Consider the following 69887-nt stretch of genomic DNA (forward strand, 5'->3'; position numbering starts at 1 on the left):
TCTTGATTTGTTCAGTGTGGAGGGGCTGGTAGTTAGATACAAGTCTTATCTGCGATGTATCCGATTGCGTGATTGTTCTTGAAAGAGTGCTGGTTTCAGGGGCAGAACCAGAAAATAGAATTAAAGAGGACCAAAATGTTAGTTATTTTATTATTTAGACTAAATATATTAATATTATTAAGGGAGGGGCTAGAAAAAAAATTCCTTGCAGGGGCCCCAGCCCCTCCCTGGCTGGTTTAGTGTAGTTGGATGAGATTTTGGTTGTTTTTGCACAGAATAACAATGATTTCTTTGTTGTTTCTCTTTGTTCTGGATATGTTTAGATTGCTAGTGTTTATGGGCTTGAAAGTCAGCCAAGTCCACATGACGTAGGTCTAACATATTTACCAAACCCAAAACCCTGGACTTGACAGACTGTCAAGCCCAAGGTGCATGGACTTGGCATGGCAACCAAGTCCACAATAACATGGGTTTTGTATGTTTGCCAGACCTAAGGCATTTGAATTTGACGTCAGCCAAGTCCAAAGTGTGTGAGCTTGGTTTCAAGGTTTATTAATCATTTTTCAAAGCGGTTGATCGATTGTTTCTTATTTTGAATACAACAATCATCAACAAGATCCAAGTTGCGCTTTCGCCCGTGAAGAAAACACACATGTCTGACTCCTCAAATTTGGAGGTTCTATCACTCTTTTTTACCATGTTGTTTTATTACTTGATCAATGCAGCTCATCATCTTAATTTCTCATTGCCTTCGATACGTGTTTCACTTGCTTTTCTAAACATGGCTCAAGCACAACATGTTGTTATATTCAGTCCCTAATTTATTTTTTGACTTTTGCATCTCAAGAAAAAAAAAATCTTTAGTCTTGCTCACAATTGGTTATTTTCTGAGCAAAATCTAACAACAAGAAAAAAAAATGCAGTATCGTTGGCTTTCTAAACTTTGATGGGGGACGTGACGTGTCTATATGCGATGATTGTTGCTTATACCAACATGAACATTTTTATTTAGTACCTTATCATAGCATTAAAAGATATTTAGAGTTTAATTTTATTTTGTTGGAAATGACTTAATTTTTGTGATTAACATTGTGTTTGAAATGTAGATCCACTGCAAACATGCACGTGGGTCAATGTCGTTGTCACTATTATGCATTACATTTGCATTGCTTCTCTTATACAAGACAAGTTGTTTTTCATGCTATCAACTATTCGTTTGTTTTTTGTAATTTTTTATGCTAAAACTTTCACAGATCTATATATTATCTTAAAAGGCATAGTTGCCAGGTTCAAGTAACATGGATCTGATATGTTTGCTAGACTAGTTATTATTATTATTTTCGTATGATGGAAGGATTTTATTGCTCTTCTAAATTGCTTGGACATAGAGCTTGCACTCTAATAAGCTTGACATAAAGTCCAGTCTTATAATTCATTATTAAAATTCAAATGAATAAAAAATTGTTTTTTAATTGATGAGTTTTTTTTTTTTAATTTCAACCATTAGATTTATTGGGTGAGATTAGCTTGCAAATACACTTATCAATACATAAAATAATTGTTTTTTAAAAAAATTGAAGATGTTTGTGCATTGAAGCAAAACTTTCGGGGGAGAATCCAATTTTGCATGTTGCGTGTACAAGGACAAAACCTTTGTCATCATAACAAAAACATGTTTAGGTGCTATTTATTTGTGCAACCTTATCATGTTTTTTTTTGCTAATTTTTTTTATTTTATGTTTTTGGATGGTTTTAAGATGCTGATATAAAAAATAAAAAATATATATTATTATATATTTTTAAATGAAAAATATTTTAAAAAACAATCTTTACTATAATTTTAAATACCCTTTGTTGCTAAATCCAAATAACTTGAGTTTGCCAAACATCAACAAGATCCACATTGGTTGGGTATGGTAAACATATCTAACCTACAATGCTTGGGTTTGGCATGCTTACCAGACCCAAGTGTCTAGTTTACCAGGCCTGCAAGTGCCATGCCCATTTGTGTGTGTGTGTGTGTGTGTGTGTGTGTGTGTGTGTGTGTGTATAATTGTTTAGTTTTTTAAAAAATAATGCATTATTTGTGTATATATTTTCAAATAAATTTTTGATTTATGTTAAGATAGGAATGATTCATTTGTTTTTTTTTTTTAATTTTATATAGATTTTTTTATAAGATTTTTTTTATATTTGCAACCTTTTTTTATATAATTATTGTTCAATAAATTTTACATATGTGTCGGTTTCTACTGCAAATTTTATGTGTTTTTTCTATTATAAATTTATTTTGATAGAGAAATTTATTAAACATGACCAGGTAAATTACCCGTGTTGCGATATGAGATATCCTGATTTTTATTTTTTGCTTAGTTTTCTCAGTTTCATTTTTCTTTATTGTTGATGAATTTTTTTTCATGACTTCACACAATGATTATTGAGTTGTTTAATTAGATGCGTACATAGGTTTTGCGATTTATATCTAAGAGTTTTTTTTGCAATATATATATATGGAGGAAACTATTTAGCCAATGCTTGCTCAAGAAAGTTTAAAGACTTTAGTGTGTTTGGTATTGCGATAGCTGTTGTGATTGTGGTTTGAAAAAAGTTGTTTTATAAAAAGTACTTTTAGTTGAGATTGATTTAAAAAAATAGGTGTTTGGTTAAAACTGTGGTTAAAATTGAGGTTGAACAAAAAGTAGTTTAATGTGTTTAGTTAAAAATGCTTTTGAAATTGAGGTTATAAAATAATTTTAAAAAATATAAATATTAATATTGATGGTTTTTAATTTAAATATTGTAGATTTAACTATTGCTATTATATTATGAAATAAATAATACTTTATATAAAATATTTTTTATTATTCCATTAAACCATTTATAATTCCATTATGTACAAAATTCATCTGGCAAGAACTACAGTTTCCATAATTTTTTGAGCGTGCAATAAAATTAGATGAAATATTATCAGGAATAAAATTGATTTGATATTACAGTGCGAATGAATTTAATTCACTCTACACTAGTTTTTAAGGAAAAATATTTTTTACATGACAATACGAGTGAATTTAATTCACTATAAATTAATTTTTTAAAAAAAATTGTACAAAAAATAAACACAATGAAAAAAACTGTTCACGTGAACAATGCAAGTGAATTGCACTGTTCCCTGAAATGCTGATGGAGAAAAATAGCCAGGAGCTGCTTTGCCAAAATCATGTGTAAAACGTGAATTATCATGGGCCCCACCATAAATAAATTATGTTTTTTTTACGTAACCAAACATAATGTTTGTTGTGGTTGCTTCAAACGTAGAAGCAACCACTCAAACAAATGGCCTCTTTATGTTCTCTTAGGTTGCTTTCTCTTGGAAAAAAATTTTATCTTTTAAAATGAGTGGTTGATATATGTACTATATTTATTTTATGCACTAGGTCCAAAATACATAGATGAACACATAAAATATTTTTACAGATATTTAACTAAGTTATTCACGTTCCTGCAATAGTAAGGAATTGACAAGAATTTAATATTTTTTATTTGTTAATAGTTACTGAGACTTCATTTCTTACTAAAAACTTGGATTTTCATATTTTTTGGTTAATTATATCAATTTTTTGTTTTGAGTTACTCAAATAATATCTATCCTAGATTAACGTCTCTTTTCATTTTATAATTTGGTTTTATATGAAATTTAAGATAATTTAAATAAATTTTTTATGTTAATTATCTGAAAATATAAATCATATATTTTTCAATCCTAACCATTTTTACTGGATGTTTAAAAATCATTTTTTATAATTGTTTTACAATTGAAAACAGCACGTGTTTTAAAAAATAGCCCGCGGCGACCTTTCTAGTTATTTACTAAAAGCCGGCTGCACCGTCCTGTTTTGTTGGGTATGCATAATTATCTTCTTCTTTTTATTTTGGAAATTTATTTTTTCTTCTTGGAAGATGATAGTTACTGCAGCTTGATTTGGAATTGAGAAGATAAGAGAAGTCCCTTTTTTTGTTTACTTGGGAGTGAATTCCTTCTATTCTGCTGGTGGGCATTTCTTTCTGTTTAGAACAAATTTTTGATGTCTGATTTTTTTTTTGCCCCTTTAATTTTTGGTATTGGAATATACATTATATTGAGAGAAGATGATCAGTGAGTCAAAAAGAGAACAGTTGTGTGTGGAATATATGCTTGTTTGTGCCAGTTATGATTTTTTCTACTCTGTTTTCCTTATTTCTTGGGTTTCAGTTTCCTGAATATTAGGTCTCTCTCTTCTATTCTATTTGCATGGATATGAGTCTTGACTATTTTAGGTTTCTGGGTTTTTTACTTTTTGTGTACCAAGTTTTTCTTTCTTCAGATGATTTGCTGTTTTTTTTTTTTAATCTAAATAAATAGTAAATCTCTGTTTGATTTTTGAACAGGTCTTCTCTGGATATTTGATTTAAACTTGTATGGCTCTTCTCTAGATGTTACCAGCCCAATCCAATCCAAATTGGAAGGTTTCGGTGAGTGAGGATTAAGCTTCTGGATCATCAATCATGGAGGGTCCTTATGAAGCATCCAGCAATGGGGGAGCAGCAAAATCCAATCTTCAAATCATTAGATACTCACCATTCAAACCCTGCACCAAATTCATATCACCTTGGTTTGATCTGAGAGTCTTTTATGTCAGGATCAGTAATTTTCAGGTCGATGATTCGACCCCGCAGTTTCTCACTCTCAACCATATTCCTCTAAGTCCTGATACTCTATTGGAAATTAATGGTTCTCGAACTAGTATGTATTCTGATGGTGTTGCTTCGCTTCTTAGGAGAGACCGAGTGGATAGAAAATCAGAAGAAGCTACATTTGTTAGCACAGACAGTATCCGAAGTACTGGGAGTGTGGAATTTGAGGTATTTGATGGAAAGGATCTTGTTCTATCCGGGTTCTTGGAAATGTCCAGTAGTAATGGTTTCACCGGGGAATCAAAAAGCAGTGTAAAACGGTGGAGGATGAACTGTGACTCCCATATAACCATTGGCACTGGCTTCTTAAAAGGAAAATACAATGGTGGTCCGGAGTTACCACTACCAACCATTGAGGTTTATGTTACAGGTTCCTTCTCAGGGACACCTATCATATTCACCAAGACTTTGCAACTCACTTACCGCAGGAAGCACAATAGGAAGGGCATGTTGGACTCAATTCCTGAGTATGAGACAGCTGAATCCACAAAAAATGCATCACCAGACCATGATTTGCAGGTAAGGACAATATTTTGATTTTTAAATTTCAATATGGTGGAATATACACGTGCATGTATGATTTTTGATATTGCACTCAGACAGTGCATTAATATATTTTCATGTTTGAAGGAGCATATTCTTTGCAGTTTTGTTAGTTATTTTTTAATTTAATATGAATCATGTGATTCAAAACTTAAGAAATGGAGAGAATTTTGTGTTGAATTCCCTTTTTGGTATGGCCCCAAATGTGCTTCCTATCTTGGAACATGTTTTTGGTTCTTGTAAAGGTCCCATTCTTGATGTTTTGGACTAGGAAGCTGTATCTCATCCTAGATGTGGCATGGGTATGGGCAGGGCACACTTTCCAAGCGATGAGATAGTGCTCATTGTCCCTCTTTTTTTGTTGCATTGTTTTCAATATCCTTCCTCTGAAATCCTGATGTGCATGGACTCATGCTGAAGCCGCATGGATGTTGGTGCCCACATGTGGGGCTACCTACCCTTGGGCCATTTCTGGGAATTTCGTTGTTCTTTCTCTTTATGTAACTGAACTAAATGGTGGGTTGTTATTACTTAATAGGGTTCACTGCAATCTGGGTTCAAAAGCTACTTGCAGTAAGCTAGTTGAATCTTTGTGGTGATGAGAACATTTTGTCTTTGGATTACAATTAAATCCTAAACATGAAATTTTGACTTCAACACATGATAAGGATTTTTTGCATGTGATACCAGGCAGCACAAATTTGTCTCAGTTGCCAATCTTTTCAATGTGCAAGATCTCATGTCTGACAATCTTGTTATCTGGGACCATTTTTTGTTTCCTTCAACCAACTTGAGCTGTTACATTGCATGGTGTATCAATGCATTCTAGATAACTTGTTACTTTCCGTTTCTTTAATTTTTTTTATGTTGTGTTAATTATATGCATCTGGAGCTACTAGAGAAAGGGATACCTGGAAGAGTTCATGTAAAGTTGAGTTTCATTTTCATATAAATTGGCATCTCTCCGCGGGGCCAGGGAGGGTAATGAACTTTGGCCTCAAAAAATGGCGAGCTTATCTCTTGCATATCCTGGCACACTCGTTTCCTTAAAGCACATAAAAAATTAACAAAAGGATTTTGTGCTCTATAACTTTAGGAGCGTGTCCTGAAGTTCACATGAATGTTTCTTTGAACACATTATCATGCACTTGCTACAGGTATTTCAAAAAGTTTAAATGATACAGGGAATCTGCTGCTATTCTGCAAAGGCTTGTTGTCATTAGCGATTTGTTTACTAGCTGAATTTGATCCCACTAATTGTTCTGTGATTGTTTTACTATAAATAATTAAAGCCTCGTTTTATCATTCTGTCAAGACTTATGCAAGGATTGTATTCATGTGTGCCTTTTTGAGGATTCTTTTGGGATGGGGGTATTGAAGGTTGGTGAGAGCCCCACCATACCATGATCACAAGCAATGATTACAATGTTTTCTTCTTCTTCTTCTTGGAAATAGACCTATTATTTCTAGTTTAAGTGAGCCTGGTCTACACGGCATAGAATTCTCGTAGAAAAATGTGAAATCTGATGGTAAAGGATTGATCATGTGAATTCTTATTGCTGAATTTGATGGTTCACCAGGGATGCATTATATACTTATTTCTGTATTTGAGGTGAAGGTCTGCCCATTGTGTCGAACATGAACTTATTTAGTTCATTTCAGCTTTTAACCTTTAAACCTACTAGCTTTCTGGATGTTTTTTCCCAAGTATGATGTGGTATTTACCTCACTCATCACTTTTCCATTCTTCATTTGCAGGGAGTTGACTACAGAAGTTACAAGTTAGAAAATGAAGAAGATTATAGTAACATGTACTGGAGGAGAAATGAATACATGGACGGTGAAGATGGTGAACTTTCATGGTTTAATGCTGGTGTCAGGGTTGGTGTGGGGCTTGGGCTTGGCATTTGTCTTGGGATCGGTGTAGGAGTTGGTTTGCTGGTTCGCACTTACAAAGCAACAACGCATAACTTCAAAAGACGGCTTGTGTGATTCATTTTCTCTGAGTTGCTATCCCTCATTCCCTCAACATCCAAATGCTGCTAACTTGATCATGTTCATAAGATGGCTCTTTTGACCGCAAGATTTTGACTGCGTGACTTGTGTGTGTAGCTAACAGTCGTTTCCCACTCTGATGTGTCTGGTATTTTTTAGAGAGTATAACAGATAATTAGTTCCTGCAAAGGGTAAGGGATGACAGTCGATTACATTGATGTAAGGTAATATACATGTGTAAGATTGTATGGCTTGTATTTCTATGTTAATAAAATCTGTTTTTGAGAAGCCAACTTAGCCAAAGGAATGCAGCGTATTCGTAGTTAAAATTATAGCTTAACAGCAGTTTGGCTTTCTTTTGTTCTTGCATTCCTCCCATGAAGCTTCACTTCAACTAATGACCTCCCATTATGATTTTAGCAAATTTCAAAATCTGAGTGGTGGGGGGTAGATAAAGAGGTTTATTACATTTTGCTGAATTCATTAGAATCTGAGTTGCAATGAGCATTGAATACAGTACAACAGTACATGGGGTGGAAACTTAAACGTTCCCACGAGTAGTAAAAGCAAGCTGCTTCCGCTATTATCCTATCTTGAAAAACATTGGCAGTTTTCGCTAGTGAAATTAAGATGAGCATCTCATCCACTACCACAGCTCCCTTTCAGGTGTACAGACTACATATGGTCTATACTTTATTTTGATAATACGGCGGCCTAGCTGACCGGTGATGGAGCCCCATAAGCTCCATGATTCCCATTTACTGCTTGTTGAAGCTTCTTGTCAAATCCCCAAAATGAAGCGGCCTTCGCATCATCTTCAGTCATTAATTTTGAGAACTCTTCATGGTCATACTTCAATATGGCCCTTCCTCCAAACTCGGTTGGAAGATTTTCATCGTCGAAATATGACCTCATGAGTTCGACACTGTCATTATCCTTGGGGTACACAAATTTTACCTTCTGGAATGTTTTGGCATCCAAGAAATACTTGACAATCTGCATGTATTGGACCATGAGATGTTAGTCGATCGGACTCGAATCTATCTAATTGTGTCCTAAATACCATTAGACCAAGACAAAACACAAAAGGAGCATAAGGAACTACTGCATTATATTACAGAACGTATTAGAACAATAAAGAAGCATGCAAAGCATTCTAGCTTGTCGTTGCTGAATCTTCATGTTTGATTCTTCGACTACAACAACCTAGAGGACCAGAAGTAGCAAATAAACGCTGCTAATCTTCATACGCAATTTATTCAATGCCTGCATGGCCTCGGCAGGTTGGTCCACAGGGACAAATTATTTGCAAGTTAGTAAGTTTGCGTTCCAAAACTCATTCAAGAAAACAAAACAGTTGAAAGGAGTTAGTTAGAATACATACCTTCCAGAATGCTTCAAAAATTCGTGGAGGATTGTAAAGAAATGCCACGGCTAGCCTCTCAGGGTAGTGGTTTTGCAGTATATTAACAGTATCACGAGCTGATTTTATGGGTGGAGTGTTGTTTATGGACAACCCAGTGAAATCTATCAACCACGCCATTTGTTCTTGACCCTCTGGTAGGTTGAGGACAGCATTCTCTATGAGATATGTCAGATGCCGCATCTGATTGTCTATTGACTTTGTATTCTGCAGCAGTTGCTACGGTGTTAGTTTCTGATTTGGAAATACAAGGAATTGCAGTATGAATCATCCAGATCCCCCATCCAAGGGAGAATAATAATAAAAAAAAACAGCCCATGATACCTGCATTCCTGGCCTTAAAATAAGAACTGTCCTTCCTTGTCGGTCATGAAAATTCGCTCTGTATATTTTTCCAGTCTCACCTTCAACAGCAACTTCATGCTGACAATAAAACCAATGATCAGAAAAGCGGGTAATTTCAATGGTTCAGCTCTGGTTCAAATCGTATCCGGGGTAAAAACACTCTGAGCCAGTAGGAGGGAGTGTTGCCATGCTTTTTATGAAGATTAACATGAATTAAGCCAACTTACCCAGCAAATCTCTTCAGGTTTATATGTCGACCTCCATTTAATCGTTTCTTCCAGCATTTTCTTTGCTTTGTCTACATTCCAGTTCCTAGCATCCAGATATCTTTTAAAGCATGCGTCAGTGCAATATTGTAAACTGTGTCCAGATAGCGGTCCAATAGTAGCCTTGAGCTCATTGATCTAAAGTAGAATTACAAGACCGTACTCAGTACCAGATTAACTATACTAGCTAGTATATTAAAACAGGTTTAGTGTTTAATGCAAGTCAAAGACCTCCCCGACTTGTTACCTTAGATTCATGCTGCAGTGAATCATTTTCCTGATCATGGCTGGTATTATTCCGCCAGAGAAACATGGTGACAATTATCAATATATTCTGCAGCTGTGTTCAACCTGTAATGAATAAATAGCCGAGCGAACCTTAAATAACAACTCATTAAGAAAGAATTAGCTGCAAAGTATCATCGATCCAACTACCCTTTAAAGGATCGGACCAGATGCAATCAATGTAAATTAAAAAGGGAAGATCTTAAGGACAGGAGATAAACCAAAGTAAACCAGAAACTGGGTCAACATTAATATTTTTTACTTGGCCAATCAGCCATAATCAGGAAAAAAGAAGAGAAAAAGGAGAACGATAGTGTATGCATGTATGCAACTGAAATTGCAAGATCCAAGGCCTCATTCTGCAATCAAGGCTAGGGAATACGTAATCAAAGGTAACAAGGTAGGCAAGGGATCGATCCACGATGGCTGGAACACTTGTCCACATGGTCATATTCACACCCATAAAAGTTTCATCAAAGAGCAATGAAAGCATAAATAGAGGCCATCACGCAAACTGTGTATCATACCAAAAAAACAAGGCATGACTCAACCACCACCCACTCCAACTTGACTCCTTTAATCAAGCAACTAATAACAGGAATCAGCCTTGAATGAAAAATTAAGATTTCCCTTTTGGCCTTCTTCTAGCAAAGAACATATAGGAGGAGAGAATCAAAAGCCAAGTCCATTGCATCAGTCAATTTTGACATGTTCCATTGCATTTCCTATTTTTGGTTCCAAATAGAGACTTAGAAAGCAAATCAACAGAAAGATAGATAAATCAAGCGAGCCACATACTTAACTTCATCATAAACCAAGAGTCACTAACAGCAAAACGAAAGCAGGAAGAAAAAAGAAAACCTTGAAAGGAAACAACAAAGCAAGAGAGTGACCTACTTCAAAGTTGAACTGCTAACGTATCAAGTGAAGGGGAGATAATCACGACTATCAGTTCACCACTAGGGCTATACACCACTGCCGCAGAAACAGAGGGGGAGAGAGAGGGTAATGTGCTTTCCTGGGAAGGCTGTCTTTATATCCTCTCCACAGAAAAGTCATGAGTTTACTTGTATAAAGACAAAAACAGCAAGACCCGAGTAACCTTCCTTTAAGACAGGACACGTTCGGTTGCCTTGCTTGTAAGAAGTTTGAGATATTTTATTCTTGGAGATGCAAGCCGTACGGTCATATCCTTTACCGGTTTATGTTTTCGAAACACTTGTTACTGTCGGGGGCGGAGCCAGTAAAATTAGCCAGGGGGGCAAACTAGAAAAGTTTAACAAAACATTATAGAGCAGTTATAAAATTTAAGTTTGACCTGAATCTTGATTTTTTCAACCAAACAACATGATTATAGGAAATTATTTAGATAGAAATGGAGTCCATCCTGCTCGGATTTTATAACTAATGATTACATAATATCTAAATAAATAAATGGAAATCATTAATAAATTATAGCCTAGCCCAGGCTGATGCAAATGACATCACTCACTCACTCACGCACTGGCATTCAACAGCTTGCTTTACTCTGTCAGTGCACGAGTGATACGACGAGAAAAGAAGCATTGGATACCCTTTCCAGTTCTTACTTTAGTCACGCACGCACGTGTGTACTCTAGAGAGTAGCAATGGTGTGGCTGTCATGTTCTGGAATCGCCATTAAGATCCCACACGAGCACTCCCTCTGTCTTCCTGGATTCTCTTTCCATTCCTATTATACTGGAGATCCATTCCTATATATAACTTTGTTGTTTCTTACATAATTATTTAAGAAATCATATTAGCCTAAAATAACATATTTTTTAACAATTATATTCACCGTGTAAGAATGCTAGCTTGATGCAACCGACCCCTTCTAGACTATAATGATCAATAAAGCTAAAACAGGTGACTCACGCACTACACGAAAAGTCAACAAAACTTTGCATGAATTGACTTTTCAAGAGATGGTGCGTGCCTCCTCCAGCGACTCGATTGTTTTTATTCCTTCCTCATTATTCCAACCCCAACCCCCAACCCCCAAACCCCCCCCCCCCCCCCTCCCCCCCCTCCGCCATACATGTGAGGCACACAAATAGAGAGAGAGAGAGAGAGAGGGAGAGAGAGAGAGTTCAGCCACGGGAATTCTCATAAGCAGACAAGGATAGAGAGAATAATTTCCAAGGCAAGAACGGCAAGAAATATTGCTCAATGGGGCTGATAAAAACAAAAATGTGATGCGATCCTCTAATAAAGAGGAGAGAAGAGCAGGTCAAAAGGCAAAGTGAAAATCCCGAGGAGAACTTACCTCCAAAGAGAAATAGAACCGTAGACATCACAGCTGCGAGTGAGGTTTTAAATTTCCTATTTAAAGTTCAGCATTTTAAAAATATTTTTGAAAAATTTTAAATTTTATTTTATTTTTTATTAACTTCAAATTAATATATTGTTAGTGTTTTCAAATCATTTTAATATGCTGATGTCAAAAATAATTTTTAAAAAATAAAAAAATCATTGGCATGCATTTTGATACGAAAAGTTATTTGAAAAATAACCGCAATCACATTGTCAAACGAGCTTTGATCAGTGTCATAAATTTTAATATTATTGGAGGTTTATCTAGTTGTTAATTTTAGATCTTTAAAGGATTAGTCAAAATACACATAAGCTAACTTACATACTCACAATTAAAAAAAAATTATAAAACCTCAAACAAATGATAAAAGTTACTTTTAACCATGTTAAGAAAAAAAATCACAGGATACATTCATTATATAGGAACTAGATTGGTGAATGTTATTTTATATGATGGTATTTTCAAGTGTTTATAATAAATTCTATAAGAAAAAAATTGATATTGATTTGGATTATCATCCATCAAAGAGTTTTCAAATTATAATTATAGAAAAAATAACAATAACAAAAATTGAATCCCAAGTATCAATTGATTCTTTTATTGATTCTGATGAACATTTAAATATTTGAAATTCTCAATCTTTTTACAAGAACTTGTAGCATAATTACCAGGTTCAACAAATATCAATAAATATCAACTAATTTTAATTATTTAGTAGGTGATTAATGATAAAAATTTGAAATTAAAAACTTTGCTTTCTATGTAATTTCATGTTTGAATTTTGTGATTGTTAATATTGATAGTTATTGGAAACTTACTTAGTTATTAACTTTAAAATCTATAAAAATTAGTTAAGATGAATATAAACTGATCTGAAAATTAAAAAAAAATTCATCTAAATCTTCATAAATCAACGAGGGAACGAGTTGCTTTACCAGATTTTGTCAATTTATCTAAATACAAGTGTCAAACCCTTATTCAAAATATGGCTAAAACTCCGAGAAGGAAGGGATCTCACCTTTAATAAGAGAGGACCAAACACCTTTACCGTCTTACGTACAAGGGATAGAAACATAAACAAAACATTTATAAAAATATTGACATAAACATTAATCTAAGATCAAACACTTTACGTAAATTATTAATGTAAAATTAATATTATAGATTGGATTTTTATTAAACAGGCCTAAAAGTTTTTTAATTTATACTTTCAAAACAAAACCACCAAGAAAGAAAAGATAACATGGACGAAGAAGAAAAGGAGAACAAATGAGGAAGGGAAGCTTTTATTTAATTGTTCTTTTTTTTTTATTAATAGAAGATGATAATTTCATTGATGATATGAATTCAAAAAATTAATACATCAACATTAAAAAAAAAAAACTAAGATGGGATATTGACAACTTGTTGTATTAAAAAGTATTGGACAGAACCGTTGACAGTACCTAATGATAAATAACAATATTCTTTTGTCGGGGAAGCCTTTATTTTTTAGAAGACGTCGGTGAGAAAGTCGATCCTTTTTCTAATGGGAATTGAGCAAAAGGAGAGGAGCCTTTATTTTTTAACGAATTTACTGCTTTTTTAAAGGATTTTATTAAGACGAGGATATCGGGGAAGATAACGTACAATAATATAGCACTAGGGAAGATGCACGCTTGTATGGTGCCGCGAGCAGTCTTTTCACTCGTTACCGGGTTCGTTTTCGCAAAGGAAGCGTCAGGGAAAGAAAGTGGCGAAGATCAGATGTAAAATCAATGAAATGGAAAGCGAAACATTAGTTCTATAGAAATGCTTTGGGTTGTTCATAGCAAGCAACCAAGCATTTTTTCAATTAACAAAAAGCAAGCAAGCAGTGATGCTTTGTGTGGTGCTCGGAGGACTTAGTTGTTAATGGTTGGAGCTGGAAATGTTGATGTTGTAAAGCAAAAGAGATTCTAGGCTGACTTTGAGCCCTTGCAAAGATGCGTGGACCAGTTTCACAGCTGCAGTTAAATGGAGATGTTAGCAATTAAGTCAGGTATACTGTTAGGAATAGATGGGTGGATACTGGATGCCGAATTATGCCAAAAAAGAGTTGCAGTTGCGAAGATCTAGAAATTGGGATTTGAGATTTTGATACTGTACTTTTATATATCCAGTTCGTCTGCATACTGACATCGCACTTCTTTACATGTTAATTTCTTCTCTTCTATCATTAAAAAGCTTGACATTGTTCTTCTTAATATGTTTTTTGTTCTTTGTTCAGCTAATACATCTCCTTCCACCATATCTGCCAACATTAATTCCATTCCTACGCTGAATGAAACCAACTTCAGGGATTTGAAAGAGAATGCAATGATTGTTCTCGGTTGTATGGATCTAGACCTTGTGCCAAGGATTGAACAACCCACTGCTCTTCCGGACAAAAGTTCCTAAACCTTTAGAGGCTCTGTGTCTGAAAAGGTTACTACTGCCAAGAAGTTCCTTGAGGCAATTGAAAAACATTTTGCAAAAAACAAAAGCAAGTAGCTTGTATGGATTAAAAATAAAAAACGAAGTCATGAATGCAATCTGACACATTCGCTTAAAGCTGAAGGAAGGCAATGAAGGTCAGCCTCGCCACTAAGCGAAAGTTAGGCGCAAAGGCAAGCTGAAAAGGCGTAACAAAACCTACCAAGTGCCAAAGATAGAAGGACCAATGCACAAAAAAAAAGATACACAAGCCCGAAAGAAATATATACTAATCCAAACAACCAAGCAGAGCGCGATTGAAAAGAAAGTTGGTGAAATAAAACAGGAAAGGAACAGAGATATACAATCAAAAGTATGATGGATATTACCTGGAAGCAAAGGTATCGATGCAACGAAGAAAAGCACAACATAAAAGCAACAAAAATATCAGAATTCGATAATCAAGCAAAGCCTGAATAACAAGCCCAAAAAGAGAAAACATTAGCAAATAAACACCCATTAACAAATTCGAAGAGAAAGACTTGCACGCAAGTTCCTAGCAAATCTTAGGAAAGAAATCAAATATGAAAGAAACAACAAATACAAACCCAATTTTCAAATCCAGCGAAATTTCTAGGAGAAAACTATACTAGAGCACGATTTAGACTATAAGAGTCAGAGATAGAGATGAATGAAAACTGAACATATCTTAGACCAAGTCTTTTAGATAAATTTTTTCTTTCTATTTCGATTGAACTTGGACTGCTACACATATATCCCAAAGATGCTCTTGTCAAGGATGAGCTCGATGTGGCAAACTAAGATTGTTGTGGTGGGAAAAAAAACAGCTCAATAGTATAAACCACAATTGAAATTGGGAAATCAAGTAGTGAGGGAAGGCTTACCGTTAACAAACAATGTAATCAACAGAGTAGTTCGATCAAACAGGCATGCTTAAAAATCTACCCACACAAGTAATAGGAGATCCACTGCCATACAACTGCATACTTGAAACTAAGAATTCGTCATAAAATCATGGATTCAATTTTATATTAAAAAACATCACATATTCAATGCTAACATTCCAATATAATGCGCATCATATAGAATATCTCATATAAGCTGAACAAACAAAGAGGTATTATACAACACTAATGCACTCTTATGTGGCTTATTCCGCTACGAAAAGAAAAGAACGATGCAAGTGCATAAAGTAATGATCTAAACTTTACCTGATCTGATGACATACAATGGATGGTGTTTGTTTTAATGATTGATGCAACAGAAACAAAACAGCCAAACAGTTTATGAAAAAGTGAGGCAAGTTATTTTACGAACAGAATTTTCCAGGTATCTTATTCGAACAGCAGTAAGTTAGCAAAACTAAGAAAGAAGTCTTAATTTCATTGGGATTCTCATCTCTAACGATGAATAATTGGAAAAAAGATTACGTACATGAGTGTTGACAAAGAGCTATTCAAAGCAGTTATATATTCGTTGTTACTCCCCATATGAGAAGACAGTTTTTTTTTTGTCCAAATTGAATCAAATATGAAAGAAACAACAAATACTTAAGTGCTTGCTTCTGGTTTAATACTTCTATAAAACAATGGCCAAGAAAACGTTACTGGTGTATTAATCCCTGAACTCAAAAGGAAAATGTATACATTTAATCAAATTAGGCTACAGATATAGCAAAAACACACCAAACACGAAAGAAATTTTGCAATTCAAAGCCATCACAGGTAGCTAATTAAGGGGGGGAAGGAAAAGAGTTTTGAGCAAGCAAAGATATGAAGCACAATTTTCTCCTCCTCTTTGGTGGAAAATGATGTTTTCCAAGAGGAGGTTACATAAATATATTGCACTCATTCTGTCAGAATTATTCTTCTTTTACATACCTCAAAATATATTTCTGCTACAAAAATCGAAAACTAACCTAGCAATCAGATTAGCAGACAAAAGCAAAGCAAAAGAAGAGTACAGTACAGGCGGTACCGAAAAGCTTTGTTATGCTCCTTTGGAACATTAAAAAAAAAAGAGTAGCATCAATGTACCACTCCAGGTCTCTTTCAGCATTTTTTTAATAAGTTCAACCGATCCTTAGCCTGTAGTCTTTTGAATTGCTTCCCTTACATCTCTAAGAATCTCAAGCACGATCAAGGTAAAATCCCCCCTGAATCTTTTGCGAAAAAACAAAGGTCCTGATACTTTCTTTCTGTAATTATTGAAATGAAAAGATAAGCATGTGAAAAACAAAAGCAATCTAAAAATGCAACATTTCACAAATTATAACATGGACTATCCTCCTAGCAATCTAAATATCACTTTCTGTAACTAACCAGACCAAACCAAAAAAAATAAAACTCCTTTCTGAACAACAAAACAGAAAGTCAAATCAAAAGAGACTCAAATTTATCAAAGAAAAAACTCACCCTCTAACGGTATGTGAGAGAATCCTCCAAGGAGCCTTGAAGTGGATGGGATCGTGATAAGGCTCAGAGAAATGGCGCCACTTTCACAAAAACTTAATGGCACATAGCTTGCTTCTCTTTAAAAGCATTTTCAATAATCTCTAAAATTTTCAATTTGTGCTCTTTAAGTTTTCACCAAATTCCCCAATTGCTTAATGAAATCATGGCTTCAGTTAACACACCAAAACAGAAAAATAACCGGAATTCTAACCATCAAGGCAACTAACACCATCAACAACATGCATGCATCCAAAGTCAACTCTTTGAAGCTCATAAAAAGACCAAAATTGTAGAAAAATCATTGCCCAATCAAAGAACTTGTTTTATAAAAAAAAAAATCAGAATTAAGTTTATCCTATATCAAATACCCAGGCAGCAATAAAAAGGCAGTGTAAAATATAAACAAAACATATTGACAACGAAATATTTGAAGTGTTTAAAGGCAAGAAGATCTGAACCTGAAGATTTGAATTAGTTGAGAGCAAACCAAATAAGAACCCTTACTGGTTACTGTTTATAGGAAACAAGCAAAAATTCAACAGTGGATAGGATAGGCTAATTTTCTTAACAAGACTAGATAGAGGGCATTCTAGCATATGGAGGCAGATAAGGAGGTAAGCGAGGTAGAGCTCCCAAATGCCTAGTAAAAGCTCTCTCCAAAGGTGTATGAACATTCTCTTCACGTCTAAGTGTCTTTCTCAGCTTATCAACCTGCAAATTTTGCAATCAAAGCCATACTCAAATTTAAAAAACTCAGGTATAACGGCAATAAAAAGAAATAGAGATTTAAGTGCATCTCGTAGCAAGGCTAGTTTCCTATCTTTGTATGCTTTACGGCAAATAATAGCAAATTTATGGCCAACAATTAAATTAATAAAGAATCAAGTTTGAAGCAAAAAGAGAGAAAAAAAGAGTATGACAAAGAAAGAACGCAAAAGAAGAGACAGCTTTCATCATTCATCAAACCAAAAAGAAAGGGAAAACCCCAACTTCCAAGACCAGCTAGCAGCAACCATAACGGAAGTCTTACCTGAAACCACATTGGGTTCAAAAGTACACTTATTTAAAAGCAATTTGTGCAACTAGCAAAACTAAACATACCACAAATTGATAACAAATCCACTGAGAAAACAGTTTTTTTTGTTTGTCCAGATTGAATCAAATATGAAAGAAACAATAGATACAAACCCATTTTTCAACTTGAACAAAATTTCTAAATCATGATTTAAACTAAAAGTGACAGAAATAAAGACGAAAGAACACCGAGCATATCCTAGACTAAGTCTTTTAGATAAATTTATTCTCTCTGTTTCAATTGAACTCGGAGTGCTACACGCATATCCCAATGATGCTCTTGTCAAGGATGAGTTCGATGTGGCAAACTAAGATTGTTGTGATGGGAAAAAAACAGCTCAAGATGATAAACAACTATTGAAATTTGGAAATCAGGCAGTGAGGGAAGGCTTACCGTTGACGAACGATGTAATCAACAGTGTAGTTCAATCAAACAGGCATGATTAAAAATCAGCTCGTAAAATCATGGGTTCAATTCTATATTAAAAAACATCATATATCCAATATAATGAGGTATCATACAACACTAATGCACTTTTATGTGGCTTATTCCACTATGAAAAGAAACAAACGATGTAAGTGCATAAAGTAATGATCCAAACTTTACCTGAGGTTAGATGTGTTCAAAAAAGTTATCAACTAATTAAATTGAAAAAATTAAATGGAAAAAAAATTCAAAGAAAAAAATTTAAAAACAAAAAAAAAAACAAGAAGCCGCTGATTTTGCATGAAAAGATGGAAGGGTGGACTGCTGCCAAAAAACAAGAAGCAATAACCAAGCCAGTTTCTTATTCTACAAATTGAGGGACAGTTTCCTCCCTCTTGATTATAAAAACTAACTTAACTCGAAATAGAAGGCAATATTTAACCTTTTTCTCATTCATTTAATTAAACTAACGAGGAACCAAAAGAAAAGACGACTTGTCCATCTTAGTAGCAGCCTCTTTCTTCTTACTCTATGGAAAACCCTCGACGCTGTATCTTCTTCATCTGTTTTAAATTTCATTTTCATCTCCGGAGTTTATTTGACCCTTCAAAGCAAACAATAAACTAAAAACACAAAAAGAAAACATGGGTATTTCTAGATTCCCAACTTTAAAAATAAAAAAGCAAACTTATCAGGTAGGGACCGTTTGGGAACGCGGCTGCGGCCGCGTTCCCAAAAAATTTAAAAATTTTTTGTTTTTTTTTTTTGCTAAAATTTAATATGGTTTGTACGTTTTGGATCGTTTTGATGTGCTGATGTCAAAAATAAATTTTAAAAAATAAAAAAACATCGTTGGCATGCATTTTAACACGAAAAGTTATTTGAAAAGCACCCGCAACCACACTGCCAAACACGCTTAGTCTTTAATTACGGCTTGTATTGTGTGCTCTTTACCGGATTGAGCGATTGGATCCAGTTGAAAAACTCGTGGCCACCAGTTTGTGAACCATTGGCCCTTTATATGCACCATTGACATTGTTTGATTTAGTGGCCCCCAACAGTACCTACCATTGTTTGAACCATTGGGGCCTTTACATGCACCAAGAGTCATAAGAAAACAAAAAGGGACACTGAAGAATGTCTCCATCACCGAACAAAAAATAAGCAATTCTAATTAAACAAATCAATTGCGTTTTTTATTGCTCTATATTTTACAAAATATAAACTATCATACAAAGTCATGAAACGCGCAAACAACTCCTAATAATGCTCTATATTTTATTAATGTCATCTTTTGTTTTTTTCTCACTTAATTTTTTATGATAATTTATATTTTTAAATTTTTTAAGTTTTTTTAATGAAATAATTTTAGTAATCGAATCATGATAGAACCTCGAGCATTTTACATTTTACAGGCTTTTAAACGTTTGACCACACATAAAAATTAACCAAAAAAATACAGATCCAGGTGGATTTGAACCACCAATCTCGCTAGCACTAAGGCTAGGACGCTCTTACCGAGTTTGAGCTATTGGATCTCAACATATTAATTTTTATTAAAAATCCTATGGTGCTCAGAATAACGAGTAGCTTGCTATTAATTACTTCCGAGATGCACCTGGCAGATAGCAGGCACAAAAAGAATATCTCCATCTAGTGCTGAGCACCATAAAATTTGAGACATGACACTAAATATCAAGACTGGTTAGCCAAAAATTCAAGGCGAAAAAACCATATGAAAATACTTTTCATGACAAGCAAATAAAAGTAGTTTTTACCTCGATGATAAAGATCAAGTGCTCTTTGCACCCCGAACCCACTTCCACATAAGACACGCCTTGAAATATCAAAAAGGGTTTTTAACCTTTATATTGGTATTTACGCCTTGAAATACCATCCACTTGGAGGAAATGAAAACATCAACATACCTATAAGAAAATACAGTGTCTTTCGAGCAGGATACCTAAGAAGAGTTGGGGATGAAGACACTCAAAATCATAAAACCATGCAAAGAACCTGAATTCTGTTACCTTGGCATGCATACAACGCTTTAAAGACACGGATAACACACGCTTGATGAGAGACAAATGAAGTCCCCTGGATAAAAAAAGCATTCCATGTGCGATAAAGCTTAGCTATTTAAGGCGAAAAGAACAACGCTGATTGACGTTCCTAGCAGAAAAAAGGCTTCTCGATGGAAATAATACTAGTCAACTCAAATCAGATGTATCAATTCATTTAACAGCCATTACTACTGTAACACCTCTTCTAGGTAGCTCTCCTCTCGAATAGCACCATGATGTCATTCAGGTACAATTGAAGCATATTCCGCAAGACATGAATTCCAGGCAATCCTCAAAAAGCTTGGTATAATAACAATCAAGGTCATGGCAAGAAAACACGGGCCTGGAAGAGAAATGGGTGGTGCCTAGATCCCTGCAATTGAGCAGGCATTATCCATCAGTATCGATGATATTCAAAAATCAAAGAGCAGTACGAGCTAAAACACAATCATGAAAACATACAACATAGGCTCGGCTAGGTCAGGCTCATGTGTCGACGCCTCACTTCATCAATTAACCTCCGATCCTGCATATCGCTCCTTGTCTCTGTCAAATAGTGAGAAGGCAGCACAAGTGAACTCCAGAATCAGAACTTGCTCCAAAAGGCAGAGTGGCTGAACATGATAAATTCCAACACAGGTTTGAATGACGCGGCAACCCGTGAACGCCCTCCAATATTACAGTCGCAGGAAAAGCATTAGAATCAGAACTTGCTCCCAAAGGCAGAGTGGCTGAACATGATAAATTCCAACATGGGTTTGGGTAGCAGATCATGATGCGGCAATCCTTGAATGCCCTCCAATATTACAGTCGCAGGAAAAGGCATTAGCTAAGAGAGCTTACAGGAGCAATAGGTCTTCCAAAATACATTTTGGATGACTAGATTTGATCAAAACACTATACAAGCTGTAATAATACCGTAGTTACAATAGATAATCACGTGACAACAATCCACTATCCATAACTCCTCCCTGAAAAATACAGTGTGCTATAACACAACCGATACACTGAGGGAGAAATTTTGGCTACAAATATTGCATAACAAAATCATACTGGAATTAAGTGTAAATAAATATTAACATCTAAAAAGTGATCAATAAAATAGAAAGTATGAGGTCGAGATACTCAGAATCAAAACTGAAACAATAATATAGCTTGTCTTTGCAACGGGATTTTATCAGATCTCATCTAGCTTGTCTTTCCACACGGCATAACAGGTTTTATCCAAACTTGAATGGAGCAGTTGAGTGTCATAAATTGTTGGGACTTTCTCAATATTATTAGATTGCAGGCAATGAAACAACACCCAAAAAAAAACATGCATGTGGCTAGAAGACATTGTGAGCAGTGGCTAGAATAGTCAGATTGTAGACATTGTGAGCAATGACTAGAATGCCATGGGGAAGGTAGCTGCAAATCAAACATCTCGTTATTCCAGTGCACATGTGCGTTAAGATGCCAGGGCTCAAATTTATCTACACCAGGTGTAAACTTAAATGAACATTTTCTCAAAGTTTATAAATAATATTGTAAATGAATAACAAGGGCCGTTTGAACAGTTGAGGGTAGTGTGATCACTTCGTGTTATGATATTATGTATGAAATAGTTAACTGTTCCACAAAAGCTGGGAGATAACTTAATGCAGACAGCTAATAATAATATATTAGGAAATTAACTTGTCCATAGCAGAATATACCTTTGGGTGATGAATTGATGTTGTTAGTGCTGATTCCTGCTGGTACACTGGTTTCCGTGTACGATGTGCTATGTTTTTGGTATCCGTCCAGCAGAAACAAGAAAGTGGGTAGAAAGATAGGGAAACAAGGAGCCTGTCCAACACAGAAGGGGGAGAGCCGGGCAAAATAAATAAATAAATAATCCCGTGCCATCTCCCCCTTCAAAACCCAAAAATATTCTCTTTTTTATTAGGTTTTTTGACCTGCCAAGCAAGCGCACCTGACATGGCAAAGGTCGGACTGACACAATTAACAACATCCATCAGAGATCTACATATCTCAATACCTTTTCATCCACTCCGCCACTCACCCAACAAACCACCAATCACGCTAAACTCTATATTTAACATGGTCGGAGAGAATAATTGCTGAATATATTAACAAGCACATGTGAATAATTTACCCATAACTCATTAGCAGCCTATTAATATTCGCGAACACCGGCACAACGCCAATACCCCCTGCTCCATCCCGCGAAACGGCCAATCACCGTAGTCAGTGTGATCTGTTTCAGGCCAATCCAGAAATTAATATGCTGCTTATCAAAAGACAACGAAAAAAAAATCATCAAGTAATAAACCCTAGATCTTACAAAATCCAAAGACCGACTGACCTTTAGGTGTTCCTGCAAGGAAGAGATCTCCTCCTCAGCAAGAAATCCGGATTCTCGACATCAAGAAATATTTTCACCAGATCGAAGCACAAAACTGAAAAGGATGCAAAATATAAATCTTTAAAAATTCAAGAAAAATATAAAATCAAAGATCAGCAAAATAGATCTATCTGAAAATCATACCTCCATAGACTACGTTAATTGGCAGCACGATCCTTCAAGACTTTCCGATCCAAATTCAAGCCAAGAGAGGAATATCACATCGATATCAGATCTATTTAGGCCGGGAAGCCTACGCGAGAAATCGAATCCGGGACCAAGAGAATGCATGGTCAGAAGATAGATCATTTCACGATCTACTAGAATCTGAAGACAAATAAGAGAGAACCCGAGAGAGTTTTTTTTTTTGGATCTGAAAATTGAGATTGTAGAGTGGAATATAAATAGGGGAAGAAGCGCCTTTAAGGGGAAAGAGATGACAGCGTTATAGAAGGAACCTAATTATATAGATACCCTAAGAGATCCAACGGCTGTGATGTTTTGGCTAAGAAGATAATCTACGGTCCGATTTGCGCCTTTTTGTTGAGAGGCGGTGTGCTTGCGTGTTTGGCGATTAGCGAGGAAGGTTCTCGATATGTTTTGACGGGATTAATTATATGACACGTGTTTGGTGACTTGTGTTTCCTCATTCCTGTAACTTAAAGCTGTTTGGAAAGAGGACATCGCATTCCCACGTTGAGCTAGGAATTTCCTGCACCGAACTTGGGATAACCATAGTCTTTGACATCATCTTTTCCAAAATTTATTTAATTTAGCAAAAAACAAAAACAATTGTGATTTTACTACGCACCACCTTATAAAAACATTGATTATTTTCAATAGTGTTATTTTTTTTCTGTTTTCTTGGTTTTTCTTTTAATTTTTTTAATTTAATTTTTATTTTTTTAATTTATTAAAATTAGATTTTATGATTTATTTTGTTATGTTTTTTATAGAGTTATTTTTTTTTTTAGTTTAACATGGGTGTCCGGGCCAGCTTGCGCGTACTTTGACTAATCCCACGGGCCTCGAAGTTAACGACCATGTAAGCCTCCAGTGGCCATTATATGAGCAACCATAGGGCTCGAATCTGAGACCACAAAGGGAGCAAACCTCTTAGTTCCAAGCGCTTACCACTGGGCCACCACCTAGTTGGTTTTTATAGAGTTATTTTAGTCTTATGACTCAGATCATGAATTTAACATATTAACTTAGTTGATTTTAATTTCTTTTATTTTTTTAATTTAGTTTTTTTAATTTTATCCTTCAAAACTTTATTAAGTGAAACTTATGATTCATGATTTATTTTAATTTGTTTTTTTAGGAGATCCCAACATAGTTATTTAAGTCACCAATTTAGAGATTTAATATGAGTTGACCATGTTTATTCTTTTAGTCCCTTTTTAAATTTATTTTTTTTCAATTTCATTGTATTGACTCAGAATTGTGCTATATAATTTATTTTGATTTGCTTTCTATGATGTTATCTTAACCTCGTGACCTAAGTTAAGGATACAATAAGTTAACCCGAGTTAACTAAATTTGTTTTTTGATTTGTTTTTTATAAGTTATCATGGTCTTATAAACCTGTAGGCCATGATTTGGTGGATTAACCCATGTCATTTTTTCTTACCTTTTTTAAATTGATTTCATAAAAAAAAAAATTATCATTCAACATTGAGTTGATTAAGAATTGGGTTTCATAATTTATTTTGATTTGATTTTTATGGTGTTATCCCGATCTCATGATCTTGGATGTGGTTTTAGCAAATCAATCTAGATTGACCATATTTTTTTCCCTTTTTTTTTTCAATTTCATCATTCGTTAGGTTGATTGGAAATTAAACTTCAAAATTTCTTACAATTTACTTTTTTTTGGGTTGTCATGATCTTGTGATTAGGGTTGTAAATTTGACAAGTTAATCAAAGTTAATACGGAACGATCAATCTAATAGGTTTTCGTCTTAATATCTTTTTAAAGAAGACATCGTTCTGTATTTTGTTTTTCTTAAACTACTCTTTACCAATTTTCTGGTTTGTCATTGGACTCACCACATCAACCAGGTCAACATTTATATAGTTTAATTTATTTTCTATAAAAAAAACATTAGCAACACTATTACGACAATTATCATTATCATTACAACTGATTTTACGAGTTTGAAAAAAATATAAAATTATGCATTCTGGTAATCTATATTTGTCATTACAATTATCACTATCATCACAACTGCTATCATTATAATAAATTATTACTACTACTACTATTATGACAATCATCATCATCATCATCATTACTATCATTATTATTGTCGCTATTAGTAGTAACAGTAGTATCATTGTCACCACCATCACCACTATTATTATATTATCATCAATAATTTAGTTTATTATTACGATCATCATCATCATCATCTTTGCTATTATTGGTAATAATATCATCATCATCATTATCATTACCATCAATAATATTAGTATTTTCATTACTATTTGTATTATTATTATCAATAATATTATTATCTTCATCATTTTTATTTATTTATTAATACTACTACAACTAACATTACTATTATTATTTTTTATCATCATCATCATCATTGTTATTAATATTACCATCTCTATTATTACTATTATTATTAATAATATTATTGAAAAAATAAAAGCCATGAACTTGATTTGAAGAATATAATTGAAAACTATAAAAACTTTAACAAATGAGCTAAGAAAAATTAAAAGAAGAGGGACTAAATTTGAATAATTATTATAATTGAAAAAACAAAAACTACAAAGGATAAAATTGAAAGCCATAAATTTTTTAACAAAAGAGCAAAGGAGAAAAATAAAAAATTAAAAGTAGAAAATTGAAAAACAACAAAACTTTAACAGAAAAGAAAACAAGAAAAATACATAAATCAAAACTACAAGGATCAAATCTGAAATATCAATAACAATGAAGACCACGGGTTAGGAAAGAGAAATGAGGGGGGAATGGTCATCAACAATAAACCAGCAACTTCTGGACACCACGTGCCACTTTATATGAAAAAAGAGACGATGAGGAATAACATAAGATGGAGGAAGCTCATTGTTTAGTACCTAGAGCTGTCGCATGCACCGTCTAAAGTATGCGGGCGGCTTTAACACTACACATGCCAATAACTTTTCCAAGTTAAAAATATTATTTTAATAGTCAATTATGTAACTATCATGGACCAAACTAACATTTAACAAAAAAAAAATTATGGCTAAAAGAAAATAATAACCGACCCAATGAATTAAATTTATTGGATCCAAGGATACATGTGTAATTCTACCGTGTATATAAAACAAAATTACCAAAATACCCCTGTCCAAAACCATTTAATTTTTTTATGCTTTAAGGTATTTTGATTATTTTACTATTTATAAATATATTGAATTGACTAAAATATCTTAAAACAAATCCATAATATCCATAAAAAGATAAAAATATATCAATAATTTAAAGGCAAGTAAATTTTTATATGAAGGGGAAAAAAAAATCACCACACTATATCGGTGAACAGAAAAACACGAGGCCCATCAATTCTAGTATATTTATTACATAGAAGAGTTTCATTTGTGAACGTAATTGCTACAATCGCCCAAGTAACGATTGAGCTGGAGGATGACGGATTTACCACATCGGGCTGTCGTGTAATCCCTGTGAATGTTTGATCTGATCTCCATGATACTCCCTCCGCACCAACTCCTTACAAGGGTGGATGCAACTGTGCTCAAATCCATAACGTTTGTATTTCCATGGCTCCACAATCACATGTTGCTTGCTCCATGGAGAAGCAATTTGCAGAGATCTATATACAGCCCATGCCTTGCATGATTCCTGACAAGCATATATTCCAAGTCACTCATCGCACTCTAAAATGGGAGATGCAGATTTCGTCTTCATGAATGTGATATTCATGTCATGTGCTATGGCCATGCTCCTATGCCACGTTTAGACACATCATCTCTTGCTTTAACCAAAGCACATTGACAAAAGGGTACACAGTAGCTTCTCTCTCAAAATATACAAACACACCCCATTGTCCCTTCAATAGACGGGAACGAATCATCCTGAACTATATGAATAAATCGAAATGAAATTACTGCATTTTTCCAAGTAGCAAGCATATCAAAAATGGAAAAAAATTAATGAAAAAAAAAAACACACAGTGAATGCTCGAAAGAGAAGCCCTTTGAAACCTCTGCCATTGCTTGGATTAGAATCAAAGTCAGAGAGAGATGGGGGGGGAGAGCTAACGTTCATGTCAAACTTTCAGGTTAAAAATTCAAAACTCCATTCCATTGCTTTCCACTGGACTTCCCACCTCACCCACCTCCGAAAGAGGCCTCTCAACTAGAAAAGAAACAAGGGAACATCCTCTTCTGTGTAAGAAAAACTTCACAACAATGTAAAGAGACTCTTCCACTTCTCTTTCTGAAGAGTTTGAGGGCACTGGAACTTGGTTCCAGCACAGAGGAACAGCATGGCTAAGAGGTCGGAATTTGCACAGAAGCTGTTAGACGATCTCCGGTTGAGGAAGGAACGAATGGCTGTGTCTCAGAGCTCAAAAGGTTCGAAATCAGCTGCTCCAGGTTAGCATTTCATCAAATTTCACTGTCCACTAGTTTTGTTTAATGTGCAAATTGAACATTTAGAAGGCTTAAACAAGTGAAAAATTGTGGTCTAAACAATTCAGAACATTGGGTGCTTCTATTTTCAGTACTAAAATATTTTAACTTGTGAATTAGAAATGATCATCTAAAACTACGCAGTGGCATCCAGTCTTGTAGTATACAAAATTCCTGCCAATTTTCATGATCAAAGGACAGTATATGCGTTGTAGTAGGATTAGGTGCTTGGATAGTTTGAAGAGTGATTGTTGTTTTCTCTGCATCATGTGCTTGTGCAGATGTATATGCCAATTCCAAGCAAACTCACAGAGGATCCATAGAAATGAAGACCCATAAAAGTGTGAGTATCATGGCTCAATCTCATGACAGTCGTAGTTATTATGGATTTCCAATTTACTCAAACTGCTCCATGACCACAGAATGGCATTAGGAGTGGAAGCGCGCACAATAAAACTAGTGGAAGCAATAGAACACTCTCCCGTGGAGAAACTTCAACAGAGATTGTTCCTTATGGGAAAGGTCGAAGCTCGAAGCAAATAGGAGATCTGTCCATGGCACTGGCTTTTGCCCTTGAGAATGGTGGAAAACTCAGAAGAATGGATTCGTCTGGCAATAGTTCAATGCTAGGTTTCCTGCATCAAATTGGCAGAAGATCAGTGGAAGTGGGGAGGATGGAAAGAAGTGGTATTGATAGACATGACACTTCAAGCAACCGTTTCCCTACCCTCTCGCATATCCACATCAAAGAAATATCAAAAGGTGCACAGAAGTTACATCAGATCCTGAGAGCTTGTTCAAATGGCCTTAACTTTGAATCATATTCAATAGAAATTGGCAAGGAACTACTCAAAGGGGCCATGGATTTGGAAGAGTCTTTGAGGATGCTTGTAAACCTGCAAGAAGCTTCAGAATATATGATCACCCCACAGAGCAAAACTCGTATCACGTTGCTTGATGAGGATGACGACGACGATGAAGACAACTTCGTCAGAGCAGCTGAGCATAAACAACTTGCTCTGCCAAGGTTCTCCTTTGACAAGCCCTCAAGAAATTCTCATCACATTCAGGAAGTTGCAAGGACTGATCTCAGGCAGAGGCTAATGGCTCTGACTTATTCATCAGAAGCTACAAATTTCAACCATGATAAACACATTTTACGCACCTCAAATTCAGCTTCTCACAAGAAATCGTCTAGCCATGGCTCCACGTCAAAGACTTCAGCAGCATTATCTGAACAGAAGAACCAGTCGAGTTCATCAAAATCCAAACCAGAAAAGGTGAGAATTCCAAATGTAATTGCAAAACTAATGGGCCTGGAGGAGGTTCCAGAAAATGCAGATTCAAAACACGCAAAGAAAGAGTCAAGTCCCAAGCAGAAAACTGAAAGGAATGTCACAAATAAATCTGCAGAAGGAAGCACTACACGAGAACGCGGGACAAAAGATGCTGAGAATTCAGTGTTCACAGTAAGAAAACAAAAACAGATGCAGCCCAATCAAATTAAGATGCTCCAGGACCCAAAAAATGCCTTGCAAGCAGAAAAGAACCTGCCAAATCACCATGCTAGCTTTGAAATGACTATGCATGATGGAAAGCCACCCAAGAAAGAGGTGGAAGGGATGAAATCAGAGAGAGGCTCGAATAAAGCTAATGTGAAAATGGATAGGCACCAAAGCAACAACATCCAAACGAGCCAAAGCACAGGAAAGCGAAAAACTGTTCAGGACAATACTAAGACCAGAGAGCAGAAAGGGAAAGAACGAGGTGAAACAAGAGAATTAATCCGAAAGCCTGAGCTGCATCAAATGGCATCACTGGCACAAAATGGAGCGGGATCTGCACTTACAATGCAATGGCAAATAGAGCACAACGCAAGTATTCTTGAAACAGAAAAGAGAGATGAAAACAGGTACATTTACAACGATCAACCGAAGTCCTCCAATGATACTGGATTCCGACAGCCTCAAACATTCCAGAACTTTGAACAAGAAGACACAAAACATCATGCTGGAGAGAGAGAGTGGCAGATTGCTAGACAGAAGATTCAAGATAGAACTCAAAAGGCGAGTACTGAAGTAATGTCCAAGAACACGACTGCCCCCATGAACGACATTGTGAATTCCCAAAAAAGGCATTCACAGACAAACCAGGCAACTCCTAGCAGTAGAAGTTCTAAAGAATCAGTTGATGGAGTGCCATCCAAAGGGTTTCCAACTGGCAGGCAACATGAAGATCTTGTCTACGGAATAAGTTCTAATAATATCCAGGCTAGCTTGAAAGATTCAAAGACCATGAACTCGAATCAACATTGCTCCCCAATCGATCTGAAACATGATATGATGAAGAAAATCAGCAATCCAACTATGCAAGAAAAGCAAGCTCATCCACCAGCCACACAGAATGTGATGAATACCAAGGGACTAAAAGCTAAGACTCCTCGAAGGATTGATGAACTAGTGACAAGAAAAAGCGGAACCCCACACAGCTTGGCAAGGCCGCAAAAACATCAGACTTCTACATCGCAAGAAGGTAAACAGAAAAGGCGCGAAAAACTTGGTGGCAAAGTTGAACAAGTGAGAGCCATCAGGTCTAGAGAAGCAGAGGCACGCATTGTTAAATCCAGCAAATCAATGGAAATCATCCAGCAATCGGATGTGTTGGAAGATCTGCATAGTAAAGTTGAACAAGCATCCAACTATTATAGTCCTGTGGAAGACAAAAGCCAAATCCTGAAAGGACCAAATATCCTAGTTCAAACAGACAGTGTAAGCGCATTTGTTACTGCAATCTAAGAAAATATTCTCAGAATACCCTTTATACTCACACAAACTATAAGCCACTTCTTCATAGGGGACAATTCTTGCTGCTTGGTAGTGAGCTAACACGAGCTCTTTTCGGTCTCATGCAGTGTCAAAGCACAGTCTCAACGGTGACAAATGAGCAACAAGGTCAGAAATTGGGCAGGGATCAACAGCAATCTCACAACTTTGTTTTGGATTCACTTAATGGTAGGTACAACTTTGCCTTTCAGTTTCACTCCCCAGAGTACTGCTCTCCTCATTTGCATCATTCCCCAGATCCTACCTCATGTTAATCTACCACGTAGACTTAGGTTTTCCATGTAAAATCTACCAGTAAATCCTTGTTTGCTCTCAAACCAACTTCTATCATTAAGAGCATGAAAAACAGACACCACATTATATTATATAATTCATTCTTCGTTGTTGGAAATGTATGCAGGAACTCGTCAAAACAGCAAAGATATTGCTGAACCCTCAAAAATGGAGAAGCAAAAAGCATCGAAATTGGTGGCACCAGAGCCACTAAGTGAAAGTGAAAACCACCTGAAGCTGATCCTGATAAGAAGTCAACTATTCCTTAACACAGTAGAGGCACTGTTCAAACTCGACATCCCTCTGGGCATTCTCCGTACTGGTAGTGAAGAGTATCACGACGAAGAAAGCAAGCTCATATTAGACTGCGGATACGAGATAATGAAAAGGAAAGGAAAAAAGGAAGAGCTCAGTGTCCATCCATTGATGGAAATATCTACAACTTGTGTTAAGGTGAAATCTTTGGACAAGTTGATCAAGGAATTGCACAAAGACTTGGAGAAGTTGAAATTCTACGGTAGAAATGGTAATGCTGAGTGTCTTGTTGAAGATTACCTGCCGAAAATGGTGGAATGTGATGTGTACAGCTGGGATTTAGATGTGAACTGCATGTGGGACTTCGGTTGGGACAAGATGTTTGGATTTCTTGAAAAAGATGATATTGTAAGGGATGTTGAGAAGTCCATGCTTAATGGCCTACTCGATGAAGTTACCAGAGACCTTCTGCCAGTATTTTGATTGGACTGAAGAATAATTATTTCTCTATAAAAGAGAGAGGACGCATTTTCTACTGATTTTTTTGGTTCAAATGTAATGCTTATATGCAGGATTGTGTGTGAATAATACATTTCTACTGCCAGAATTCTGTTCTCAGAGTAAGCTCGTTAGTTATCCCTTAAAAATTGTTGGCAGATGACATCAATTCATCAGTTAATGAATTGGAAAGTAGATAGATATGAACAAAAGTAAAGCACGCCTGTTGAAGTTTCTTTTCTTTTTTTTTTTCTTTTTTATTAACAGTTGTGTCTGGATAACTTGCGTGTATCTCAATTAATCTTATATGTTTTGAAATTAACAATCATATAAATTTTTATTAATTCTAAAAGACTCCAAACTCATGCCCATCAAATAGTAAATCCAAGATAGGATGAGTTGAACTGCCCTTAATATTACTGTTGAAGTTTCCCCCATGCTTTTAATGGTAGCATGTAGCTTTTTTCTTTTCTTTTCTTTTCTTGGGTACATGAGGGGGCTCAAGAGTCAAGAGCCCAGGAAAACAATCGGCCTCGCCACTTGGTTAGCAAGAAATGAAGCTTCCAGGAAGCTTAAGATTAAGATCGATGGTTTTTCAAAGCTTTGCTTTACCAATGCATTATTCTAAGCATTCTTGTGCCACCAATTATACACGCATTTGCCAAAGTAAACCCACCTTCTTTAACTTGAATATGCTTTACTTTTCTTCACTGGGAAAATATGCTTTCCGTTGTGAAAAAAGAGGCACGTTGTTTCGTAATAGCTAAGTTTTCCTCCGGTAAGGTGATTAGCAGCCATGGGCATATCTTTTTTTACAAGGGTACTGGTTTCTAGACCAATATCACGTAAGTTTTCTTCCTTGATTTGTTAAAATTTATGTTCATTTATCAATAAATAAATAAATAAATTTGGGAGTCGAGCTAAAAAAACTATATTTCTGTTTAATTTATCAAAGATAATGTTGTTTAACTTAATCAAATAATATCTTATAAACAATATGTTCCTTGTAGTTACTTTTTAAATGATTGATTAATTGATGGATTTAGAGTGTATTATAGTGTAAATTTACGATGTGCTTAGAAGTGTGGTCGAATTTTATTTTTAGATCGTTATTAATAAATTAAAATAATTTTTAAAAATAAAAAAATATTATTTTAATATATTTAAAAAATATATTTTCCCCGAGTGAAAAACATACGAAGTTTCAGCTTCACACCGAAAGTTGTCTTTACGGTTCTACCATCGACTTTAGCATATTCTTCTTCTATATTTATTGCCCCCGCTCCACTTTCTTCAAAATATGCAAAACAGAGAGACATAAGCTCCTCCTCAGTCATGGCGGTGCTTCCTTCTGCTGTTACTTTCCTCCTCCTCGTTTCCTACTCACTGACTGTAAATATTGCAAGTGAGTTTAAATTACGTCTCGTTCTATTTTTAGTAAGCTTGAATTATTATATATTAATTAACTGTTTGATTCGACCACCTGCTTTTAAATATCTCGCTGCTAGACTCGCAATCATTTATCGGTGTAAACTACGGCCAAGTTGCTGACAACCTTCCACCACCATCAGCCACCGCAAAGCTTCTCCAATCCACTTCAATCCAAAAGGTTCGATTATATGGATCGGACCCGGCCATAATCAAAGCCTTAGCCAACACCGGAATTGGAATTGTTATCGGCACTGCAAATGGTGACATTCCAGCACTAGCCTCAGATCCCAGTTTTGCCAAGAACTGGATCAGCACGAACGTGCTCCCCTTCTATCCAGCTTCCAAAATCATCCTCATCAATGTTGGAAACGAGGTGATGACTTCCGGTGACCAGAATCTCATGAACAAGCTCTTACCAGCCATGCAAAATGTACAGAATGCTCTAAATGATGTGTCGCTCGGGGGGGAAATCAAGGTCTCTACTGTTCACTCGATGGGAGTACTTAAGCAGTCGGAGCCGCCTTCTTCTGGAAGGTTTGATCCAAGCTATGAGGATTTGATGAAGGGCTTGTTGGGGTTTAACAATGCGACTGCTTCGCCTTTTGCCATCAATCCCTACCCTTACTTTGCTTACAGAAGCGATACAAGGCCCGAGACTCTTGCTTTTTGCCTTTTCCAGCAGAATGCGGGACGGGTGGACGGAAACACTAAGATTAAGTACATGAACATGTTTGATGCTCAGGTGAGATGGAGTAAATCGAATTGCAACTCAACTACTGTCTTTTTTTATAAAAAAATGTTGCTTAGAAGCAGTGGTTGTTTTTGAATTGCAGGTTGATGCAGTTTTTTCTGCGCTGAATTCTATTGGATTTAAGAATGTAGAGATTGTGGTGGCTGAGACTGGATGGCCATACAAAGGAGATGACAACGAAATAGGGCCAAGTATTGAGAATGCCAAGGCTTATAATGGCAATTTGATTGCACACCTTCGATCCATGGTGGGCACCCCTCTCATGCCAGGAAAATCAGTGGATACATACCTTTTTGCTCTATATGATGAAGACTTGAAACCTGGACCTGGTTCTGAGCGATCATTTGGACTCTTCAAGCCTGATCTCACCATGGCTTATAATGTCGGGCTCTCTAAAAGTAGCCAGGTAATTAAGAGCCAAATTTTATTATATTTCAATGATATTTATAATTCAACTCCACGCTTTTATAGATTCTACTATTTTGTTTGTTAAAAAGAATGGACAGTTCCCTTTCAAGGTTTATGAGCTAGTTCATGCATGTGGATCAGCTAATTTACAGTTTTCATGGTGCATTCTTTCCTTAATCCAATGGAATGAGGGAGGGTGTACTGTTGCCATATTCAGCATGTTCAGTGTATAATATCTCTGTTCATCTCAGTAGTAATACTGTAATAGTAGTTTATGGAGTTTTATTTACTTGCGCTGTTGTGCTTTAAGACTCCGGCTACACCAAAAACTCCAACGAACCCATCTCCAACGTTGAAGAAAGCAACATGGTGTGTGCCCAAGTCTGGTGTATCGGATGCCCAATTGCAGGCTAATCTGGATTATGCTTGTGGACGAGGGATTGACTGTAGTCCGATCGAACCAGGCGGGGCTTGCTTCGAACCAAACACACTAGCATCACATGCTGCTTTTGCCATGAATCTCTTCTATCAAACTTCTGATAAAAATCCTTTGAACTGTGATTTCTCACAATCAGCCACTCTCTCGTCCAACAACCCCAGTAAGTTCCCTCAGAATACTTTTACTTGTTGGTCTTGCTAATCCCTCGGCATTTTACTGCATTTACGCATAAACTACGGTCTCTGTAACGTTCCTTTATTCTTCTGTTCTACAGGTTATAATGCTTGCACTTACCCCAGTGGCAGTGGAAGCAACTGATAGTAAGTCTTTTAGGATGATAGGCGCTTTATGGTTTGTGCTGTTCTTATCCCCACTGCAAGTGGAGAAGGCATCATCTTTTTTTAGTAAATTATGGGAATGTCCATACAGCATTTCATGCCAGGAACATCAATTCTCCATGTATTTGTGAAATTAGCCAGTTAAATTTCTCACAGCTGAGTAATTTTAGAGGTTATGGAGCAAGATAAATCCCCACAGCCTTGTTGCAAAAGGTGAATAAAAATGCCATGTTTTCATTGCAAACCAAGGTTCGTCACCAAACCTAAAACATTAACCACTAAGCCGACAATCTGTTCACTAAATTTACCCACAAAGAAACATAAGTTTTCAAGAAAAGTCTTATGAGGCACGGGAAGCTCACACGCCAGTGGATCCAAACCCTCCAGCACCTCTCACAGTTGCATCCAGATCCTCGACTTCCATAACATTAGGAGTCACGATCTTCTCGATGATTAACTGCGCAATTCTATCGCCAACCTTGACCTCAAAATCAACATCAGAATGATTAAACAAGATAACCCCAACTGGGCCTCTGTAGTCTGCGTCTATGACACCAGCACCCACGTCAATTGAGTGCTTCCATGTCAGTCCCGATCTGGGTGCTAAATCAACAAAAACGAGCTTCAGAAACAAAATCAAACCGTATGTAAAACAAACATATAACATTAAAAAATACAGGGTGAGACTTACCAATGCGAGCATAAGTTCCTTCAGGTATTGCAATGCTCAAATCTGTAGGAATAAGGGCCTTTCCTCTAGCTGGTACCTTTGCCTTTGAGGCACTGCAAAACATTTATAAAAAAACCATAAATTTGCTAATAATCCTGCGCTGACCTTGTGAAAAATGAAAGGACTGGAAGAGGGTTTTACTATATACCTGGAGAGATCATAGCCAGCGGAAAGGGGAGAGCCTCTAGAGGGCAAAACAGCATTTTCAGAGAGTTTTTTCACTCTTAGGAGATATGACGGGATGTTATCATGTTGGAGCTTGGGGACTTTAGGAGAAGGCTCTTTGATATCAGGGCTGTGGTTTTGTAGATTTGCTGGAGGCATTTTGAGGACTTGAGAGTTTCGACGGTAACAAAAACGGGAGTCGAGTAGACGGAGGGGGGCAGGAATTGGGTGATTAAGTAGAGAGAGGCTCGCCAATGGCGGGAATTTCCAATTGATGGCGCTAAATGTTCCCGCCATGATTTTGGGGCGCATTCTCGAAGCACCTCTGGGATTTTGACTCCGACTGCTCTGCTCTTCCAGATCTTCCTCTTGTTGTAAATGGGCCTATAGGTTTAGGTGGTAGTCTAGTTGCGAGTGGTGCCTGGAATTGATATCAGGGCTGTGGTTTTGTAGATCTTCTTCTTGTTGTAAATGGGCCTATGGACGGGTCTTATGGGCCATTGAAACGAGCACATATTTTTGGTCGTTCGGGTTTTCAATAGGCTGGTGTTCTGGTCCATGGAGTCTTGCAGATTTGGGCTTAATGTTTGCCATGATGATCTAGGTTAAAAAAATACAAGTGAATCATTAGACAAGTGATTATTATAAAACAAAATTTCAAGAAATGTAAAAGATGTTTAATATGTTTATAAATTGAAAGGTTAGTTGAGCGTTTGTTTTTGGCGTTACAAATGTTTTTTAAATTATTTTTTACTAGAAAAAACATCAAATTAATATATTGTTATTAATAATTAAAAAATATTATTTTATTATATTTTTAATTAAAAAATATTTTTAAAAAACATAATGTACTCACTTAATATTAGTCATGTTTGTTGCTTCCTGTTACCAACATGACAATCCTCCTGGAGGTTATTTATTTTATACTCCTAATATATATATATATATATATATATATATATATATATATATATATATAACCATCAGAATTCAAAGGAAGAGCTACCATTACGACAAGTGGATATACACGATGGATTCAATTACTTGCAAAGTATATGATATCACATGCACAGAAACTATATAATGAGATGTCCCTTTATCTCTGTACATCGAAAAAACATTAACACATCAACAAAGTATGCAACTTTTATTGCTTAGTATATAAAAATTAGCTTATTGTACGCGTTCCGCCAGATGTCGAGCTAAATTTTTCAAAACATTAGAATAAATATTAAGAGTTTGTTTGTTTTTAAGATAGTTTTTGTGGTTGTAGTTTAAAAAAAAAATAAGTTTAAAAATAGTGTGGTTAGTTGGATTTAGATATGCGTTCGGTAAAAATTATGGTTGAAGTTTATGTATATTAAAAAATATGTATAAAATGTTTGGCTAATTGTTTTTGGAAGTATGGTTGCAGTTGTTTTTCAAAGTGCTTTTTACTTATAAATGCATCAAAATAATTTTTTTCTACTTTTTAAAAATTATTTTTGATACCAGCTCCTTAAAATGATTTGAAAACACAAAAAAAAATATTAATTTGAAGTAAAGAAAAAAAATAAAAAAATTTAATTTTTTTCAAAACACAAAAACAAACAGGAAAACGAAATTCAATTAAAAAAGCATGTAAAAACTGCTTCACAAAAACTGCGTTTCAAACTCAATTTTTTAGTGGGCCTCGCAATACAAAATACAATTTAGTTTGTTACCAAACACCTTATTGTGTTTGTTGCACTGCAAACACAAAAGCAGTTGCAAAACAAACGCATCCTAATAGTGTGTAGATTTTTTGGTGATATTTTTAAACCCAAACAAGTGGATATATCTTGAAACTTCTCTACATGACTCCTAGCTTGGTGAGAGTTTCTAATTAAATTGCATAAAAGTTAACCCGATAAAAGCATGACTTAACTTATGAAAAAAAAACATCATGGAGACTTTTTTTTAAGTATCGAGACAACAATATATTGAATAACTCTAATTACCCCCCAACTTGGTTTAAGGACTCAACTGGGTCTAATAACTTTCAAAAATAATTTTTATTTAATTATATGATGAAAAATAGATGCTGATAATTTCAAATATTAATCCTAAAATATACGTTTGTTCGAGACTATAATAACCCTATGTGAAAAAAAATGAAGGATAAAATTAAAAAATAAAATAAAATAGCTTTTTCAATTAATATTAATATTAATTAAAAGATCAAATTACCTTTAAGATTACAATTAAAAGACCAAATTATCTGCAATCTGGTATTGCGTTGAAATATACTTGACTTGAATATCATGATTAACCACCTTCTCATTAATTAAATGATAGTCAATGTTGATGTGCTTTTTGCATGAATAAAAGACAGGATTAAAAGCTAATGCAATGGCACTAATGTTGTCGCACCATAAGTGTGGGGCAATAGACAACGTGATGTATAAATCCTGAAGAAGCATACGAAGCCAATACAATTCAGTAGTTGTATAGGCATTCTTTTGTATTCGTCTTTTGTGCTGGAGTGAGAGACAACTCACTACTTTTTACTACTCCAGGAAATAAGATTAAGGACAAGAAACTTACCATAACTAGTAGTATTGTGTTTGTCATCAAAATTGTTTGTCCAATCGGAGTCACAACAAGCATTCAGTGTGATTTCTCTTAGAGCATAAAGAAGGCCAAACTCGACAGTGCCTTTTAAATAGCGTAAGACACACTTCACAACCATTCATTAAATATCACGAGAAGAGTGCATAAACTGGCTTAACCAGATTATCAAATATGAAATATTTAGTCTTGTGATTATGAAATATTGAAGAGCACTTATTACAAGATTTTATTTTATTTTTCGGTTTTGTAATTCAATATTGGATTGTTTTCTAGTTGAGCTTCATAATTTTATTCAATTCGCTTTCGTTAATAATTTTTTTTTATTTACATTTTACTAGCACAAATAATTGTATAATTAAATAAAATATTAAATATGGGAAATAAAGTTGTTAAACACGACTGGTTACATAACTCGTGTTGCAAGGTCAAATATCTTAATCTTAGTTATCTTTATATTGAATATCGATTTAATTAATAGATGCACATATAAGCATATTTATTTATGATTGATAATTTTTTTATATAAAAAAACACATTGAAAAAACTTGTGTATTCATTTGTTTTACTGGAAAAAAAGTATATAACACATGACAAAGAGTGGATCAAATATCTAATCAAACAAAAAAGGATTCAAAACTAGGAGAAAAAAATAGAACAACCAGCACTAAAAAATTATAGAAAACTCTAAAGCATGTCGTGTTTTCCCTGTAGATAAAAAACACTTTGTTGAACAATTCACATATTCACATATTACTGTGGATATATTGTGCATTTTCCTCTTCCTAATATAGTCATTTAACTTTTATTTTTTGTGATTTGACTCTAAATTAAAGGTCAATTGCTCATGATTTATGAGGAAAAGACAATGTTGAAAGAAGAAGGATCACTATGAAAAAGGCACCCAAAATGGATGATGTGTCTAGATTTTGCATAAAAAAACACTCTTTGACCTTTCATCTTTACAGATAATATAATTTAGGTCTCTTTAAAGGTTTAAGATTCAATTTTGATCCAAAATGTCATTTCTCTTATATCATAGTCCCTAGTTAGAGAAATGAGAAAGAGAGACTCGTTGGATTTAGATGATAAAGAGATAAAATCATCATTGATAATGGTTATAACCACTAAAATTAAATTATCTATCTTGGAACCAATGGGTTTTATTTGGCAACGGGGCCTCCATTTAGGTATTTTTAAACCTTAAAAATTATCTAAAAAACCAGATCTAAGTTCAAAAATATTTTTAGTTTCGGGTTTTTATGTTGTTTTGTATGCCCATACATGGGTTCATTAAGGAGTTTATGGTCTATTCCAAGTGTTTTTGGTTAAAAATAGATTAAAAAAGAGCTTACAGGCCAAAAAACCAAGAACCCTGATTTTCCAGCAACCTTAGTGGCTGAAATCTGGAGAATTCCAGAAGATGAGTTATTTTCTTTATTTATTTATTCAAGAAAATTAGGGTAGATAACATGTTATACATCCCATCAGCTAAAAAAAAATAACGGCCCCCATCAGGCTTACCAGGCCTAGTAGCACCCGATCTTCTTTTTTTTAATTTTAATATTTTTGTTTTAAATCAATATCGTTTTTAAAAATGATTTTTTAATTTATATTTAAATTAACACCTCTTCTTTGTGATTTCTTTATGTGTGCTTATTCACCTTTTTTAAAAAAAGCAATCATTTTTTAATTATTTTGTATGTATTTAATTTTTGAAGAGGTTATTATGATTCATCTATATTTTTTTTTAATTTTATATATATGAAATTTATTTTTAAAAATAAAAAATATTTATTTTTGGATAGTATTTCTAATATGTGCAAATATGCATAATATTTGTTTTCCTTTTATCTCATTCAATCAATTTTACGTGAGTGTCGGTTTCTATTATCATTTTATTTAATATAAAATATTATAGTTAACAAACTAATTAAATATAATAATCATAAATATCTTGTGTTGTGAGATTAAATATCTTGATTTATATTTGTCTTTTAATGTTTCCAGATTTATTTTTAGTTAATAATAATGACTTTTTTCTTCCATTTATTTATGCAAATTACTCTTGATTTATTTAATTTAGATATGTGTGCAAATGTTTTGATTTATTTTTTTATTTTTTATGTAAAAAATTCATCGAAGAAGTCTACATGGTTAATTTTTTATTGGTAAATAAAATATCTGACCAGTGGCAGAGCACGACTTAATTAGTTAGTTAAAACTTGTTTGATGTTGGATTATTGTCTGTCATTGTTGATTTTTTTTTAAAAAAAATCTTTGAACAATAATAAAATAATTTAAACAAATCAAATAAAAAACAATAAGGATGATAGTTTTACCTGAACTGGATGGATATCGACCTAAACTATGGATATAAAAGTTTTAGACTCGATCAGATTTGGGTAGAGTACAAACCAAGAACCCTGATTTTCCAACCATTTTAGTGGCTAAAATATAAGGAATTCTAGAAGATGCGTTATTTTATTTATTTATTTATTTATTCATTCATTCAAAATAATTAGGGCAGATAACATGTTGTCCACACATGTCGTCCACCCTATTCAAAATAAAAAACAGGTTTATGTGCCCTAATTATTTTATATACAAACTTTATTTTTAAAAATAAAAAATATTTATTTTTAGATAAATAACATGTCATTCACCCTATCAGTTTAAAAACAAATAGCCCGCGTCAGGTGTATGACTTGGTTTACCAGGCCCTAATAGCATCCAGTTTTTTTAAAAAAAAATTGATTTTTTGTTTTAAATCAATACCTTTTTTTAAAATAATTTTTAATTAATATTACAATTAACACCCTTCTATGTAATATTTTTTTGTGTGCTTAATTAACTTTTTTTAAACAACAATTATTTTTTAATTATTTTGTTTGTATTTAATTTTTAAAGCAGTTATGTTCATCTATATATATTTTTTTTATTTTATATAAATGAACTTTATTTTTTAAAATAAAAAAATTTATTTGTGGATAATATTTTTAATATGTGTATTTGTGCAATAATATTTGTTTTCCTTTTATCGTCTTAAATCAATTTTATATGTGTGTCGGTTTCTATTATCATTTGATTTAATAAAAAAATTATTACAATAAACAAACTCACTAAACACAACAATCGTAAATGGTTTGTGTAAGATTAACTATCTTAAATTATACTTGTTTCTTAATTTTTATTTATTATTAATGATTTTCTTTCCATTTATTTACTCAAATGACTCTTGATTTATTTAATTAGATATGTGCATATACTTTTTAATTTACATTTTGATTTTTTTATGTAAAAATATGAGTTGAAGAAGTTTACATGTTTAACTGTAATTCAAATCCATTTAATGTTTGATTAGTGAGTATTTGTCATTGTTGAATTTTTTTTTAAAATCTTTCAATAATAATAAAATAATTTATAACAAATAAACAAAATAATAGATATGTTAATTTGACTGGAACCTGGTGGATATTGACCCAAACTGATTTGAATGAAAATAAAATTTTTAGACTCGATAAGACTTGGGTAGAATACAGATATTGATATGCCGACCTGATCCAAACTTGAAATAAATAAATAAGTTTAAAGTTTAACAACATTATATATATATATATATATATATATATATATATATATGAAATTAATTATATACTAAATAATTATAGTTCTAATTTTCAACGGGTACCCTAAATCTAATTAGACGGAGTTCAAGTACAAAAAATCCAAGCCTTAGGTTTAGATAATTATTTTTGAATTTGAGACCCAACCCACGTGGGTTGAGGGAGTAAAACAACAACATTAATACTCAATCAATCCCGTAAAATATTTGAGTTACTCTTCAAATAATTTTTTATTCTAAAATATATATTAGTAATTTTTTTAAAAAAATTATTTTTAATATTAATATATCAAAATAATTTAAAACATATAAAATATTTTAAATTTTAACAAAATAATAATAATAATAATAATTTTAGAAACACAGTCTGCAAAAAGACGGTGTGAAAAGTCTACAAACCCGTTCTTTTGATAGTCTACAATCCGGCGTGCAGCAGGATGGCGTTACTTTGTCCTATCCTGCAAAGGAAGTCTCAAGCGAAGTAAAAAATCCAAGAAGACCGTTAACGCTCGAAACACACCCTTCTCGTGCCTCGGCCTTTTCATGTGCCTTCCCCTCCTCTCTTCCTCATCCCATAAAAGGAAAGAAAACCCAGAGCTCATCCATTCTCTTCTCGGGCATTGTCTGTTGGTGATTAGTTCTCTTGCATCACTCATTTATTTCGGCGATCTCTTCTCATGTATCGTCGTCTAGTTGTGACTAGTTCTCTTGCTTTACTCATGTATTTCAATGGTGTTTTTTTATTCTTTATTTATCGAACCCTGACCACATCATAGAAACAAAACTCCGATGGCTTCATCAACTATAATCTGCGAAACCCAGCCATGGAAGGACTTGAAGGTAAGTAAAAAAATGCTTCTTATTTTTGAATTTTGTATCATATATATGAAAGAAAGAACCAACAGTATTTAATTGTTTATTTGCAGTCTCACGTTGAGAAAATTAAAAATACTCATTAACAAGATCTGTTGAGCGACGCTGACCGATGCAAGTCAACGATCCTGTAAGTCTGTTTATAGTTCTCGTTACAACGAATTCAGTTTGTAAATTGTAATGCATGTGTGCATGTTGATTTTGACGGAATTACGCTTGACTGCTCGCGCCAACAAGCCACTCTTTATACCGTGGACAAGATTTTTTACCTAGCAGAGGTATGCATTCTTTTTTTTTTTGGTATAAAACAAAAATTCTAGAATTCTTACAAGCATTAATTGGTCCGAAATATTTGTGAATCAGTTGATGTTGTTGAACATGTGGTGGCCGGAGAGGCTGGCCAAAACAGGAATTCTTTTTGTTCGTTTTCCAATGCTTGAGAGGATTTTTTGCAATGTAATTATCTGTGTAAGTTTTTGTTTTTCATCGCCCATTGAGCATGCGAGTTTGATTTTATTTCTGCAATCTATTTCATATTTACGTTTATGAGAAATTGGCGTACAGTATTTTTTTTTTCTGCGAAGAAATTCGTTGTCCTTTATGAATATCTGAGGTGTGCTCCTAGATTTTTTCTTTATAATGCCTTACTTAACAGTCCCTTTTGTTAGAGCAAAGGGACATTACATGTCCAACTCTCTTGATTTTACTTGTTAATAATCATATCACTGATGTTTGCAAATATTTTTTTTTTTGTATTTTTTGACAATAGGGTTGGATTCTTTATTGGAGACGGAGCTGGTGTTGGTAAAGGTAGAGCAGCTAGGAAGGATGCTATATTTCAACCCATGTTCTACAATGTTTTTCATCTTCTCTAAAGTTCTTACACAGGTGGATTTCTGTTGGTTCAGACTTGAAGTTGTTCGATGCAAGAAGAGACCTGGATGATGTCACGCACATATTGAAGGTAAATTCTCAAGTCCTTGCTAGCGTATGTGATGATTTTATGCAATAACAATATTCTGTTTTAGCTATTCGACACATGGGACTAATGATTGAAGTAACATACCATTTGAAATCAGAATTATTTGTTCAAGATTGGGTGTGGTGTGGTTTGCTTTAATGTGTTGAGTTATCGGAATCTGGAAAACAAGAGACCTGAGAGGATATTTGTCTTGCTTTGGTGGTAGAATAAATGTTTTGTTAATTAAATATTCTGCAATATTTTTATATGGATTAGAGGAGCAAATGCGTAAACGTCAGATGTGAGTATACAGCAAATATATTTGGAAATATATTTAGGTTTAGTTTTTCTTTTATCGTCGCCATTATTTTTGCTGTTGTTATTTTTCACATTAGCTTTTATTTGTGCTGAAGAGCACTTCTGGCCTTGCCTTGTTTGGATATTTCTGAGTAGTGATCATCTCATTGTACAGCGTTTGCATGCATGCAAATGTTTTGTTCTATTTGTAAAAGCATAGTAAAGTAGATGGAGAAGTTTCTCTTAATAATTATTGAAGAGAAACAATGTTGCGTACAGGTATTGTGTATCACAGGGGCTGGAGCTGACAAGAGATATTGATATGCCTTTTCTTTTCCTTTCCTATCCTTTTGTTTTGAGAGAAGGGGTAAAAGGGGATCGTTATTTCTATCGGCATTGGTGGCAGCTTCCCAGGTCCTCTTTTTGTGCACACTGCCCTTCAAACAAGTTTTCGGATGCTTTACTAAAGTTGCATCGTTCTGTTTTGGTATCTTATTCTCATTGGATTTTGATTCTTTTTCATAATACAATTTTTTGACCTTGTTTTACGTCAGAAGCTTGCTTAAATTATAGTTGTTTACGAATGCAATCAGATCCAGAGGCTAGTAAATGTGCTGTAGAACGCCAACAGCGATTGTAAGCAATTCCATGTCACTATAACTTCAAAAATCTTTGTTTTTTATGCTAGTGTTTTACGAGTCTCTCATCCCACACTCACAGAGGTAGGCTTATTCAAATTGTTTTAGCAAGGCCCACTTGCTTTGAGCAATGATTATTGAGCTTGTGTGATAAAATTTAGAACTTATTGTATCCCACCTTAATTATTGAAGAGGAGCTCTAAACCATTCATGTTTGAAATTTTACCCGGGATTCAGAGAAACTATGTTGCATACAGATATTGTGTATCACAAGGGATGGAGCTGGCAAGAGATATTGATATGCCTTTTCTTTTTCTTTCCTATCCTTTTTTTTAGAGAAAGGGGTAAAAGGGAACATCCAAATGCTAGTTGTACCCTAAAAGTGGCATTTTTTTACCTAGTGTATTTCAGGGGAACAGTGCATAATTTAACATGTTGCCCTTGAGTTAGAACTACACATCATGACTTCCTTCTAGAAGTGGTGTTAACATACAGTGGGCATGTTTCATGTGTGGACAGGTAATCATAGGCGCATTCATGGTTCAAGGGGTCATCTTGTATGCTGTCTTTGATTGTGTCTATGCTTTCAAGACAACTGTGTCGTTCATGGTTATGTGATGCACACTAATATTTTTTTTTTTGTATTTGTCAGTCTTGCAAATATAGATCCAATTGATGTAGCTAGAAATATTGCAGGCCTCAAACCTGAAACTACTCTTGGTAAATAAAAGTTCATTTATTCATGTCACCAGTGGTGTTGTATTTCTTTTACTTGAGCACATTTTCCTACTTCAAATTCTAAATCTTGTTTTTTTCCCTCTTTTTCTTTGTTATCACATGCAGTTGTTGTGGTCTCAAAAACCTTCACCAAAACTAAAACTATGCTGAATGCTCAAACACTGAGGGCATGGATTTCAAAAGAGCTCGGGTCAGTGCTGAAATTATACTAGTCTTTCTTCTTTCTGAATTCTCAAAGTACCTAGTATTGGATGAACTAGAAGTCAAGTTCAGAGCATCTTGGTAAAAACAAAAGATGAGAATTGATTTTTGTGATAACAGTTTACTTGCTAAAATTAAGAGAGTAATGCTTATAAATAGTTTGCATAAATGCTCCATCTCTATCCCTCTCTCTTGTGTTTTTTAAGATGCATTTATATGCCTTGCAATTGCTCTGTCTCTCTTTCTGTGACTATACATGTGACCATTCTGTCACTTATTTTTAGACCCTCTGCAGTTGCCAAGCATGTGGTCGCAGTTAGCATTAATCTTGTGGTATAGCGAATTCATTTTTGTCTGCACTCTCATATACCTCGGACTTTGGGATAATGGAAGTTCTATGGTATTTCAAAATTCATTTTCGCTGCTCCCTTTTATTGTTTTCTATTCATGGCTTTTCATTCTTCTTTTCATCTTTAAAAGATGCCTTTTTTTGGTATTTAACCACCCTGGCTACTTGTATACTCCAACTGTCTTCTACTAATGCAGTTTGGGGAAAAGTTTGGCATCGATCCTATTAATGCTTTCGCATTCTGGGACTAGGTTGGTGGCAGATTTAGTGGTGGGTTTTCTCTCATTTTGCGGACAGAATCATGGAGAACTTCATGCAGAATCCTAATTGTGTTGTTGCTTGCAGTTTGCAGTGTTGGTGTGTTGCCTTTGTCTCTCCACTATGGTTTCTCAATTGCTGGGAAGTATGGTAACTTCTGATCGTTTTAATTCACAAAGTGGCAAGAGTTCTCAATCTCTAGCATAGAAAGATGAATAACATACAATTAATCACTTTTTTGCCATTAAGTGTTCAAAGAGTTTTGCTTCGTTGATGCCCTCGATATCTACTCTAGTTTCCTACTCATCCCCTTGTTACTTGCATATAATGTGTTTGCTATTTTGTTAGGATTTGTTTTATAGTGATAAAAACTTTTTTTATCATGATGCACATACAACTCGACAACATGTCTTTTTACGGAGCAAGAAGTTTAGTTCTGCATTTTGGATGGTTTCTAATTGAACATTAGCATATTCTCTCCTAATATGCGTGTCATTAGCTTTAGTTCTTATTTGTTGTATACTAACCTCGGTGTTTGCGCTTCACCGAGAGGCCCATCTTTTTTTCTTTTTCTTTTTTTTGTAGAAAAGATAATGTTTTGGTATTGAAATGGAGTTAAATAGTAACATAAAAAATTGTTCATAGTAAATGTATAACAATAAATGAAGAAAAAATAAAATAAAAAGAACTTTAATCATACAAAATATTTGAAAAATGGCAATTCAAAAAACAAGAATCAAAATTATCATTACTACTATTATTAATAAATAATATCATCAATAATAATTATTACTATTATTAAAATTTTTATTGTTGTTGTTGATATTGTTATCGCTATCACTATTGCTATTATTATTACTAGTAGTATTATAAGTATCATTATTATTAATAATATTGTTACTGTTATTACCACAATTATTACTATAATAACTATTATTACTATTATTATTATCATCACCGTTATTATTACAATTATTATTACAATTGTTGTTGTTGTTAATACTACCAATTAATAAATTCTTAGGAAAAAAAATTCTATTAATTTATGTATGATTAAATTAGAAAAGTTCTACCTTATTATTATTAATAAATTCTTAGAAAAAAATTATGTATTATAGTGAAAAAAATACTTCTAATTAAAATTAATGAATATTTTTTAACAATTAATAAATTGATTCTAGCCTGACATTTCAACTCCTGACATTTGAAATACTTGCCTCACTTATAAGTTCAATACTATGATTTTTAACAATTAAGGATGACTTATTGAAATATTGGTCAAATTCTTATTCATTAAAATGCATGCCAAAACACACATTTTTTTGCTTTCGTATGAAAATACTAAACCATGTGATTTTTTATAATTTTTTAAGAGACTTGGCTGTATGCTACACATAAAAAACATATTTTATTTGTAGTTTTTCTTGAGAAAATATAAAAAAACCCTAAGAGGTTTAAAATGAATTTTTCCTTAAAAAACACATCCTAAAAAAATCTAAACAAAAGCAAAAGTTGATTTTATGTTTTTTATATGATTATATTTTTTTTCTTTTTTTCTTTTATTATTTCGGTCGGGTCAATCCGAACAAGTTGACCTAGTTAGGGTTGATGCAACCGAGTCTACTTAGAAACAAAACAAACCAAAAGTGGCAAAAACACAAAAACTCCAAAAAATTTCAATAAAAAGTGGATCAAAACAGAAAAGACAACAAAACATATGAATGTTATTTGTCTCGCAAAACATGGTTATCAATCAAGAGCATATTTCAAACAAAGAAGGGGATGTTTCTGTTTGTAATCCTCCATAAATCAAGAATTAATGGTTCATTTCTTTTAATGATCAACAAAATAACATGATTTTCCTAAAAAAAAGTTTTGGTTCAAAACAGAAACCCTAAGATTTAAATGTTTTAAAACCTGTTATTGTTGCGAAAAACTCCAATTGTTGCGAAAAACTGCTAGATTACTTATCAAAAATGATGGGTGGACCTATCTAAACCAGAAACTAAACCAATCAAGCCCTAGAACTAGCATGTAAGATTTAACAGACGAATATGCCGCCTAGAAACCACAGATATGAAATGCACCCAAAAACGCTTGTTTTGGCCTCTAAAGTGTCTTTATCCCTACATACCATACTATTGGTAAGGAACATGATTATAGCCAAAGAAACAACAAAACAAAACAAAACAAAAACTAAAAAAAAGCATTAATTTTCAATCCTAAAAGCTATGAACTCAAAACAACAATCAATCTTTAACAAGATGAGCTTTAAAATCTAATCATTTTCACTTCAAATGGCTAGAACAACTACCTAGAAGCAGGGGCTATCATTTCATTAAAAGAAAGTGTTTCTGCCCCTTTGTTGCCACATTTAGCATCCTTCAAACCAAACTTTCATGCAATAAAATGGCAGAAAAACAATCAAAAGCATATCAAGGCATTCAAGACTTCATATTGAACATAAAAGAAGGATCCAATAGGCCTCACGGACTCCACTTTCAAGGTTTGAATGTGTATACCTTATTAGTTTTGAAAATACGAATATGGATTGGTTCTTGGTGTTGTCTACCTTTCTTTTTATTTCCAGACCTCCCTAGACCAGAGCTGAAGCTTCAAAAGCTTTTTGGATAGGACTTTTGCCTCTTAGCCTAAGTTTCTTTTTTTTTTCCTTTTTTTTTCCCTCTGTTTCTCTTTGTTTTCTCCTCCTTCTGTACTTCAGCCTCTTTTTTTATTGGCAGACTTAGGTCTTTTAGATGGATTGTCTAGGGTTCTAATAGACTAAAAGCTAGTTGGTTTTGTCATTGAGTTGTTGATTTTGGGTGTAAGTGGTTTTGTAGGGTGTTTGGGGACCAATATGGGTGTTTCTGCACTGCCCTTGGATCTGGAGAGAAAGGTTGAAAACCTTTGATGTAATCCTTCTGAAGGCTTTTACGTGGGAGCAAATGAAAAAGCTGAACGTTTTTCTATAAATGAGTGTTCCTATCAAGGCTGATTGGGTTGACCACTTTTTAGACATCGTTGGAGCATTTGTGATGTCAACGCCGCCTGAGATTACCTGGACATGTTAGAAGGGGTGCATAGCTTTCAATTAGACCCATTCGTGCTTGATTTAAAGGTCTGCAACTTCATATTTAAATGTTTGAAAATGTCCACCCAAATAACATAATGTCTAAAACTGTGGTCTTGGCTGACTAAAGACAAGATATTATAGAGATCCATGAAAAAAATAAGATGTAAACATTTGTTGTTAAAGATATGGGGCTGTAAAGAGGGTGTTTCTCGGTCAAATGATGGTGGTTTCAGCTTTTAGGATGGTCATAAACGTCAAATTCAGTCGTCTAAAGGTGCCCCCTCGATCATCTAAAAAACCAAAGAATAATGTCGTTTTGACTAATCCAAATAGATTACGGTTTTCTTTTGATTTGGGATATGTTAAAGTTCAATTCAATCTCTTATCTTTTGATTTCGTTCTATTTTATCCCTTTCTTTCTAATTTCATGCAATTGTCCCTATCAACTCCAATTGTCACCCTCAAATCCGAGCGCCTTTTACAAGTTGGTCCTTGTTTTCTGATTTGTTCTATTACACTCTTAAATGACTACTAAACTTTTAATTTTTTCAATTTAACCCTTGATTTCTCCTGATTCCAGTCATTAAAGTTGCGCGTAATTTGCAAATCTAACCCCTATCAACTCCAATTGTCACCCTCAAATCCGAGCGCCTTTTACAAGTTGGTCCTTGTTTTCTGATTTGTTCTATTACACTCTTAAATGACTACTAAACTTTTAATTTTTTCAATTTAACCCTTGATTTCTCCTGATTCCAGTCACTAAAGTTGCGCGTAATTCAAGTTGCGCGTAATTTGCAAATCTAACCCCTGATTTCTCTTGACTCCACTATTAGAATATAACGTATAACCTCCTTGCCATAATAGACACTTCTACCTATTTGAACTCCAACAACCTATAAATCAAGAGCAAGTTCGTACTCATATCGTGTTGGTTGTACATGGGCGGAATCAAACCTTGTCACCCTTAAAAGTTTTGCACCCGCGACACAATCTCTACCCCTGAAAGGGGTTCTTCCTACCCTTGAAAGGGGTTCTTCCTAGTGTAGTTGCACAATCTCTTTGGAAGGGGTTCTCTCTAGTGCCATAAAATTGCTTTTCAAATGACAAATCAAAGAGCTCCTTAAAATCCAACAAATCACCTCATGATATATTATATTTGATGTGAAGTAAGTTTATTTTCAAATTAAAATAATTGTATCTTCAATATATATTTCCTATCTACAGATCTTCAAGGAGGGCTTCTAGACTCTTGCACAATGTCCTTGGAAGGGTTCCTCCTAGCGCGATTGCACAATCTCCTTGAAACGAAATATCCTTAGTGTGATCGCACAATCTCCTTGGAATTGGTACTATCTAGTGCAATAACTCCACCATTCATGACAACTTGAAATTAATAACCTAGTCTTATGGCCAAGTATATATCATCAAGGCCAATTGGAACTCGAGGAACTAACACAACTCTTCAAATAGGCTTTCAGACCTTATGCTATCTCAAGACATGATCTCGAATATCTTATTCTTAAGTTTGATCTCTCTCGTAAGGGGCTCTTACACCCTATATCATTGTTAAAAAAGGAACTAATTTGGTCTTCCTAGTAGAATAACATCACTCTCATTGGGCTCCTGATGCATATGAAAGCTAAAGATAATAGGCCAACAAAAGAAAAAATTATTTTATAGGTGAAAGGGGCTACAGATATGAGCTCTAAATTCACAAGTTTATGAAAATAACATGAAATTCAAAAAAATTAAAAAAAATCACAAAACTGTCAAAACTAGGGTCTCATTGTGAGATTTTTTATATTTAAAGATTCGACGACCCGCTTAGTGATGCAATGACTACTAAAAGAAAAATGGCTTCCAAAATAACATGAAACTTGAAAAAATTAAGAAAAATCACAAAATTGACAAAACTAGGGTCTCATTGTGAGCTTTTTTATATTTAAAGATTCGACGGTCCACGTAGCAATGTAGTGGCTACTAAAAGAAAAATGGCCTCCAAAATCTTGTGTAAAAATTTGAGCCTAATTAAATAGTCGGATAAAAAAGTTATATCCCTTTGAGCTATTTTTCTTGTCTGGCACAACCAAACCCCTTATTGAGTCTAGATCTATCTCAATGATTCATATATGCACTTAGAAATTGTCAAAGTATAAACTCCTTCTCCATGAGTTTCTTCACCTATTAGAAAATATATTTAGGTACGAGTTTCCCTATGGTTTACCTCTACGTACTTAGAGGTTTCTTTTTCAAACATGGTGCACACCCTTGCACATGAGTTCTTTGGTATTTTACTTGAGGTTTTCACCCTGCTTCTCATAAAAATAAATTGACAAACTCGTTATACTTGGTACTTTTACTAGTCTTCGCGTTTAAATATCACAAAGGCTTGGAGGGCCATTACTGAACCTAAATTTAAAGGGCCAAAAAACCCCCCTTAAGCTTGCAAGGGTCACAATGTCTGATCCCGTCTCAGATAGCCAACACGGCGTGAGTACAAACTTGATCTTGGTTGATGGGTTGTTGAGGTTCAAATGGATAGAAATGTTTGTTGTGGCATGAAGGTCTATCACACATCCTTTTTAAGCAGTGTTTTGATTAGCTTTTGTTTTTCACTATAAAAATAGCTTGTGAGTGTAGTTAGCTTTTTGCTTAGTTTCCATAGACGGTGTCAATTGATTATGTCCCAAAAAATCCAAGTCTGGGTAAAACAATTTTAGGTGATTGGTGAATCTCTTAATTTTAAAAATCTATTCAATTCTCGCTGTGACTGGTGCCTAATACTTGCAAAAAAGTTCTCTTTTGTGAATTTAAAGATTTCGTGATGATTAAGTCAGTAAAGTTTTGAGAAAAAATACAATAAAAATACAAAAAGATAGATACTGTAGAAATAAATATATAGTAGAGAATTAAGATTTTGAACCCTTTGTTTAAAGGATTCATAGTCTATTTATAGCCCCTGAGTCTTTTTATAGAGAAGAAAGACTAAAGTGTAATATTGTTGTAATAATATTAAAGAAAAAAAATATTTCTAACATTAATATCGATGAAAATATGGTAAGTCCTTAAAAGACTTTTATACATTTAATGGGTGCAAGGAGAGGGTTTTTTAGGTTTCTTTTTTAGGGTTCATCATATTTCAAATTAATTTGTTCACGTGAGAGATTGTGAATAACCATGACAGCTTATGTCCATCTTTTTTTCTCAACTAGATGCCCTTGCGCATGGAAGGTAGGTTTAAGTATTAATACAGGCTAAATCCATTATTTGGATTTTGAGTTTTTTCCACTTGGTCAAAAAGGCCTTTTTTTTTAATTTGGTGAAATGAACACATGCATTTCAAAATCCCACCAATTAAGTACAATTTTCCAAAATTGAAAATTTATCTAAGCCAATTGAGTTGCTAACTTCAGTTCTTCACTACTTTGAGTTTCTATGATCATCAACTTTTCTCACATTCCAGTTAATGTCTTGACCCACCATCCCACCATGCTCCTTAACCAAACTGTACTCATTTATAGCTTATATAGAAAATACAAGTGCATAATTGATAAAAGTGATAACAGAAGGGTGCAAAAATAGGCTTAGACCATTTGTATCCCTAAACAAGAAATAAAAAAGATATAATAAACAATATTTGCATTCTATAAGGGCAAAATTATATTATTCCCTACCCAACTCATAGTGAAAGGGGTTGTCTGCGGTGCATGTCTAATTATTAATTGTTTTTTTATTTGTAGACACCAAAATAGTTGTAAAAACAGAATGTTTTGCAACTTCTTGTACCTTACAAGATGAATCCCCATACTATAACATAGCTTTAACGCTAGATGAATATTCTTATGCATTGCTTTGTCTTGCCCAGGCCTTCTCTGGCAATAGGCTTTCTCTCGACCTCATACTTTTGTCACTAAATGCTTACAAAATTGGACAAGTTCGTGGCTCGTGCTTTTTAATGAAATAGTTGTGTTAATAGAGTATTTGAATGCAAGTTTACTATTTGGAAATCATATGCTTAAGAATATTCTACTTTAATCATGTTTATCAAAAAACTTTGAGTATGATACTTTGGTTAATGATTCTACTTTCTATGGGAATTTTGCTAGCTCATGTTTGTCTTATTTTTCATAACCCATAAAAGATTTCCCATGATATAACAACAACAGCCATGTAATCTGTATTTTAGTTTGGAAATGTTGTGAACTTGTAATAGTTTGTGGTTTTCGTGGACAATAATTGAGTATGGTGAGTGGCATAACAACCACCTAAAGATCAAGAGAAGATTGCCATCAAACAGTCTGATAGCCATCAATAGTCTGTCATTCTTTTTGAATTTTAAATACCTTGTACGCTCTTTTTATCTTTTCTGTCACTGCATTAGTTGTATGAACATATATGTGTGTGTGTACTATGTAATATACATTTTTAAAATCTATCAACATAATTTGTTAGTGTTTTGCATGGTATTAAAGCATTAAAATTGTTTTACATTCTCTCCATCTCTACTATGACTTCATTTGATTCCACAATCCTCCATTTGATTTCGTAACATCAAAAGATTCAATCCACTTTGCAAACTATCAGATAGATCACATAGGACGAGAGACTTTTTTTTTCCAAAATTAAAAAAAATTAAAACCCCATAGGAAAGGGGAAAGAAGAAAGGGGGTGGGTCAGTGGGTGGAGTGTCAGGCGGCTGGGAGCGGGGCTCATAGGAAAAGAGGAGTGTTGACTCAGCAGTCAGCAATCAGTAGTTTTTATAATTTTTACGGTGAAATCGTAAAATCAGTCTGTTTTTAACGATTTTAACGTGTTTAACCAATTTTATGCGAGTTTGACCGGGTTGTATTTACATGTTTTATATGTTTTGACTCGTAAAATCATATTATATTTTTAAATAAATAAATTACCACCTTAATTAAAAGATTTTTACATAATAATATTATTTAAAAATATTTTTGATAAAACATTATATTTTTAACTTATTATGCTTAGTAAATACAACATATAAATATCATTTTTAAAGATAACTATAAAAATTTAATTGATATAGCCACAAACTTTGAATCGACATCAATAAAATTAAATATTTGACTTGACGACCCAATGTACTTGGGCTTGTTGATAAGTTTTTTTATTCTGTTTTTTTTTTAATTTTTATTTAGGTGAAACATAAATTTATTAAAAAAAATAAAAAGATCCAATTAAGCTATTGACATGAATCACTGATTTAATGATCCGCAACATAACATGTAATTTAGTTTAAAATATTTTACTTGTAGTTTTACGATTTTACGATTCGAGTTTATATTGTATGTTTCGTGTCGTGTTAAAAAAGCGTTTTTGACAACCTTGGTTACTACCTTTATACATATATATATATATATGTGTGTGTGTGTGTGTGTGTGTGTTAAATTTTTTTTTCAGATCCATCGGGGTCACGTCAAGAGTGATCTTAGTTTAGTTACCTTTTGCTTTTGACCATGTAATTATTTGTTTATTTGTGAATTAAGAGACTTATCTCCTAAAACTTGAAATGTAATATTAACCTGTAAATTTGGATATATGACTTTCATCTAATATTTGTAATTTTAAGTACCTATTTAACCATGTAGTTTATAGTTGAAATCAAATCCTTCACTTGAATTACATTATGTGATGTTATTATGCAAGATATAGTTTATATGATGATATTATGTAACAATTGAATTATGCATTGTTATTTTATGAATTTGAATTGTATGATGTTATTGAATAAGATTTGTTGTGTTGATGATGATGAGTTAGATTGAGATCCAGGATGATTGGATCGAGTTGTGAAAAGAAATTGGAAGTGTTATGTGCTTTTGTTGATAACTTGAGGCCTCTTGGTGGGGAGACTACGCCGAAATTTTGGGTGGAACCTGTATTAAAAAAAATCACTGAAAATTTTCAATGTATAGCATAAAATGATGTAGAAAATCAAGGTTATTACAACATTTGGATAGAGTTTTTGGATAAAAAAAACTCCACCAAAATTTCATTAAGTTGAGAAAGTTTCCATTGAGGATAATAAGTCGAGTTACAATGCAAGCCTTAAATCCTTTTAGAAAAGAAAAGGAAAGAGTGTAAAAATAACACGGGTGGTGTAAAAAGAAAATGAAACGATGAAACCTGGTGATGATAAGTATGGATTACGAGAGATCAAACTATGTAATTAATTGCTCAAAAGTTAAGATGACAAATTTCATGAACATCGGTGTTTGATTATAATAAATTGAACATTTTAGAAGTCGAAAGGGCATGAATGTGTTTGTGAAACAAAAGGTTACAAAATTTATATGTGTGTGCACACACATAATTGTATGAATTGGATGTGTTTGAAGAAACATATCGTGGCATGAATTAAATGTGTTGTGAATAAAAATTTCTATAATGTGATTGCAATAGTTAAATAAGTACTATGATGAAACTATAAGTTTATCAAGGATTGGAGGAAGGGCACTAAATTAGAATCTAACATAGATTGATGTATTTACCTAAAAGTTATCGTAATTGGTTTCTTCTTATATCATTGATATGTATAAAAATAAATTGCAATATATTATAATGTTATAAAAATAAATTGTTTTCAGGATTATCACTGACTCTGACAGAACAATAGATCCTAATAACATTTCTTTTAGTTGGGCGATAACGATGAAATTTTGAATGCATTGATTACCTTTTGTAATGTAATTGTGAGAATAATTTGTATATTTATGAAATCACTACTAAGGATGTTCATAACTTAATTATTCATCTTCCTTTATTGGGTTGTAATATGAGATTTAAACCTCCTCTAGTTTCATTAAATTAATATTGTATGTATTTAGTTCATAATATTCATATATTTCATTTATGTCACTTGTTTTAGAATGATTTATACTATATTTGTATATGAATGGTTAAATAGAAAATTAGGAAGGATAGATTACTTCTATTCTTAACTATTGAGATCAATTAAGGTAGAGGAAATTTGGACAATATTGAGATTGTGATATAAATATGTACGCATGAGTTGATAACATGGGAAAGGTTTATGTTAAAGGCAAATTTTGTCAAAATTTCATATACTAATATAAAGTTGGAAAGATGATACTAATATGTAAAAAAAAAATTGCCCTATTTCCCTGATTTCAAGGCTTAAGGAAGTTTATAACAATGAAAAATGACAAGTTTTTTCAAAACCAATCTAATATTAAAAGATGAAATGAGAAAGAAAAAAATACTAGTTTAAAAAAACCATGATAACCCTAACAAATCTTTCTAAACATGGATTAATCTCTAAAACTCACAAATCATGAAATTTTAGATCTAGACTCAACAAAGAAGCTCAATTCCAAACCAATTTAACGTTAAATGATGAAATCAAAAAAAAAATAATGTAAAAAAATTCCCAAAGTGAAAAAAAAAAGCAATAAAAAGAATAGATATCATTTTTTATAGGAAAAAAACTAAAGAAGATGAAATTATAAAAATTTTTATCTAAAAAAAAATAAATAGCAATCAAATGAATGAAGACCAAATTGAAAATACAAAATAAAATAAAATTGAAGAGGGATGAAAGTGAAACAAAAATCCAGTTTTATAAATTATTGCAAATAAAATAAATAATAATCAAAAGAAGAGGGGTTAAATCTGAAGAGACTAACTATCGAAGGGCTATTTTGAGATTTTAAAGGGATAGGGATGGGAGTTGAGAAAGAGATAGGGAAAAAGGAAAGAAAAAAAAGAGAGAAAAGAAAAAAGGATGCTGACAGCAAAATCGGCGGCCTTTGGCCACACGTGTCGCCTCCTCAGAACAAAATTTTCAACCTACTCCTTTCGAAAGGAAGTTTTCTTCCCTTTTGATATTCTATACAAAAATTTTTGTTTCATGGATATGTTCATAGTTCTTTGATTACAATCTCCAGCAAGGGTATCCAGTTCTTGTCCTAAAATTCAAAATCAAATGGTGGAATTCCTTTGCAGCAGAATCTAAAAGTTCAAAATTAATTGTAACGGAATGGTTACAAAAGAACAAGGCAAGACCAGCAATGTCAGGATCCTTGATCAAACACAGAGCATATTTAATTTTGCAGAATATTTAAAGAAATATAAATAAACATGTAGAGTTTGAAAAAATGAAACTTGAAATTTTGTATTGCTTCAAAACAAGAGATATTGTTTGGAGATATGGATTACAACCTAGTATTGTGTTTACAAGGGAAATGTAAATTGATACAGTGTTTTGTTTATAGAGGAATTGAATATGAATTCTTCTGCAGAAAGTTTGATGTTTTTCCATCTAGTTTTGCCTTCCACTTATGGTAATAATAGTAACAATATTACTAATAATAATGATACTAATAATAATAGTAATAGTGATAGCGATAACAATAATACTAATAATAATAGTAGTAATTTTGATGATGATGATGATATTATTTATTAATAATAGCAGTAATTTTGAAGATGATGGTGATGTTACTTATTAATATAGCAGTAATAATAAATTTGATTTTTATTCTTTGAATTGTTATTTCTTTCAATCATTTTGTATGATTGAAATTCTTTTTTTTTTAATTTCATCATTTCATATTTAATTTATTGGAAATTGAAATTCATGATTTTCCTAAATTCATGGTTTTCATATTCAATCGTTTTGGTCTAATGACTTTGGTTATAGGTTTAAAAAGTTAACATATTTTTTTTAAAAAAAAAAAAACCTTTATGATTCTCTTTATGTTTTTATCGGGTTGTTTCAATCATATGATTTGGGCTGCAGATTTTGCAGGATATCTTATCTTGGCTTAACTTGACTAGCATTGTTACACATTTGTCATGAAAGGTTTTTTATGTTATTTTTTAACCTCATTTCAATACCTAAACATTATATTTTCTACAAAAAAAAAATAGTTCGGCATCGTGGCGAAGCGCAGGCACCGAAGCTAGTAGACACTTAATGGGAACTGAAGCTAATGGCACGCACATTGGGGGCGAATATGCTACTATTCAATTAGAAACCATCCAAAATGCAAAACTAAACTTCTTGCTACATAAAAAAAAGACATGTTGTTGAGGTGCATGTGCATCATGAGCATCAAAATTATCAGGTTTACCAAGACAGGGTATGTGCGGCGAAACAAGGATTTTGTATGATTGAAATTCTTTTTTTTTTTAATTTCATCATTTCATATTTAATTTATTGGAAATTGAAATTCATGGTTTTCATATTCAATCATTTTGGTCTAATGACTTTGGTTATAGGTTTAAAAAGTTAACATATTTTTTTAAAAAAAAAACCTTTATGATTCTCTTTATGTTTTAATCGGGTTGTTTCAATCATATAATTTGGGCTGCAGATTTTGCAGGATATCTTATGTTGGCTTAACTTGACTAGCATTGTTACACATTTGTCATGAAAGGTTTTTTATGTTATTTTATAACCTCATTTCAATACCTAAACATTATATTTTCTACAAAAAAAAAAATAGTTTGGCATCGTGGCGAAGCGCAGGCACCGAAGCTAGTACACACTTAATGGGAACTGAAGCTAGTGGCACGCACATTGGGGGCGAATATGCTACTATTCAATTAGAAACCATCCAAAATGCAGAACTAAACTTCTTGCTACATAAAAAAAAGACATGTTGTTGAGGTGCATGTGCATCATGAGCATCAAAATTATCAGGTTTACCAAGACAGGGTATGTGCGGGGAAACAAGGATTTTGTATGATTGAAATTCTCTTTTTTTTAATTTCATCATTTCATATTTAATTTATTGGAAATTGAAATTCATGGTTTTCATATTCAATCATTTTGGTCTAATGACTTTGGTTATAGGTTTAAAAAGTTAACATATTTTTTTAAAAAAAAAAACCTTTATGATTCTCTTTATGTTTTTATTGGGTTGTTTCAATCATATAATTTGGGCTGCAGATTTTGCAGGATATCACCTCATTTCAATACCTAAACATTATATTTTCTACAAAAAAAAAAATAGTTCGGCATCGTGGCGAAGCGCAGGCACCGAAGCTAGTACACACTTAATGGGAACTAAAGCTAATGGCACGCACATTGGGGGCGAATATGCTACTATTCAATTAGAAACCATCCAAAATGCAGAACTAAACTTCTTGCTACATAAAAAAAGACATGTTGTTGAGGTGCATGTGCATCATGAGCATCAAAATTATCAGGTTTACCAAGACAGGGTATGTGCGGGGAAACAAGGATTTTGTATGATTGAAATTCTTTTTTTTTTAATTTCATCATTTCATATTTAATTTATTGGAAATTAAAATTCATGGTTTTCATATTCAATCATTTTGGTCTAATGACTTTGGTTATAGGTTTAAAAAGTTAACATATTTTTTTTAAAAAAAAAACCTTTATGATTCTCTTTATGTTTTTATCGGGTTGTTTCAATCATATAATTTGGGCTGCAGATTTTGCAGGATATCTTATGTTGGCTTAACTTGACTAGCATTGTTACACATTTGTCATGAAAGGTTTTTTATGTTATTTTATAACCTCATTTCAATACCTAAACATTATATTTTCTACAAAAAAAAAAATAGTTCGGCATCGTGGCGAAGCGCAGGCACCGAAGCTAGTACACAATTAATGAGAACTGAAGCTAATGGCACGCACATTGGGGGCGAATATGCTACTATTCAATTAGAAACCATCCAAAATGCAGAACTAAACTTCTTGCTACATAAAAAAAAGACATGTTGTTGAGGTGCATGTGCATCATGAGCATCAAAATTATCAGGTTTACCAAGACAGGGTATGTGCGGGGAAACAAGGACAAATTTTGAATAAAGACATCAAGAAGTGAAATAAATGTATACATGGATTTAAAAAAAATGAATTTTAAGAACAAGGAATCATTTGAATTCCAGAATTGATTTTTAAAAATCAAAATAGGTATACAATGACCTAATTTCACTTCAACCAAATGCATAATGGAACAAGAAATTACCTGGTGAATTAGTTGATAAAAGCTATGCCGGCCATTTGCTCCTGGTTCGCCAAATTCAATTTTTCCAGTCTCAAAGAGAAGTAGTACACCATCAATAGATGCCCCATTGCCATTACTTTCCATGCTGACCTAGATTTTTAAGTAAAATAAACGGGCATTGAAAACTTTAAAAGGCACATTTTCTCTCTTCTTTTTTTACATATTCAATACCAAGGGAAAGAGAGTTAGAGTTCAAGTAGGCTAGCTTGTAGAATTTGAGGTGCAAATTTCTTCACGGCTTTAGAATAAGGTAAGATGGTCTAAAGGAGTAGTAGACTCATAAAGCTACAGTTATTAAGAATTCTAAAAATTAGTCGCAACTCAAATAGATCTTGGGGAGAAGTAGTCACTCCTGCAGGATATCCAAAAAATAAAACATTTCACACACTTAACAGACCTAAAAGTACCTGAAGGAGAAAGTCAAAATGTTATCAACATGTAACTGGAATCTCATAAAGCACATCAAGAACTCATGCCTCACCAGATAATGCCCCAAATGGATAATCAAAAGGCAAATGATAGAGCACCATACTAACTTACTCAATAACCAAGAGGACCTCAAACAATGTATTAAACACCATACAAAATGGATAATCACATGTTAAATGTGATTCAACACCATTGATAAAGAATCATTTTAGGACAAGCAGAATATAGATCTGATAAAAGTTCATGGTATTGGAGCACTTACAGGTAGATTTTTTTCAAATGGTGCAGAATATGAATGTTGATCGATGCTTAATGCTCCTTTCAAGAACCTTCAAGTAGAAAAATAAAAGTTGTTATCACTATAAAACAAATCCTAACAAAATAGCAAACATATTATATGCCAGTATAACAAGGGGATGAGTAGGAAACTAAAGTAGATATCGAGGGAATCAACAAAGCAAAACTCTTTGAACACTTCATGGCAAAAAAGTGATTAATTGTATGTTATACATCTTTTTATGCTAGAGATTGAGAACTCTTGCCACTTTTGACATTGTTTCTTGCATCCGCTAAAATAACGGTGCAAGAGAAACCTAACTTTGTGAATTAAAACGATCAGAAGTTACCATACTTCCCAGCAATTGAGAAACCATATTGGAGAGACATAGGCAACACACCAACAACCCTGCAAACTGCAAGCAACAACACAATTAGGATTCTGCATGAAGTTCTCCATGATTCTGTCCACAAAATGAGAGAAAACCCACCACTAAATCTGCCACCAACCTATTCCCAGCATGCAAAAGCATTAATAGGATCGATGCCAAACTTTTCCCCAAACTGCATTAGTAAAAGACAGTTGGAGTATACAAGTAGCCAGAGTGGTTAAATACCAAAAAAAAGGCATCTTTGAAAGATGAAAAGAAGAATGAAAAGCCATGAATAGAAAACAATAAAAAGGGAGCAGCGAAAATGAATTTTGAAATACCATAGAACTTCAATTATCCCAAAGTCTGAAGAATATGAGAGTGCAGACAAAATGAATTCGCTATACCACAAGATTAATGCTAACTGCGACCACATGCTTGGCAACTGCAGAGGGTCTAAAAATAAGTGACAGAATGGTCACATGTATAGTCACAGAAAGAGAGACAGAGCAATTGCAAGGCATATAAATGCATCTTAAAAAACACAAGAGAGAGGGAGAGAGATGGAGCATTTATGCAAACTATTTATAAGCATTACTATCTTAATTTTAGCAAGCAAACTGTTCTCAAAAAAATCAATTCTCATCTTTTATTTTTACCAAGATGCTCTGAACTTGACTTCTAGTTCATCCAATACTAGGTACTTTGAGAATTCAGAAAGAAGAAAGACCAGTATAATTTCTGCACTGACCCGAGCTCTTTTGAAATCCATGCCCTCAGTGTTTGAGCATTCAGCATAGTTTTAGTTTTGGTTAAGGTTTTTGAGACCACAACAACTGCATGTGATCACAAAAAAAAAGAGGGAAAAAAACAAGATTTAGAATTTGAAGTAGGAAAATGTGCTCAAGTAAAAGAAATACAACACCACTGGTGACATGAATAAATGAACTTTTATTTACCAAGAGTAGTTTCAGGTTTGAGGCCTGCAATATTTCTAGCAACATCAATTGAATCTATATTTGCAAGACTGACAAATACAAAAAAAAAATATTAGTGTGCATCACATAACAAGATGCTCTGAACTTGACTTCTAGTTCATCCAATACTAGGTACTTTGAGAATTCAGAAAGAAGAAAGACCAGTATAATTTCTGCACTGACCCGAGCTCTTTTGAAATCCATGCCCTCAGTGTTTGAGCATTCAGCATAGTTTTAGTTTTGGTTAAGGTTTTTGAGACCACAACAACTGCATGTGATCACAAAAAAAAAGAGGGAAAAAAACAAGATTTAGAATTTGAAGTAGGAAAATGTGCTCAAGTAAAAGAAATACAACACCACTGGTGACATGAATAAATGAACTTTTATTTACCAAGAGTAGTTTCAGGTTTGAGGCCTGCAATATTTCTAGCAACATCAATTGAATCTATATTTGCAAGACTGACAAATACAAAAAAAAAATATTAGTGTGCATCACATAACAATCTAAGGACACAGTTGTCTTAAAAGCATAGACACAATCAAAGACAGCATACAAGATGACCCCTTGAACCATGAATGCGCCTATGATTACCTGTCCACACATGAAACATGCCCACTGTATGTTAACACCACTTCTAGAAGGAAGTCATGATGTGTACTTCTAACTCAGGGGCAACATGTTAAATGATGCACTGTTCCCCTGAAATACAATATGTAAAAAAATGCCACTTTTAGGATACTACTAGCATTTGGATGTTCCCTTTTACCCCTTCTCTAAAAAAAAGGATAGGAAAGAAAAAGAAAAGGCATATCAATATCTCTTGCCAGCTCCATCCCTTGTGATACACAATATCTGTATGCAATATAGTTTCTCTGAATCCCGGGTAAAATTTCAAACATGAATGGTTTAGAGCTCCTCTTCAATAATTAAGGTGGGATACAATAAGTTTTAAAATTTATCACACAAGCTCAATAATCATTGCTCAAAGCAAGCGGCCCTTGCTAAAACAATTTGAATAAGCCTACCTCTGTGAGTGTGGGATGACAGACTTGTAAAACACTAGCACAAAAAACAAAGATTTTTGAAGTTATAGTGACATGGAATTGCTTACAATCACTGTGGGCGTTCTACAGCACATTTGCTAGCCTCTGGATCTGATTGCATTCGTAAACAACTATAATTTAAGCAAGCTTCTGCCGTAAAACAAGGTCAAAAAATTGTATTATGAAAAAGAATCAAAATCCAATGAGAATAAGACACCAAAACAGAACGATGCAACTTTAGTAAAGCATCCGAAAACTTGTTTGAAGGGCAGTGTGCACAAAAAGAGGACCTGGGAAGCTGCCACCAATGCCAATAGAAATAACGATCCCCTTTTACCCCTTCTCTCAAAACAAAAGGATAGGAAAGGAAAAGAAAAGGCATATCAATATCTCTTGTCAGCTCCAGCCCCTGTGATACACAATACCTGTACGCAACATTGTTTCTCTTCAATAATTATTAAGAGAAACTTCTCCATCTACTTTACTATGCTTTTACAAATAGAACAAAACATTTGCATGCATGCAAACGCTGTACAATGAGATGATCACTACTCAGAAATATCCAAACAAGGCAAGGCCAGAAGTGCTCTTCAGCACAAATAAAAGCTAATGTGAAAAATAACAACAGCAAAAATAATGGCGACGATAAAAGAAAAACTAAACCTAAATATATTTCCAAATATATTTGCTGTATACTCACATCTGACGTTTACGCATTTGCTCCTCTAATCCATATAAAAATATTGCAGAAGATTTAATTAACAAAACATTTATTCTACCACCAAAGCAAGACAAATATCCTCTCAGGTCCCTAAACTCTTGTTTTCCAGATTCCGATAACTCAACACATTAAAGCAAACCACACCACACCCAATCTTGAACAAATAATTCTGATTTCAAATGGTATGTTACTTCAATCATTAGTCCCATTTGTCGAATAGCTAAAACAGAATATTGTTATTGCATAAAATCATCACATAAGCTAGCAAGGACTTGAGAATTTACGTTCAATATGTGCGTGACATCATCCAGGTCTCTTCTTGCATCGAACAACTTCAAGTCTGAACCAACAGAAATCCACCTGTGTAAGAACTTTAGAGAAGATGAAAAACATTGTAGAACATGGCTTGAAATATAGCATCCTTCCTAGCTGTGAATGCAAATTAATAACTTAACAATCTAGTAATAGCCACAAAAAATGAACAGAGGACGATGATAGATTGAAGGTCTGCATGCAAATCAGTGAGTGTAACACCCAAAACTTACAATGCTTTCCTCCTCACATGGTGCCAGTTTTCCCATATCAAGCCCGCAATTGTTCTACCTTTACCAACACCAGCTCCGTCTCCAATAAAGAATCCAGCCCTATTGTCAAAAAAATACAAAAAAAAAAATTGCAAACATCAGTGATATGATTATTAACAAGTAAAATCAAGAGAGTTGGACATGTAATGTCCCTTTGCTCTAACAAAAGGGACTGTTAAGTAAGGCATTATAAAGAAAAAATCTAGGAGCACACCTCAGATATTCATAAAGGACAACGAATTTCTTCGCAGAAAAAAAAAATACTGTACGCCAATTTCTCATAAACGTAAATATGAAATAGATTGCAGAAATAAAATCAAACTCGCATGCTCAATGGGCCATGAAAAACAAAAACTTACACAGATAATTACATTGCAAAAAATCCTTTCAAGCATTGGAAAACGAACAAAAAGAATTCCTGTTTTGGCCAGCCTCTCCGGCCACCACATATTCAACAACATCAATTGATTCACAAATATTTCGGACCAATTAATGCTTGTAAGAATTCTAGAATTTTTGTTTTATACCAAAAAAAAAAGAATGCATACCTCTGCTAGGTAAAAAATCTTGTCCACGGTATAAAGAGTGGCTTGTTGGCGCGAGCAGTCAAGCGTAATTCCGTCAAAATCAACATGCACACATGCATTACAATTTACAAACTGAATTCGTTGTAACGAGAACTATAAAGAGACTTACAGGATCGTTGACTTGCATCGGTCAGCGTCGCTCAACAGATCTCGTAAATGAGTCTTTTTAATTTTCTCAACGTGAGACTGCAAATAAACAATTAAATACTGGTGGTTCTTTCTTTCATATATATGATACAAAATTCAAAAATAAGAAGCATTTTTTTACTTACCTTCAAGTCCTTCCATGGCTGGGTTTCGCAGATTATAGTTGATGAAGCCATCGGAGTTTTGTTTCTATGATGTGGTCAGGGTTCGATAAATAAAGAATAAAAAAAACACCATCGAAATACATGAGTAAAGCAAGAGAACTAGTCACAACTAGACGACGATACATGAGAAGAGATCGCCGAAATAAATGAGTGATGCAAGAGAACTAATCACCGACAGACAATGCCCGAGAATAGAATGGATGAGCTCTGGGTTTTCTTTCCTTTTATGGGACGAGGAGGGGAGGAGGGGAGGGCACATGAAAAGGCCGAGGCACGAGAAGGGTGTGTTTCGAGCGTTAACGGTCTTCTTGGATTTTTTACTTCGCTTGAGACTTCCTTTACAGGATAGGACAAAGTAACGCCATCCTGCTGCACGCCGGATTGTAGACTGTCAAATGAACGGGTTTGTATAGTTTAATGCTGTCGTTTTACCCCCTCACCCCCACGTGGGTTGGGTCTCAAATTCAAAAATAATTATCTAAACGTAAGGCGTGGATTTTTTTGTACTTGAACTCCGTCTAATTAGATTTACGGTACCCGTTGAAAATTAGAATTATAACTATTTAGTATATAATATATAGGACGACATATTGTCTAGTCTTAATTTTCTTGAATAAATAAATAAAACAAACGACTCATCTTCTGGAATTCTCTAGATTTTAGATGTTTTGGCCTATAAGCTCTTTTTTTATTTTTTTTAACCCAAAATATCTATAATAGACCATAAACTCCTTGATCAACTCATGAATAGGCATACAAAACAACATAAAAACCCGAAACTAAAAATATTTTTGAGCTTAGATCTAGGTTTTTAGGCAATTTTAAGGTTTAAAAATACCTAAATGGAGGCCATGTTACCAAATGAAACCTATTGGTATCAAAATAGATAATTTTAGTGGTCGGAATCATTGTTAATGATGACTTTCTCTCTTTAACATCTAAGAGTCCATTTGGCTACGCAGCTGTGTTTTAATTAAAACGTAGTTTGCAGCCGTTTGGTTAAAAGAAAAGGTTATATATTTGTTCATGGGTCCCACTTGGTTTTTGCGTTGGAAACACAATTAAAAAAAGCAAGGATCCCCTGCTTTTCTTGCACTATTCGTGTTAATTGCACTGTTCAATGAACAGTGTACAATGATGCATTGTTCACTTGCACTGTGTGAACTTTTTTTTTTAGTGTGTTGATTTTTTTAACATTTGGTTTTAAAAAAACTAGTTTAGAGTAAATTTTATACCTGATAATATTTTATCTAATTTTATTACACGCTAAAAAAATTATGGAAACTGTAGTTCTTGTCGGATATATTTCATACGTAATAGAATAGTAGATGGTTTCATGGAATAATAAAAAAATATTTTATATAAAGTATGATTTATTTCATGATGTAATAGTAATAGTTAAATCCATAATATTTAAATTAAAAATCATCAATAGTAATATATATTTTTTAAAATTATTTTATAATAGCAATAGTTAAATCCACAATATTTAAATTAAAAATCATAAATATTAATATATATTTTTTAAAATTATTTTATAACCTCAATTTTAAAAGCATTCTTAACCAAACACATTAAACTACTTTTTCTTCAACCTCAATTTCAACCACAGTTTTAACCAAACACCTATTTTTTCAAATCAATCTCAAACTAAAAGTACTTTTTATAAAACAATTTTTTTCAAACCACAATCACAATAGCTACCGCAATACCAAACATACTCTAAATCCGACGAGTCCCTCTCTTTCTCTTTTCTCTAACTAGGGACTATGATATAAGAAAAATGAAGTTTTAGATCGAAATTGAATATTAAACCTTTAAAGAGACCTAAATTATATTATTTGTAAAGATGAAGGACCAAAGAGTGTTTTTTATGTAAAATCTAGACACACCACCCATTTTTGGATAGCTTTTTCATAATGATCCTTCTTTTTTCAACATTGTCTTTTCAACATTTGAGACAAGAAATTGAAGTTCAAACTCCCTGGCAGCAGGGGAGGGGAAGGAAATTGGAATTTCTTTTTTCGAGTTTCATTTGTATTTTTCTATTCCATTTTCTCGGTATAAATAAAAGTTATTGCTGGCTATAACAGGGCATCTCTAAGTGAATTTTAGTATGACTTGGGTTATGTTTGTTTTTCGAATGTATTTTTTAGGAAATTACTTTTCAAATATTTTTATATTTATTTGTTATTAGAAAAGTTGGTTAACAGAAAATACTTTTTAGTTAAAGAAAAATTTAACTTAATTTTCAGGAAAGTGTTTTCCTGGAAAATTTGGGCGGGAAACACTTTCTGGAAGTTGTGAAAAATTTTGAAATGTCATATTATTTACTGATTATATCAAATTTGGTCCTCAAACTTTTGATTGCTATATATATATTTAATTTTTATATTAATTTTGGTCTTTATTTTTATAATTGTTATTTGCTTTTCCCTTATCATTTTTTATTGAAATTTTTTATGTATCAAATTTGATCCTCGTTCTTTTCATTGTTACTTATTTTTTTGAAATAATTTATGAAATGTTAATTATTATTATTTTAATTTCTTCATCTTTTATTTTTTTTATTTTTTATATTTGATCTCTATTATTTTGATTATTATTTATTTTATTTGAGATAATTTATGAAATTAATTTTTTTTTCAATTTCATTCTCATTCAACTTTTTAATTTGTAAGATTTGTTCCTTATAATTTTAATAAACTTGAGAAAAATAAAAACATTAATAATTTATTTTCCAACTCATTTTCCATGACATAACCAAACACTGGAAAGTGTTTTCCAACTTATTTTTCATTACACTACCAAATATCAGAAAATAATTCATTTTTTCGGAATTCACTTTTCAAAAGGATACTATTTTCCAGCAAACAAACAGAGTCTTAGTTTGGAGAAAATTCAAAAGGCTGGCGACCTTGACTTAGGAAGCGTTTGGGAACGCGGTGCAAACCGCGTTCTCAAAAAATTAAAATTTTTTTTTGCTAAAATTTAATATAGTTTATATATTTTGGATCGTTTTAATGTGCTGATGTCAAAAATAATTTTTTAAAAATAAAAAAATATCATTAACATCTATTTTGATATAAAAAATTATTTAAAAAGCAACCAATATCACTGTGTCAAATATACTCTCAGTAAGAAAGCTTAGCTTCGTTATTTTTCAATTCATCGTTGAATTTTGCAGCAGCAAGGTCATTATCATTTTCCAGCAACAGGCATGTTACCAAATGAACGTCATACGAAAAAAAGAAAGAAATCTCCTACTTTTACGGTTTGTCCACTCTTCCAGTGCTTACACTTGCTTTAACCTGGTGCCCCCTTGCTCTGCATGTTACCCTCCACGTACACGATCTCCATTGCCCTTTTGCACAACTGGGGCACGTGGCTATTCTTTCGTTGCTATATTGTCTAAATAAATTACCCGTGGCATAATAACAAGAATTCTGTCCTTTTCAGTTGCTGGCAATCAATGAACACGCACTTGCCGTCCAAGGCTTCACATCGGGAATCAATTCTTTTGACCAGTGGGGAGTTGAGTTAGGATAGGTATGAATCACCACAGGAACTGGTTGTTTGATCCTTACCAAAGAAACATATCCAATAATTATATTGTCGTCTAAACCATACTAGCATTTTTATTTTTTTTTACATCCTCCACAGTGGGTTAATAAAAAATTTTATTTTAAATATAAAAAAATATAAAATTTAATTTTAAATGTTTTGGGTATAGCGATCGAGCCAAATTTAATAGTCTTGGGTTTGGCTCATTGGATCTGTCATCATATCAAAATAATATAAAAATATCAAAAAATATTTATGTGGAATGAAGAAAAAATAAAAAAAATTCAAAATTTTTTAAAAGTATTCTTGAAAGGCAAAAACTAACACGCTTTAATAAGAAAATTCAACTCAGCTTCAAATGAAAAAAAAATATCATTACCCAACTTTTATACAATATAAAAAAAGTCACATCAATTCATTTCCTCTTTACGGTATGAAAAAAATGAGAGAAAAGAAAAAAAATTAAAGAGAAAACAAATAAAATTAGAAATATCTTAAAAGGAAAAAAATTAAAGGGAAAAAAATTAGTTGTCAATGTATTGGACGCTGCTCTACTATGTCCTTTTCATGGTGCCACTGTTAAAAATATTTTATTTGAAGATGGTGATAGTGCAAATACATTCCGTGTATTTAACCCAACTCAAGTATTTTTACATTTGAAAAAAAATTGTTATTGACCTGCTGCGGAGCGCGGGCCAATATACTAATTATTATATTATTACATAATGGTTATTTTAAAAAAATAATTTTAAAAACAAATATATTAAGATAATATTTTAAATATTTTAAATTTGATTTTTTATATCATCACATCAAAATAATAC

At 33.5% G+C, this 69887-nt stretch overlaps 7 protein-coding genes and 1 long non-coding RNA gene across 27 annotated transcripts; 4 read left to right on the forward strand and 4 right to left on the reverse strand.

Annotated features, from left to right (window-relative positions):
* Positions 1-3848: 3848 nt before the first annotated feature.
* On the forward strand, positions 3849-7557 carry LOC133692452 (uncharacterized protein At1g01500). 5 transcript variants are annotated; one of them, XM_062113413.1, is made up of 3 exons: positions 3849-3900; positions 4426-5250; positions 7033-7557. In XM_062113413.1, the coding sequence occupies exons 2-3, from the start codon at positions 4543-4545 to the stop codon at positions 7264-7266; spliced, it is 942 nt and encodes a 313-aa protein (XP_061969397.1). In that variant the 5' UTR covers positions 3849-3900; positions 4426-4542; the 3' UTR covers positions 7267-7557. The 5 variants fall into 5 exon arrangements, with proteins under 5 accessions (XP_061969397.1, XP_061969395.1, XP_061969398.1 ...); XM_062113411.1 differs by having other exon boundaries at positions 3900-4048; XM_062113414.1 differs by lacking the exon at positions 3849-3900 and adding an exon at positions 3907-4048 and having other exon boundaries at positions 4471-5250.
* Positions 7558-7717: 160 nt separating this feature from the next.
* Positions 7718-10672, reverse strand: LOC133692454 (uncharacterized). Of its 4 annotated transcripts, none has more exons than XM_062113417.1 (6): positions 10482-10672; positions 9551-9654; positions 9265-9441; positions 9017-9115; positions 8654-8899; positions 7718-8265 (listed from the first exon to the last, which is right to left on the reverse strand). In XM_062113417.1, exons 2-6 carry the CDS (start codon positions 9614-9616, stop codon positions 7984-7986), a joined length of 870 nt encoding a protein of 289 aa, XP_061969401.1. In that variant the 5' UTR covers positions 9617-9654; positions 10482-10672; the 3' UTR covers positions 7718-7983. The 4 variants fall into 4 exon arrangements, with proteins under 4 accessions (XP_061969401.1, XP_061969400.1, XP_061969399.1 ...); XM_062113416.1 differs by having other exon boundaries at positions 10450-10672; XM_062113415.1 differs by having other exon boundaries at positions 10486-10671.
* Positions 10673-16150: 5478 nt separating this feature from the next.
* Positions 16151-23230, reverse strand: LOC133691391 (uncharacterized). 8 transcript variants are annotated; one of them, XR_009841664.1, is made up of 6 exons: positions 22928-23230; positions 22745-22838; positions 20857-22636; positions 18774-20767; positions 16792-18652; positions 16151-16574 (listed from the first exon to the last, which is right to left on the reverse strand). It is a non-coding gene; the product is annotated as an uncharacterized LOC133691391 (long non-coding RNA). The 8 variants fall into 8 exon arrangements; XR_009841666.1 differs by having other exon boundaries at positions 16792-18655; XR_009841661.1 differs by having other exon boundaries at positions 16792-17541; positions 17932-20767.
* A 3634-nt stretch (positions 23231-26864) lies between these two features.
* On the forward strand, positions 26865-31541 carry LOC133690892 (uncharacterized). Its single transcript, XM_062111165.1, has 5 exons — positions 26865-27400; positions 27718-27779; positions 27859-30204; positions 30348-30447; positions 30680-31541. Exons 1-5 carry the CDS (start codon positions 27292-27294, stop codon positions 31288-31290), a joined length of 3228 nt encoding a protein of 1075 aa, XP_061967149.1. The 5' UTR covers positions 26865-27291; the 3' UTR covers positions 31291-31541.
* A 1038-nt stretch (positions 31542-32579) lies between these two features.
* LOC133690612 (glucan endo-1,3-beta-glucosidase 7-like) lies at positions 32580-34827 on the forward strand. Its single transcript, XM_062110839.1, has 5 exons — positions 32580-32710; positions 32814-33478; positions 33570-33893; positions 34206-34494; positions 34609-34827. Exons 1-5 carry the CDS (start codon positions 32641-32643, stop codon positions 34650-34652), a joined length of 1392 nt encoding a protein of 463 aa, XP_061966823.1. The 5' UTR covers positions 32580-32640; the 3' UTR covers positions 34653-34827.
* Positions 34828-34886: 59 nt separating this feature from the next.
* Positions 34887-35964, reverse strand: LOC133690613 (deoxyuridine 5'-triphosphate nucleotidohydrolase-like). Its single transcript, XM_062110840.1, has 3 exons — positions 35551-35964; positions 35364-35455; positions 34887-35275 (listed from the first exon to the last, which is right to left on the reverse strand). Exons 1-3 carry the CDS (start codon positions 35877-35879, stop codon positions 35031-35033), a joined length of 666 nt encoding a protein of 221 aa, XP_061966824.1. The 5' UTR covers positions 35880-35964; the 3' UTR covers positions 34887-35030.
* A 7170-nt stretch (positions 35965-43134) lies between these two features.
* Positions 43135-46479, forward strand: LOC133692584 (glucose-6-phosphate isomerase, cytosolic 1-like). The gene is made up of 8 exons (XM_062113649.1): positions 43135-43464; positions 43563-43618; positions 44192-44326; positions 44467-44548; positions 45203-45270; positions 45394-45478; positions 46036-46108; positions 46184-46479. Exons 4-8 carry the CDS (start codon positions 44496-44498, stop codon positions 46301-46303), a joined length of 399 nt encoding a protein of 132 aa, XP_061969633.1. The 5' UTR covers positions 43135-43464; positions 43563-43618; positions 44192-44326; positions 44467-44495; the 3' UTR covers positions 46304-46479.
* An 8312-nt stretch (positions 46480-54791) lies between these two features.
* On the reverse strand, positions 54792-65877 carry LOC133692582 (glucose-6-phosphate isomerase, cytosolic-like). 6 transcript variants are annotated; one of them, XM_062113646.1, is made up of 15 exons: positions 65461-65877; positions 65150-65374; positions 64563-64661; positions 64302-64357; positions 63587-63721; positions 63365-63446; positions 62644-62711; positions 62436-62520; positions 62235-62302; positions 62027-62111; positions 61415-61468; positions 61255-61320; positions 60891-60957; positions 60161-60289; positions 54792-55072 (listed from the first exon to the last, which is right to left on the reverse strand). In XM_062113646.1, the coding sequence occupies exons 8-15, from the start codon at positions 62480-62482 to the stop codon at positions 55049-55051; spliced, it is 540 nt and encodes a 179-aa protein (XP_061969630.1). In that variant the 5' UTR covers positions 62483-62520; positions 62644-62711; positions 63365-63446; positions 63587-63721; positions 64302-64357; positions 64563-64661; positions 65150-65374; positions 65461-65877; the 3' UTR covers positions 54792-55048. The 6 variants fall into 6 exon arrangements, with proteins under 6 accessions (XP_061969630.1, XP_061969628.1, XP_061969629.1 ...); XM_062113641.1 differs by lacking the exons at positions 54792-55072; positions 65150-65374; positions 65461-65877 and having other exon boundaries at positions 59127-60289; positions 64563-65142; XM_062113642.1 differs by lacking the exons at positions 54792-55072; positions 65150-65374; positions 65461-65877 and having other exon boundaries at positions 59127-60289; positions 64302-64377; positions 64563-65142.
* Between the last annotated feature and the right edge of the window lie 4010 nt (positions 65878-69887).

Source organism: Populus nigra, chromosome 4, assembly GCF_951802175.1.
Source record: "Populus nigra chromosome 4, ddPopNigr1.1, whole genome shotgun sequence".
Taxonomy (NCBI): domain Eukaryota; kingdom Viridiplantae; phylum Streptophyta; class Magnoliopsida; order Malpighiales; family Salicaceae; genus Populus; species Populus nigra.

Excerpts from the sequence above, each read along its gene's own strand:
- LOC133692454 (XM_062113417.1), bottom strand. The coding sequence starts at position 9,616 with ATGTTTCTCTGGCGGAATAATACCAGCCATGATCAGGAAAATGATTCA. Across the intron at positions 9,116-9,264 it reads AACCTGAAGAGATTTGCTGG|CATGAAGTTGCTGTTGAAGG; the intron begins GTAAGTTGGCTT and ends TTTTATTGTCAG. Across the intron at positions 8,900-9,016 it reads TTTTAAGGCCAGGAATGCAG|AATACAAAGTCAATAGACAA; the intron begins GTATCATGGGCT and ends CAACTGCTGCAG.
- LOC133692582 (XM_062113641.1), bottom strand. The coding sequence starts at position 62,482 with ATGCTGAATGCTCAAACACTGAGGGCATGGATTTCAAAAGAGCTCGG. Across the intron at positions 62,112-62,234 it reads CAAACCTGAAACTACTCTTG|TTGTTGTGGTCTCAAAAACC; the intron begins GTAAATAAAAGT and ends GATCACATGCAG. Across the intron at positions 60,290-60,890 it reads CATTTGAAAAAAATCTACCT|GTCAGCATGGAAAGTAATGG; the intron begins GTAAGTGCTCCA and ends TTAAAAATCTAG.
- LOC133692452 (XM_062113413.1), top strand. The coding sequence starts at position 4,543 with ATGGAGGGTCCTTATGAAGCATCCAGCAATGGGGGAGCAGCAAAATCC. Across the intron at positions 5,251-7,032 it reads CACCAGACCATGATTTGCAG|GGAGTTGACTACAGAAGTTA; the intron begins GTAAGGACAATA and ends CTTCATTTGCAG.
- LOC133690613 (XM_062110840.1), bottom strand. The coding sequence starts at position 35,879 with ATGCGCCCCAAAATCATGGCGGGAACATTTAGCGCCATCAATTGGAAA. Across the intron at positions 35,456-35,550 it reads GCTGGCTATGATCTCTCCAG|TGCCTCAAAGGCAAAGGTAC; the intron begins GTATATAGTAAA and ends AATGTTTTGCAG. Across the intron at positions 35,276-35,363 it reads AGGAACTTATGCTCGCATTG|CACCCAGATCGGGACTGACA; the intron begins GTAAGTCTCACC and ends TTGTTGATTTAG.
- LOC133690892 (XM_062111165.1), top strand. The coding sequence starts at position 27,292 with ATGGCTAAGAGGTCGGAATTTGCACAGAAGCTGTTAGACGATCTCCGG. Across the intron at positions 27,401-27,717 it reads TTCGAAATCAGCTGCTCCAG|ATGTATATGCCAATTCCAAG; the intron begins GTTAGCATTTCA and ends GTGCTTGTGCAG. Across the intron at positions 30,205-30,347 it reads TCCTAGTTCAAACAGACAGT|TGTCAAAGCACAGTCTCAAC; the intron begins GTAAGCGCATTT and ends GGTCTCATGCAG.
- LOC133690612 (XM_062110839.1), top strand. The coding sequence starts at position 32,641 with ATGGCGGTGCTTCCTTCTGCTGTTACTTTCCTCCTCCTCGTTTCCTAC. Across the intron at positions 32,711-32,813 it reads ACTGACTGTAAATATTGCAA|ACTCGCAATCATTTATCGGT; the intron begins GTGAGTTTAAAT and ends TCTCGCTGCTAG. Across the intron at positions 33,479-33,569 it reads TGAACATGTTTGATGCTCAG|GTTGATGCAGTTTTTTCTGC; the intron begins GTGAGATGGAGT and ends TTTGAATTGCAG.
- LOC133692584 (XM_062113649.1), top strand. The coding sequence starts at position 44,496 with ATGCAATCAGATCCAGAGGCTAGTAAATGTGCTGTAGAACGCCAACAG. Across the intron at positions 44,549-45,202 it reads GTAGAACGCCAACAGCGATT|TCTTGCAAATATAGATCCAA; the intron begins GTAAGCAATTCC and ends TGTATTTGTCAG. Across the intron at positions 45,479-46,035 it reads TGGATTTCAAAAGAGCTCGG|TTTGGGGAAAAGTTTGGCAT; the intron begins GTCAGTGCTGAA and ends CTACTAATGCAG.